Here is a 72,089-nt window from a genome sequence, read left to right as displayed (position 1 = left end):
GTAGATTCAACAAAAAAAGAAATTATTTTTAATGTAAATTTTTCGAGCATATATTTTTACGACGTGGAATTATCAATTTTCACACGCTAAGCAATGGGAAATAAAAACGGTTCACAAAATGCACGTAAAAATTAAATAGTATTGACGATGAATCTACGACCTTATTTACTTTGGAGCAGGATATTTTGTCTAAGAAACTATAGTTATTTCTTCTCTACGAATACCGAAATCTTAAAGGCTATAGCCAGCTAGCTCAGCTGGTGAGTAGAGTTACTACTCTATAGAAATTGACTATACATTTTGTAGGTAGCTGGTAGCGGTGACTGGTTGCGCCGACATGGTGGTCCCGCAACCTCTAGTGAAACAACAAAATATATCTTTATTTCATTTCTCAGACACTGAGTGTGTACAGCCCTGCCCTAACTGTGCCCTTACTTACGCCAAATTCATTTTAGCGCGAGATAAGGGAATGGCAATTCCGTTATCGTCGCACTAGATCACAAAGCTTGCCGTTTTTAACCGAATATGAACAAAACGGGACCCGGAGGCTAACTGACCCGAGATATTTATCAAGGTCCAACAAACGCTTTTAATACCTAAACCTTTTTGTACACATTTCCAAATATGAACATATTTTTTAAGCTTATTTTACTTAATATATCCATGCATACTTTAATATTAAAAATGTGAAAGTGTCTGTATATCTGTTACCTCGTCACGAACAAACTGCTGAACCGATTATGCTGCGTATGGATATGAGTATCTTGAATCACGAGAGAGGACATAGGATACTTTTTATCCCGGAAAAATATACGGTTCCCGCGCGATAAACGAATTTTAGCGTAACAAAGTTGCGTCTAATCATCTAGTTATTCTAGTATTATTAGAATAAAATGTGTTCGTTGCTAACTACGTTGCTAGGTATTTTGACGCGGCTGAAACAATTTTGATGACAATTTGTGTTATCGGGTACCTTTCCTTTTTAGGGTTCCGTAGCGAAATGGCAAAAAACGGAACCCTTATAGATTCGTCATGTCTGTCTGTCCGTCCGTATGTCACAGCCACTTTTCTCCGAAACTATAAGAGCTATAATATTGAAACTTGGTAAGTAGATGTAATCTGTAAACCGCATTAAGATTTTGATATAAAAATGGAAAAATTATTAAAAATTTTAGGGGTCCCCATAGGTACAACTGAAACAACAAAAATTTTTTCCATATAACCTATGCGTGTAAGGTATTTATGGATAGGTCTTCAAAAATCATATTGAGGTTTCTCATCTTATTTTTTTCTAACCTGAATAGTTTGCGAGAGAGACTCTTCCAAAGTGGTAAAATGTAAAAAAATATGATGTACTTACATTAGTCATTACCATAAAAACTACCTACCAACGAAAATTGGTTTGAACGAGATCTAGCCAGTACTTTTTTTATACGTCATAAACGGTAAATCTTAATTTAACTTTCATTAAATCAACTGAAATATGAAAATAAATCAAAAACCTTTTAATTTCATAGAAATAAACCTTATTGCTGTTGCCTTGCCTCCATGGGCGAGTCCAACTCGCACCTGGCCGGTTTTTTTACTTTTACCCTTATACTATATTAAAGATATATTTTAAAATTATAATATTTTTGGATTTTAATTGATTTTTTTCCTTTTTATACGTAGAGATTAAAAAATAAAAACATCTTAATACAATACACAAGATTAGAAGAGTAAAAAATTTAATATTATGTTTCGTTGTTTCAAATAAAGCGAATTCAAAATTAGATATCTCTTCTTTATATTTTAAGCTTATACAAATCCTTATCTTATCAAGTGAGATAAATTATTGTTCTTGTTCATCTATACATCTATACATATAAATAAAATTGGAGTGTCTGTTTGTAATATTAAAATAACCGTTTTTTACAACATGCATATGAATATTTAGACGGTACTTACACCAAACTATACATATAAATAAAATTGGAGTGTCTGTTTGTAATATTAAAATAACCGTTTTTTACTACATGCATATGAATATTTAGACGGTACTTACACCAAAATACCAATTTTTAGAATTTTTGTCTGTCTGAATGCCTGTCTGTTTGTTCCGGCTAATCTCCGAAATAGCTGGACCGATTTTGACGGTACTTTTATTGGCAGATAGCTGATATAATAAGGAGTAACTTAGGCTACTTTTTAACCGACTTCCAAAAAGGAGGAGGACATATTTTTACTTTTTTATTCTTTACCTATGTATTTTACATTTTGTTGACGCGGACGATCTCGCGGGTAACAGCTAGTTAATAATAAATTTGAACACTAAAACGAAATACGGCCAATGAAAACAATCAAAATGAACATTAAGAAGAGTCTTCCCACGTAAAGTGTTGTTAACGGTGAATCATAATGTTGTAATCATTTTGATTAATAACAGAACATCTGCCTACTCAAACGTTGTTTCTTGTGTTTTGTCAAGTTTTCATATCGGTTTTTATAAGTTTTCCACTACGAATAATAAATAGTTTTTATTATTCGTAGGTTTTCCATTAGTTATATTATCTTTCTATTTTCAGTAGACGCTTAGGTTTAAACGTTTCCTTTTTTATCGCTATCAAATATCCCGTGTCGGAGGCTATCCAAGTATCTACTTTGGGTCGCTGAGCCATCAAAGCAAGGTAATAAATTTCAAAAGTAGAAAAAAAATCAGTTTTACGAATCAACTAGCTACGAATATAGGCCCGAAGTATATAAACACAGTTGTGTCTTAAAGCCTTCTTAGTTCGAGGCTTAATCTTCTTATATATAAAATTCTCGTGTCACAATGTTAGTCACCGTACTCCTCCGAAACGGCTTTACTGATTTTTACCAAATTTTATATGCATATTCAGTAGGTCTGAGAATCGGCTACTGGGTACCTACTTTTTATATTGATAAGTGCATTTGTTGAATAAATAATAGTAAATTATTACAACTCGAGACTGACGGCGACCATTGTTTGTGCGACGGTATAGCGATGGACGTTGCCATGGTGACATACTTACTTAGTCACTTCAATAAATTAATACGGGCGAAATACTTTATCAGCTAGTTTAGTATAGAAAGACAGTAACACATAATAATTATGTTATTTTTATCTATAGGTGCAACAGCTTCGTTAGCATCATAGTATTACTATATACCTATAGCATAAACTATGACATAGATTTAAGCTGGCCGCCGCTAGCAATAATGAAACGCAAACAAACTAACATGTCCACGGGCGATTGTGTTTTGTTTATTTTTGATTTTGTCACATAATCACAATTCCAGTTTACACAAGTAATCCCAGCTATCGGCAAGTGATTAATGATATTTCAGTTTCATGTACGAGAATATGATGGCAAATGTTAAAATTATTTGCTAAATATAATATTATTGTAAACTACTTTGTGAAATCTCTAGAGTAGGTACTTCATATCGTAGGATCACCTGATGGAAAGCAACTACCGTCGCCCATAGACACTCGCAGCATCAGAAGTGCTGCAGGTGCGTTGCCGGTTTTTTAAGATATTAAAAGGCTGGCAACGCACGATATTTGTATGTTACAATGTATTGCTGAGTGCTTATCCGTTCCTGTTTTCAGATGACGGTTTACTAGGAACCACATAGTGCCAGGCACTGTGGTGTACGTCACGGTGATACGCCTGAGTGGTGTCCTTTTTGGCAGTAGACATGACAATACACTACTTGTACCGTTCCTCATGATATTATTGTGCTATTATTTTTGTAATTATTTTTCCTTTTTTTTTCTTTATGTATTGTAATGTGTATTGTCTTATGGTAGTGTAATGTGATGTCTTATGTTAAATAAACGTTATTATTATTATATTAATTTTCTGGGTTTGGAGATACTTTGAGTTCCGGGAAAGGACAAAGGATAATTTTTATCCCGGAAAAATGTACAGTTACCGCATGATTAACGAATTTTATCGCAATGGACTTGCGGGCGTCATTTAGTTTTACATAATATTATTGTGTTCAAAGAGTTTTATAGCAATTACGATTTATTCGCATTCAAAACGATAACGCCATAACGGTGTCTAACAGAATACCAAATGAAGTCATTCGTTACAGAACAAAAGCTTTTGATACAAAGCGAAAATTAGCAGGGTGAAATTGTAGTGGCTCTACTTTTACCGCGGCGGGTGCTTCCGCACAAATGGGCTCGAAGATACTAATATTATATTTGCGAAAGCGTGTCTGTCTGTCTGTCCGTCTGATACTTCTTCACGCCCAAACCGCTGAACCGATTATGCTGAAATTTGGCATGGATATGTCGCAGTCGACTGGTTAAAAACGCTATTCAATCAAACAGCTAGCCCTTTGACTCAAAAACGCCATTCCATCACACGGCTATACGTCGTTTAGCCGACTTATTGACTGGAACGTTCAACACTACAGCTAGATGACGCCTAGCCAACTGGTTAAATGGTAAATTAACTAAGGTGACCATTCGTTTAGTGCTATTATTACACAAGCGTAATGATAACAAGCAGATTAATTGTATTTAACTCATTTTGAACACAATTGCAATAAATACCTTGGTGATGCATCATGCATTTCCTAATCCCGTAATTTCTCCTCGAATATTAGTTTAAATTTTGATTCACTCGTATGTGCCCCCATAATTTCTGTCTCTTTAATAATACTTGTAACGTAATATATCTACGAAAAATATCTTATTATAACCACAAAACACCGACGCCATATTGTAAACGAAACGCACCTAGCGCCGCGGTGGTGAGCGCTGAACTAATTCAATTAAACGGCGGCTTTTGAACCAGCTGTAGTGTTGAACGTTTAGAGAGACTTAAATATTCAATTAAAAAGCTAAACGTGTGATTGAATGGGGTTGTTCAGTAAAAGGGCTAGCTGTTTGATTGAACGGCTATTTAAACCAGTTGGCTACGACAAATATACCTTGAGTCCCGGGAAAGGGCATAGGGATACTTTAATTCATACCGAAAAAATATATGGTTTCCACGCGATTAATGAATTTTGGCGCAAAGTAATTACGGTCGTCTTGTAATTAGCTTAGGTATAGTATATTATGTATTATTTTAATACATAAACGAACTTTTTATTCCGGAACGGAGTTGCAGGCATCATATTTATAAAAAAAAACAATATTTTCTAGAAATCTTTATTTGCTTTGAATAGGATCCAAATCTGCTGGATTGATTTCTGACGAAAGGTACAGGTATAGGTATGAGAAATTTATTTTAATAAAGGGAACATATTTAACATTATAATAAATAATATAACGAATACAGCATGAGCATTATGTACATAATGGCTTTTTTATTAAATGCAATACATAATAGACGAGCTTTTGCCCGCAGCTTCGCTCGCGTTAAGAAGTATTATTATATACAAACTTTCATCCCCTATTTGAATCCCTTGGGGTTGGAATTTATCAAAATCCTTTGTTAGCGGATGCCTACGCCATAACATCTACCTGCATGCCAAATTTTAGCCCGATCCACCTAGTGGTTTGGGCTGTGCGTTGATAGATCACCATGTCAATCAGTCAACCCGTTTTTGCGACGTCGAAATCGCGTATTTTTAATATTGAGTAAGTTTTAAGGCCCTGACCGCACTGCGAATTTTAACCGCACGGATTTTTTACGCAATACTGTAACAAATTGAATCTTTTAAGAGGTTCCGCACTGCCAATGAAAAAAAAATATAAGAATAAATTCGTGGAAATAAATATCGCGCAGTGAACATTTCCAGTGTGGACGAGGCCTAAGATCCCTACTTTCACAGAATTACTTGATAAAAAATATAACGCTTAAAATAATTCATTTGCTACATCAGGCTGTTTTGCTAAGGCTAAAACTTTGTAGGTCAGTGAAATTAGAAATAACACTACCTAGTTTATACCTCTTCCTCCTAAAACACCAAAGGCTCTTAAAGGGTAGAGTACCACACAAATCTAAATAGGTAGTAATTATCCATCTAGATTTTATAGTTATGAAACACTTAGACTTTTCAGAACTTGCAATAAAATTGTTTTAATTGAGACAAGCAAAAAATATATTCATGAGACAAATCAGTGCCTCGTCATGCAATAAAAAATATATAAATAAAACGGAAATATAAATAATTCTATAACATGCATTAAACACTTACGAAATCTTTTGGTTTTTATGAATTGATAATACTCCATATTGTGTCTATTACTTTTTTCCTACCTTTTTTCATAAAGAATAATGATCTCATTCATAATAAATATTACTGATACAAGAAAGTTCTATCCATACATATATTATAAATGCAAAATTGTGTCTGTCTATTACCTCTTCACGGCCGAACCGCTAGACTAATTTCTCTGAAATTTAGTATGGAGATACGTTGAGTCCCAGAAAAGCAATAGAGTACTTTCCGTCCCGAAAAATGTACGATTCCCACGCGATAAACAAATTTTGGCGCAACGAGTTATCTAGTTAGTTATATATCTTATATCTTTAAACGAGCATTCCATTTATATATAATTGGAATCTCGGAATCGGCTCCAACGATTTTCATGAAATTTAATATATTATAGGGGTTTCGGGGGCGATAAATCGATCTAACTAGGAATCATTTTTAGAAAATGTAATTTTATTCGTGTTTTATCGAATACCAAGCTAAGCTCGGTCAAATAGCCAGTCTATTATTTTATTACATAAACGAACTAATTCAACAGTATTAAAGTACTCAAAGATTAATTTTAGATGAAGAAACCTAATCATGGGTGAAATGTGAGCCAACAGTCTGCTCTAGCTAACTGGTCCGCTATTCAAATTGCTGAAGGCTAATTTAGAAAACGACTCCGCGAATATTCACAATCCTGGCTAAAAGCTGCGCTATGAATTTTAAACTGAAACTACATTGGGTACGAGCGCTGTGTAAACTCCCTGTTTCTGCTATAAACATAGAAAAATGAACCCCCCGGGAAGCACCGTCGTAATTTTCATGCTCATTTACATGTATAATTGTCCGTCAATTTTTACTAAATATGTGTAAACAATCCCACTTTAGGAATGCTCAGCTCTCACAATACAGAAAAACAATTATGTTGTTTACCAAATAGTCTCAAGGAACGTTTGAGTAAAAATGGCTGTGATCAGACCTTAATTTTTTTGAAAATGATTAATGTTTATAAATTAGTTTAGATGTTTTAATATTTGTTATAATTTAAGTTCGATTGTATTCTATTGTTAATTATTGTGGTCGTTAATGACCTTTGGTGTTAAAAAACGACCTTAAATAAATAAATAAAAAAAACACTTTACTAATAGAATAATCGAACTCATAGAACGAAATAAGCAGGCGTTACAGTTATACAATAGTTTGATTGCAAAGATTGTAACGTACTAGACAATGAATGTAACTAAGCTGTCTGTATACAAATTATGAACATACTATTTACGGATGTACCACCAGAGAGGTTGATTCCTAGGCAGATGGGGGACCTACGTAGTTTTGTCGCGTTACGTCAAACCCAACCGACAGATCACAATCAACATTGAATTGACAAGATCCGATCAAATGACATTGGTCTGTCAACTGCCAAGGAATCAATTTCCTCGATAATACATTTTGAAATACATCTACTTCTATTCTCTTCTCTAATGATTATGAATTTGTTAAGTAGTCTCTAGAAGTTTCTGAAGTTTCAAACACTTATCAATGTTGTAGTAACAGATAAATCGGTGACCCTGTTATCAGAACAGAACGCACTATTTCTGTGTTTTTGCAATTTTGGTTTAAAAAATAAGTTGTTTCTTTTGAATCAATCATTTAAAGGTCACTAAAAAGGTAAGTTTCCCTGAATTACTCAAGTAATTCTAATCAAGCCTCATTTTCATTAATTATATATCCAGCTCCACATTTACGTCGTGTTTTAAGAAACAACACACGAAATAAATGAATGAAAACAGATAAGAAAACCACCGCTCAAGGACATGAACACAAAGGTTAGTTTGTTTCAGAACACAAAAGATGACCCTCAGTCAACACAAATATGTACAAATTAAATGAAGCCCGTATTTTTCGGGCGTTCGACGTATTTTGGCGGACTTTTGAATGTCGCTTGATATTAGGTGAGTAAGAATTATAAATAAAGATTTTTAATCAAAGGTTAAATTACGAAATGTTAAACAATAAGCATTAAAAACATTAACTGAGTGTAAATCGTAATGATTTTCGGGTGTATAAATATAAATATATAATTATGTATAAAATATGTATTCTGACGACCTCTGTGGCTCAGTTGGTGGGCTGTTAGTAGCTAAAGCCGGGGGTCGCGGGTTCGAATCCCGCCGACAGAACAAAAAGTTTTAATAGTTCCTGGGTCATGGATGTGTATTAAATATACATATGTATTATATAATAAAAATCTTAAATATATGTATGGTATAAAAGTATTAAATATATTTCCGTTGTCTGGTACCCGTAACACAAGTCCTTGTACTTAGCACGGGGCCAGACTGACGTGGTGTGAAGCGTCCATATATATTATTATTATTATTAACAATATGTAGGTATGCTTAATGTTTATTCCATCGCCCGTAACACCTAAACTATTGAACATATTATTTTCATAGACTATTAGTAGATTTTATAATAGCCCTACTCGTTTATGCTGTAGTGGTAATTAATTTCAGACAAACAAATAATATTAAATGGAATGTACAATACTGCAATGTTACTACTCTTAGGTAAGCATGCCAAATCACATCTGTATCAATCTTGATTCTACTGTTCTGGGGTGCAGGTGTGCTGTAGGGGATTCCCACTAAATACAACATGTCGCATATAAATACAGCCATTAATAAATATAACGGGGAAATAACGTAAGGGGAAATATTAGCCTGATAAATTAATTCCATTAGTACACCAAATATTAAGAAATATTGATGTGTTTACGCTACTTTTTTGTGTTCGTTGACATATTTCTGTGCATATAATATTTTAATTGGAAGTAAATATATTAAAGCAGTCAGTATTATGTTATGTATTTTTTTTATTTTAGGGGCAATAATATATCCAAAGATATCGCAAGCAACATCTAGGAATGTATATTTATTAAATTGGTGCTAACTCTTATTCAACATTTTAAATTTATTTTCGAATTAAAAAACAAATCACAGAAGTGAATCAATGAAGTAGTCCGAAGACCGAGATACAGAGGTGACATTTTGCTAATGAGAAATCGAGCCCAAATTTGAATTACACATTTTTTTTATATATAATGTCCATATTTAATGTTTTTGCAAAATAACGCATGCTTAATATTGACAAGAATGTGAGACAATTGTCTCTCTTGTGATAAAATAAAGAGTCTGGTAGGGCTGTTTATTTTGGTGTTTGTGGGTTAATTTGTCAAACAATTTCCTAATTCTAGCCACGAATCACAACATTATATAATCAAGTGTATTGAATGACGAGTCTCTACGTCGCGTCGGTACTTATCCAGACACACTCAGCCACGTTTATCTATTAAGTGTATCGAATGACGATTCTCTACGTCGTTAATATATTCTTTGTCCGCGGGGAATGGATTCACTAAATCGCCTGGTATTTGCCCAGCAATAGGATAATCACTTGTCTAAGCGCCCCGGCTTAGCCCGGATTTAAATACTATTAGCTTAGATTCAAATGATTCTACGTCGATGTTATTCTTTCTCCTTTTATGGGATACTTTAGCGACATAAACTCGGCGCTCTTGTGTACTTTATATTGAAAAGGAGTGTGTAGTTTTGTTATAAGTGGCGCAAAGTATTTTGAAGTCTTTTAAAAACAACTTTGTAAACCGCATCAATATAACTTACCTAATAATTAATATTGTCAGCAAAGCAGAAAATAACATAATACTACGATAAATATTCTGACTGTTTATAATAAAATATTATAAACATTAAGAAAGTTGCCAGCTTTGTAAAACGACACGACGATATTTCTATCACTTCCAACAGTTTTATAATGTCAATCTTTTTTTTATATCTATGGACGCTTCACACCACCTCAGTCTGGCCTCGTGCTAAGTACCTGAAGGACTTGGGTTACGGGTACCAGACAACGGAAATATATTTAATACATTTATACTATACATATTATATTTAAGATTTTTATTATATTATACACATATTTAATACACATCTATGACCCAGGAACTTTGAAAAACTTTTTGTTCCGTCGGCGGGATACCAATCTACCAATAGCCCAGCAACTGAGCCACAGAGATCGTCATATTTTAATTAAGGACTTTGTTTTTAGAAGTACAGTAATATAATACTAACTCCAGTTTAACAAGTAGGTCAAAAGTCACAAACAGTATGAGATATCAAATGCTTGAGATTTAATTATAACAGTTGTATCCAGTGGAACAGAAAAGTCGGAGTCGGGACCGGAACCAGTCTCAAACAAAACTTCCAAACTACAAAGACACGAATTGGACTGAACATTATAGCTTATGTTCCTCCCAACTTTGCATGTTGGGAATAAATAGATTTATATTTAATAAAAAATGTTTTATTTCTGAGTAAATTTGAATCAAATTTTTTCAGAATGTCTACCTGATGCCTACCACCGGTTCGGGAACTACCCCGGCGAGAAGAACCGGCGTAAGAAACTCGCACGGGTTCCACTTTTTACCAAAAAAGTGAGAGAATAATTATTCTTTTAAAATAAAGTATACAATTTTGTAACTTAATATTATATACAATGTCAACATACATAATTGTAAGTCATAATATAATAATGTAGAAGTAGCCTTGCAAGAAGCCATCCTACTCCCAAGATGTGCCATCTTCTATGAAATCATTGACCTTATAATAAGCTTTGGCACACAAACGCTCTTTGACTACTTTTTAAATTTATTAATGGAAAGATTTTTAACGTTTTCTGGGATTTTATTGTAAAGGCGTATACATTGACCTTTAAAAGATTTGCTGACTTTACTAAGTCTGATCACTGGCATGTCCAGCTTGTGCTTATTTCTAGTATTTCTACAGTGAATGTCACTTTTAACTTTAAATTTATTTATATTTTTTCTAACATATATTACATTATCCAAAATGTATTGAGAAGCAACAGTTAGAATACCAATTTCTTTAAAATAGAACGTATGGCTCGCTTCTGCAGCATAAATATTGTATTAATGTCGGCAGCGTTTCCCCATAAAAGGATTCCATATGACATCTTACTATGAAAATAACTAAAATATACTAATCGTGCCGTGTCTTCGTCAGAAATTTCTCTAATTTTTCTGACTGCATATGCTGCAGAACTGAGCCTATCTGCTAGATTAGCAATGTGAGGACCCCACTGTAATTTACTATCAAGTGTAACACCTAGGAATACAGTGTTATCTACCAAATTCATCTTCTCATCATTTAATAGCACATTGGTTTGGACTTGCCTAACATTGGGCAAAGTAAACTTTATACATTTAGTTTTACTAGAATTTAAAAGTAAGTTATTAACATTAAACCAATGTACTATTTTTGAGAGAGCACTGTTTACCTCGTCGTAGTTCGACTGTTGTCGCTTCACTTTAAAAATAAGTGAAGTGTCATCAGCAAAAAGCACTATCTCATTATTATTATCCTTTACTAGATAAGGTAAGTCATTTATATAGATGAGAAAAAGAAATGGGCCTAAGATAGATCCCTGTGGGACACCTAATTCTATTTTGGTTCCATTGGACCTTTTACTATTTACCTCAACCCTTTGAGTCCTATTTTTAAGGTAAGAAGTCAAAAGGCTGAGAGCAGAGTCCTTTATGCCGTAGTGGCGCAGTTTCCTGATCAATGTAGCATGCTCAACACAATCGGAGGCTTTGGAGAGATCGCAAAACACACCTAAGGCATCCTGCGACTCCTCCCAAGCTTCAAAAATACTACAAAGAAGTCCTATACCAGCATCCGTTGTGGATCGACCCTTAGTAAATCCGTATTAGTTATCGTGCAGCAAATTATTTGAATTAAAATGCACTAGTAATTGTTTTAAAATATTTTTTTCAAATATTTTACTAAAGGTCGGTAGAATCAATATAGGCCTGAAATTAGTGGGATCCGATTTAGTCCCGGCTTTAAATGAAGGAACAATCTTGCTATGCTTCATCAAGTCAGGAAAAACACCATTTTTTATGCAGTCATTAAAAATCATTGCTAGATGAGGAGCTACGATATCAATTATTGATTTAATAATAGCAACTTGGCTATACGTCGTTTATAAAAATTAGATAAGAAGAACTTATCTCTTTTCATTGTGGATACCTTAAAATCTAAATTATTGATATCTATAACCTGACATTCCTTATGTGAGTCATTCAAAATTATACAATTATTATTTACAGCAGTATACATAAGGCTGTTCAGCTGATATCTAGCAAAATTTTCTTTATTATCACTCTTTGGCAACATTTGTATATAAGGAAAAGTAAACTTTTTTAAGATTTTCAATACTAAATAACTGGTCCAAAAATTCAGTCATCTGTTTCCTATTTACCTTTCCTTTCCTCCCAACTAAAATTATTAATGTAGTATTCGGACAATAATTCATAGTTAAGGCCCTTTTTAAAATTTCACTGTATGTAGCTCCGGGCATACAAAAATTAGAGATAGATTGTCCAATACACATTCTATTCAAATATACAGCCAAATCTTTACCTAACTCGTCACTGAACAAAGTAATGTGTGTTGGGCATTCAGCAAGCACCTTCTGACTGGAACATATATCTGCTACTTTATTTAAGACAGAGAGATCTGTTTTATTTGAGAAGCCGTTGACCCTCAATAGAGAGTAAACCCGCTCCTCATTGTAATGAGTCACTTCGAGCAGATCATTCATAGCTGATATATGCCCCTGCATTTCTTGCTGTGACAATTCATATTTCTTTTTCAAATTATCCAAGGAGTCTAGGAGTATTGAAATTTCGTCCTGAAGGTTGCATACATCAGCCTCATAGCTACATTTAATTTGCTCTAAGTCAATTTTACAATTTAGCAAATTATTCAATTTTTGGTTTTCTTTAGCAAGTTTTGATAAGTTATTTATACATTTTTTATTTTTCAGTGACAGTTTACAGTATTGTTTGATGCACTTTCTGATTTTAATGTATTTCTTTAATTTTTTCTTACTATTCATTTTACACAGTGGTAATGTATCGTCACCGGTCAAATCAATAGTAGAAATGTCAACGTTACATGATTTTCTGTTAGAATCAAACTTACTTTTGTTACAAATGAGTTCATCAAATAAAGTTTGTGTTTGGGTGGCACTTTGAACATGTATTTGTTCTTCAAGCTTTAAAATATAGTCCTCAGCATTATTCAGTTTGATTTTTAAGTTAGCCGAGTTCTTGAGAGTGTTTTCAAACTCCTCCCTGCATTGGTCGAAGCCGTCGACGATGCTCTGTAGTTCCATGTTTTGTTTCTGAATGTCATCAAAGTCTAAGCTTAACTTGTTAAGTTCTAATTTTAACTCTTTATTCTTTTGTAATACAGATAGCATTTCTTTTTCATTATCATCTCTCTCCCTTAACAGCATTTGGCACTGGTCTGGTACTGGCACTGGTATTATAATATATTACTAGCGACCCGCACCGGCGTCGCACGGGTATAAAATATATAGCCACTGAAAAAATTATTAAAATCGATAATGTTATAGTGACGAACTTAACGATTGATCGGATGATGTTATTAAAAATAATTAAAAAAAATAAAATAAAAATTGTTCTTCTTATAAGCTATTATAATTAATTATGTGGAAGTGTAGTATTTAAAACAATATAAAATTGTAAAGAAAATGTTATTACGTTTATTTTAGAATAAATAACATAAAAAATTCCTAACTGTACTAATACCCCAAAAGTAAAAAAATGATTAACATGGGTTAAAAATATTGTTACTATTAGCAGTTAAAGCAATCAAAGTATAGAATAACTTGATTATGGATTAAAATAATATTAGTATTTAGCGGTCAAAACAAAGTTCACAGTATAACGTAATATTATCGTATAAAAATAGTATTACCTAATAACCAAAGCAGACATAGTCCAAAGAATTATATAATAGTGGCTATAAAAATGGTATTGCTAAACGTTCAGTTTTTTTTTTAATGAAATGAAACAAGCAAACAAGCAAACGGGTCACCTGATGGAAAGCAACTTCCGTCGCCCATGGACACTCGCGGCATCAGAAGAGCTGCAGGTGCGTTGCCGGCCTTTTAAGAGGGAATATGGTAATAGGCTCCCCTAGGAGGGTAGGGATGGGAAGGGAAGGGAATAGTAGTTAATGGAATCAGGCGTTACTTTGCGGAAATCCATAGTTTAAATTTAGTTTGTTATTATTTTTAGCAATATTCCGCGAAAACGAACGAACGAAGGGAATAGGGTAGGGGATTGGGCCTCCGGTAAACTCACTCACTCGGCGAAACACAGCGCAAGCGCTGTTTCACGCCGGTTTTCTGTGAGAACGTGGTATTTCTCCGGTCGAGCCAGCCCATTCGTGCCGAAGCACGGCTCTCCCACGTATAAATAATGTGTATAAAAAACGTGTAAATAGTAATAAGCTTTACATATTAATAATATTACAGTAAAAAAATAATACTATTACTAAGTCAAAGTTGAAAGTATAACATAGCTTGCGCATGTGCACCATACCGGCGCATTTCGCCAACACAAGTCCGACGGGAAGGAATCTCGTAGTCGGTCTACGCGGTCGTAGGCAGACGTACGTAGTACCGCTACGCCGGCCGCTACGAACTTGCGTGCGCTACGAATAAATGCTTCCAAATAATATGAAATAGAGTGAACTTTTATTTATCGTTCACGCAATGAAGTGAACTTTTAATTTATTTTCGTTGATTTGTGCGATGTGACTATAATGATGTTGTTGGGAAAACTTTTGTTCTATATACACTTTGGACTTGTCTTCCATGTTGCTATTTGTTTCAAGGATACCGGAGGTAAGGAGATTTTGAAGAGTTTACTTTTTATGAAATATTTTAAACTTTTCTCTTTTTATATATACTTTTTAGGGTTCCGTACCTCAAAAGGAAAAAACGGAACCCTTATAGGATCACTTTGTTGTCCGTCTGTCCGTCCGTCCGTCTGTCAAGACCCTTTTTCTCAGGAACGCGTGGAGGTATGAAGCTGAAATTTATATCAATTACTCAGGTCTACTGTCCCTTGAAGCTGTGAAAAAATCAAACTTCTAAGCCAACGCAATCAAAAGATACAGCCGTTTATGCCGCATATTTTCGACACTTGCAAGGGAATCAAAACCTACAGGGTGCTTCCCGTGAACTCAGAATCTTGAAATTTGGTACGAAGCAACGTCTTATAGCATAGATAAAGGAAAAATTACGAAAACCATAAATTTTTAGTTACATCACATAATATATTTTTTTTTAATAATTTTAAACTTACTACCCATTTCCTCATAAACGCGTAGAGGTATTAAATTGAAATTCATACCAAATACTCAGGTCTATAATACCTTTAAGCTGTCGGAACCCTCGGTGCGCGAGTCCGACTCGCACTTGGCCGGTTTTTTTTTTCATTATGTTTACTGCAGTAAATTCGTCAAAAATATATTTTATGCAGTAAATAATTTTTTAAAATAAACTTCAGCGTCTCTTTTTAATTTAAATGCTATCTTATCAGTTTAAGAATTAAACAAGTCTTTGTTTATTTTGTTAAAGCTTTTTTTGCATGTGTTTTAAACTTTCTTCACTATAACTATAATTACATTAAAAACGATTGCCTAAAGTCCTTTTAATAAAATAAACAAATAACAATATTTCAACTCATTTTGTAAACAAAAACAAGTTCATTTTAGCGCTTGCGAAATTATTCCGTGTTTCATACGATACTTTGTATTTTCATTTCACCATTAATTGGCATCATCGTAATCGAAAAATATTCAACAAATATTAGTAGCTTCGGGATTCGTAAAATCTACGAAATGATGAAAAATTATTTAAAAAAATCGACCAAGTGCGAGTCGACTCGCGCACGGAGGGTTCCGTACTGGTATAGAGTGAAAGTAGACAAAAAATTGTGTTTTTGTATGGGAGAGTCCCTTTAAATATTTAGTTTATTTTAATATTATTATTAATTATTAAAGTACAAATATAATTGCAAATTTTGTTAAAAATTTCTAGTCAATAGTTATGTAACAGTAACAGTTATGTTACCATTATTGATTACGAGCAAAAAAGGCCAAAAAATCACGTTTTTTGCATGTACCCTTAAATATTAAGTTTATTTTATTTTTAATATTTTTTGTTATAGCGGCAACAGCTGATATACACAATTTGTGAAAATTTCGGAAGTCTAGCTATAGCGATTCTTGAGATACAGCCTGATGACATATAGATGGACAGACGGACATACATCGAAGTATTATTAATAGGGTACCGTTTTGTCCTTTGGGTACGGAACCCTAAAAAAAGTAATGAAGTTAAATATTTCCAACAAAAACCTTCTCCGTAGATTGTAAGACTTTACGACTCCCACAAAGTGAAGTACATTATAAAAGCTGTAATCGAGAGCCGGAGTGGAGGTATCATGTGTCCGAGGCCAGAATACAAACTTTGAGGATGCACTCACAATGAAATATAGACGGTGGAGGTGAACTTTTGTGGAAATAAATATTTCAAATACTTTGAGCGCTACTATCAAACAACTAGAAGTAATTCAAAATTATATTATATATTATTTGTAGTCTAGTGGTATAGAGCGCGGCTCTTGACTCGGAGGTCGTGGGTTCGATTCCCGCGTTGGAAACATGTTATTTCCAAGTTTGGTTAGGACAATGCAGGCTGATCACCTGATTGTCTGACAAGTAAGATGATCCATGCGTCGGATGGGCATGTAAAAAGTCGGTCCTGCGCCTGATCTCTCGCCAGTCGTGTCGGTCGTCCGTCCCACTGGGTTATGAGAGTAAAGGAATAGAGAGTGCTCTTGTGTACTGCGCACACACTTGGGCACTATAAAAATTACTCCTGCGTAGCTGGCCTGGTTTCAATGAAACCGGCCACCGTCACCGAAACCGGTGTGGGAGCTATTATTATTATTATATATTATTTATTTAGGACTTATAAGTATGTATCTATTACATAATTATATTGTTTAGTTATATTAAAATAATTTTAAAAGCTGGGTAGACTTGAATTTAGTTTGACACAGATAAAGATTAGATTAGTATATTATGTAAAGATATAACTTTCTATTGAATATTTAGTTCCAGTTGATTTTTTCTTACTTATTGAAATTAAATTACTTTTTTCTTATATATTTACAAAAGCTTTGATGACGTTTACGTTTTAACGAGGAACAAATCCATATAATTTTATAGTGTAGGAATAGGTCACAATGGCTTGAAAATTATAAAATTCTATAATTTTTCATTAAAAGAAATTATCACATTATTTGTATATCGTAAATATTTTTAGTATTTTCACTAGTGTAGGGCACTTTTCTTTAAAAACTGGCGCCTATAATGTTGTTGTTTACTCGTCGTGACAATACGTGTTTAAGTTTACACCCTTCGGATTAGTAAAGTGAGAGGAATAGTGTGTCAACTAGTTTAAAGTGTCCTCGAGAACACTTGAATTTGAGAAGACAAATAAATGGCCCCCTATACTCTGAAGAGGCTCTTTGTTTGTCGTCTTGATAAGGAAGGAATCAATGTTTCTAATATTGTGGAACGATATAAAGAAAAAACTATCGCGTCTTCATAAGATCATCTAAAGTACAAACCGGATTGTATGCTGTTAAGGCAAAATAAATCAAGCGTTTACTGAAGTAAGTCCCCTTACTAATAAAAATATTTACCCATATAATAAAGGTGCTTAGGCGATAAAATCTTTTGTCCTTGTCTATTATATTGTAAAAGGCGTTTGATAGACTAAGACAAAACGTTGTGTAGGGTATCAATTTTGTAATTATTTTTATTAATAAGGGGGTTGGAGTAGTAAGTGTGTTTCCATATCTTCTGAATACTAACATATAAAATTCTCATGTCACCGTGTTTGTGCGCGAACTGCTCCAAAACAACTCAACCGATCTTAATAAAATTTTGTTTGTACATTTGTTAGGCCTGACAATAGGTTTTCATCTACTTTTTATATTGATACTACAAATAATTTATATGGCTGACCCAACATGCGTTGTTGCCGGGTCAGCTAATTATATTAAAATATAAATATAAATATACTTTAAATATATTATGATAACGCACTTTCTGCATTATAAATACGGCATTCGACTCGATTAGAGTAATAGCGTGATTTGGTAGCTCTTTAAATGATGAGATTATAACGAATTAACGAAAGATATATTAGATATATAAAAACATAAAAACATTAGTGTTAAATATCACAAAATAAACAACTAGTAATTAATTTATTTTACTAGAATCCTACCGTAGCCGTAACGTAACTATCATAATATTGAAAATCCTTTTTCGCCGTTGGGACAAAATCTAGATTAACTCCCTCTAAAGGGCAAAGTTTCACACCAAATTCACCACCCGCCAATTAACTTTGCATAAATAATAATAAAAACCAGGTCGCCAACAATTTACTTTAAATAATAATGAGTAAAGTGCTTAAATATGGCGGTTATAGCGACCCTGAATCCTTAAAATATAAACTTTTATTAATATATAACTAAAAGTGCGTCAGAAATTTTTCGTTTTAAAGGATTTACTATAGTAATAATAATATCTATGGACGCTTCACACCACGTCAGTCTGGCCCCGTGCTAAGTACCTGAAGGACTTGTGTTACGGGTACCAGACAACGGAAATATATTTAAGACTTTTATACTATACATATTATATTTAACATTTTTATTATATTATACACAATATATATTTTAATACACCATCCATGACCCAGGGACTTTGAAAACTTTTTGTTCCCTCGGCGGGATTCGAACCCGCGACCCCCGGCCTGAGCTACCAAAAGCCCACCAACTGAGCCACAGAGGTCGTCAAAATAAAACTTTTACTAGGTGTAAAAGTTTTATATCTCCTTAATTAAATTTATTTTAGACCTTATTTTTTATGATTCTATTATGTTATAAGTTTTTGCTATAAATCGCTTACGGCTGTACAAGACAAAAACAGAACGAAATGTTTTATTGGCAATAATATTTTTACTACATAGTACATAGTCCAAAGAAATAGAGAATAATAAACGTATTTTTGTTACTTTACGTACTCATAATATCTAAGACTTTTATTATTCACTTATTACCATACCGTACCTATATCAATAGGTTATTAAGAAAACTTTAATATTATTTGAAATAAAGGTCAACTTCATATCCTAATACAAATATAAAGGGTATTTTTAACCCGGAGAAAAGTAGGGGTAGTCCTGTGGGGTATTAAATTTCACTTTGTGTTGAAAGTAGGGTGAACTCAGCATTTCTATTAAAACCTTTCGGAGAAAGAAACCGCTAGTTGAGGGCGAATCCAAACCTCTCCTATACTTACCATATACGACTGGAAAAATGGAGCAAAGGAGTTAAATTTATTTCTATATATTATTGTGTATAATACATAAATAAATATAACTTCTTCGCTTTTATAAATATTAAAATATTTTTTAAACAAATATTTTTAGAATTGACCCTTGTTCAAAAGAATATTTTCTTCTCATAAAATAATACAGCATAGGCCATAGCATACGCCATACAGAGTATTAAAAATATCTTTGGGTGTGCAAGTAATAATGAGAAGATAAATAATATGTGTGATGTTCACCTATCCGTCCGTATTCGGTCTACCGTCCAAACGGTTTAAGTTATTAAGTATTTTTTTAAATTGGCATGGTATAGCGTTGCGAATAAAAAATGCTAAGTGGAAATAAATATTTTTAACTCCTTTTCATACATATTGTAGAGTAGGAGTGGATTTTTTCTCATGTCTGCTAGAATAGTTGCATATTAGATAGATCTTTAGAAAATATAAGGTTTTTTTTTTTTAATTAAGGGATGACTAGATAAGAGCGCACACTTTGTTTATTTTTTTCTGGAAGTTTCTGTTACGAATACAATCTTCGTCATTAAACACTTAAAATACTTAAAATATCATTCGTTATTGGTAGTAAAATGGAATGTTGTTCTTCATAAGCCCCGGATTTACCCGGCTTAGGGGCGTCAAGCCTGTCTCACTTACACTGCCAATTTAGAAAATCTCGTAACTGAAAACATAGTCTCGATTAATCAAGTGGTGCCGATCGTATCTGAGCCGGGAATTAACACGCAACTCAATAAAATGAGTACGTGTGTGCGACTTTGTTTCTGGCGTTTTAACGTAATTACAAAAGTTTAACAACTTTTTATCTCCCGTTTGTTTATTGTAATACGGTTCATTATTAACTCCTTATTGTATTATCCTTACTTCTTATCTTCTTAATGTTTTTCACCGTGCTGTTGTATTATGCTAGCCTTAGTACAAGTTGGAAGTCGGCTACATGAAGCGGCGGCTGACGACGTGTCGTCGCAATACTACTGGTTTCTATGTATTATTACCCGACTGCCAGGAGGGTTATGTGTTTAGCGCGTATCTTGTATGCGTGTGCGTATTGTAGTGTATGTACATTACAAACACTACAATACGCACAGTCAAGAAGATGACAAATTTTTGAGTGACAAACCTATACATACGAATTAAACTCTTTTATTTATGGTTGAAGTCTGTGGAAAACAAGTCGACAAATTGAAAATGGATTATAGTTTTTTTTTATTGAATCTTAGATACTATTAGACAATGCTTACGCGGCCAGTCTGAGATCAGCTGCGTTCCAGAGATGAGAGTTAAAAAAAATATGATGAAGTCAATATTTTTTTTACAAATTAAACGTAGTAGTCCTAATGTCTTTGTTTCAAAGACATTAGGACTACTACGTCGTACTTGATTGTTGATCGAGTTTGATTGCAAAGAAACGACTAAGCTACTCTACTGTAAAATATTGGTAATTTGATGTTAGAAGTTAATCCCCATAATATATACACCGGCACGCGGCGTGGCGGTTTAGTAAACATTTCAATTGTAGCCATCAAAATACCATAGCATGCAAGAGTAACTAAGTAAAAAACCGATTTATTATAAAAATGGGGTACATAAAATGGGGTTATAAAAATAGCGATCATACAATTGTTATTTTCGTTGCCCTAGCAACTTTTTTATGACAGAACCTGGAGCGATTTTTGAGCCATCCATTGGATCAGAGCCTAGAGGTATAATAATAATATCTATGAACGCTTCACACCACGTCAGTCTGGCCCCGTGCCCATACCGTACCGGCCAGTACCCGAAAGACTTGTGTTACAGGTAAGTACCAAACAACGGAAATAAATTGAATACTTTTATACTTTACATAATATTATAATTATTTAAGTTTTTTATTATATTATGATACACATATTTAATACACATTACACATCCATGACCCAGGAACATTAGAAACTTTTTGTTCCGTCGGCGAGATTCGAACCCGCGACCCCGGCATGAGCACTGATCGCGCGCTCAACCACTGCGCCACAGAGGTCATCAAAGGTATTATTCTATACTTTGTATTTCGATGCTTGTAGCACTTTATATTCAATGTAAATCCTGTAATGAATATTGTGATTTTGCGAAGGGCAATGCCAGTCCCCTTATTCGTGTTTTTAAAAGATTTCGCGGTAATCTGCGACGATCTACATTTAGTGGCTCCTCAATCTCTTTCAAATAATAACCTTAGAGACCGAGATTTGTCAGTGTTTGAGAAGTATGCGAAACAAAGAAACGGAAATTAATAAAGTATTACCGATGTTGTTGCGATGGACGGACGGACGGACAGAGCGAAATTAACTATAAGGGTTCTTTGCAGTTACTATGAAAAACTAAAAGCATTGAATTCAAATCCAAACCTTGCAATTGTTGAGTCGTGGTTACAAATGGCTTTTTGTAATTATATCCACTTAGCTTATTGTCTAATTAACTTAAGAAAAGCTTTATTATTATTCTTCTCATAATCTTCAAGCTTTTATTCTGCATAGACTTTCATATAATCATTAATAGTTTTTGTGTTTATTAGTCCAATATTCACGAAAAAAAAATCTTTTGAAAATCGCAAAAGGATTCATGGTTTCAACAAAGTAAACAAAACTTCTGTACAACCCTCGGGCCACATTTATTTTTTTCACAAAAATTTAAATAACATAATTTCGAAAGTTCTCCTTTATGCTGAAACTTTAAGTATGACCTAACTACTCGTTACCACTATTCCCATTAAAAATGTGAATAAAGCGACTTAAAAATACATTTACAGAAGGAGCTTGCGAGCGTTTTTCGCTCTCGCCGACTCCTGTGGGGTGCATTATATAAATGAACAACGTAAACATTGTTTTATAGAGAAAGAGCATGTAAATGGCGTGCTAATTAGTAGTTGCTTCATCAAAAACTATAGGGCTGTCTGCTTTACTAAAAAGGAAAAACTAAAACAGAAAAAAAATTCAAATACACAAAATATGTATTTGCTGTTACCACAGCATTATCTAATTAACATTATGTAACAATGTAAAAATATAAAACATAACAACATATTTTGAGCGACTTATTTATTTCATGATACCCACATAATATCATTTTAGGTATCCTCACGGCTGGTTAAGAGCCCAGCATTTTACCGAAAAGATAAAAAGCGAGCAGAGAGGAAACATTCCTTCTCGCCATAAACTCGGGAACGGCTAATGATAGACATCTGGCAACCCTAAAATCGTAATGCAACGTACATTTACGTAAACGCGTTATTACGGAGGCTAAATATTAGCCACAACTGATCTAAAATTCCGTTAATCGGTTTAAACACATTCGCCCGACGGCTACACGATATTGGCGAAACTGGTGTCCGATGAATTTAAGCGATGTACACAACTACCATTATTATCGCTTCCCATATCATGAGCATCATCATCAACCAGCAGCCATACTAATATTAAAAATACCTGAGATTGAGAAGGAGACCAGACTACGATATGTGTCCTGTTTCATTCGTCAAGCGTATTCTAAGAGAGGATACGAATGGGACAGGAGATATGAAGTGAGAGGGACGGCTGCAGTCACAAAGCTCTTTTTCCAATACCTGGGATTGAGAAGGAGACCCGACTACGATCTGTGTCCTGTTTCATTCGTCAAGCGTATTTTAAGAGAGGATACGAATGAGACAGGAGATATGAAGTGTGAGGGACGGCCGGAGTCACAAACCTCTTTTTCCCAAGCAAAATACAAACAAAATACAAAATAGTCAAAAAGATAGACATTACACCTTACACCACGCAGATACTGACCGACCACGGCGGATTCACCTTCTACTTGAACAGATTCAAGCTGAAGGAGGATCCGTCGTGTCTGTGTCGTCCAGTAGTGCTAGCACGGCGACCAGCGGAAATGCGAAAGTATGGACAAACTGTGGAAATAAACCTAAGGTGCCGTTCCGATCTTTTTTCGTTCCGAAAAATTCAATTAAAATGCCACTTTATGACAGAATATAGTCACAAACTGTGGAGATAAACATAAGGTGCCATTCCGATCTTTTTTGGTTCCAAATAATTCAATTAAAAAGCCACTTTATGACAGACTATAGTTCTAAAAATTCAAATAATATCCTACATTTGACATATACTATAGTGTGTCATAAAGTGGCATTTTAATTGAATTTTTTGGAACGAAAAAAGATCGGAACGGCACCTTAAGTTTATTTCCACAGTTTGTCCATACTTTCGCATTTCCGCTGGTCGCCGTGCTAGCACTACTGGAGTCGAGGAGATTGTTCCTCACCTGCTACTAGAGTGTCCAATTGTTGCTAGCAATAGATACGATAGAACAAAAATTGGGCGCATCGATAACGGGTGAGAATCTGCCATCCATCCTGAGGGGGAAAAAGCGGGACATCTTCCTAGCTTTTTGCAGGACGATCGTGGGTGTAGTTTATGAGAGAAAAATAGCAATATTATAATCTGTGATACTAATTAGGTTCTATTGATAGCAGATAGGTTAACAGCTGTGATTTTAGGATAGTTTTTGTACGCGCTGTTTTATTGAGTTTTTTACTATTGACATTGTGTAGTTAATTTTAGAAATTGTATTTGTAATTATTAATTTGAATATTGTAATATTATTTGCTATTTTAAATTATTCATAGTAGGCATATTATGAACAGGAAATGTATTTGGAAAAAAATATATTACACTTATGTGGAAAACCAAAAAATAAAATTGTGAATTAACGGGCCCTGATAATGTTGGGGGGAGGAACTAAATAATTTTTTTTATTAAAAATGCAAATATGTGTGTTATTTATCTAATTTGTATATTTATATACTTTTGAGACCCGGGAAAGGACTAATAATAGATTTTTTTTGAGATACAAAATATTATTGTATAAGATTTATATTTGCATTTGAATTTACTACGCCCGTTACTATTGGACCTATTTTTATGAGACATAGATATCACAGAAAATGACATAGAAAACTTTTTATCACCAAAAAATCCAGTTTCCATAGCGCACAAATAAGGTATCAAAAGCCAGTAAAAATAAATTATTCCTAACAATTAATATTTATTTCAAAGATATTTATTACATTTTTGATCAAAGGAATATTAATTTTAACATTTAAATATATTAGTAAGTAGTATTATATACTAATACCTACGTCTCCACAGTGGAGACGTTTATACTCTATCAAGTTGCAATTTCATAATAATATTCAATACTTATTTAATAACACATTAAATATAATATAATAACAATATTTTTGGTATTATGATGATTACGAACTTCGATATATCATACATTGAAATAATATTATATTGTATTGTTGATTGTCATAGAAATCATGAAATTGAGCAGGTAAAGGATCCAATTCCCTGACAGACAGTACTTACAGTACGTTGATATTATAATATGCCAATACCTCATTTATAATTTAATCTGGATGCTCAAATTGCGCCAATTCGCACAGATATAAGCCAACAATGGGACAATCCAACTCTCGATAGCTTCCCATTATGATCGTTTGACCGTTATTGCGGTATAGGTTACTGTAATAAAATCTTACGCATGCAGGTTATAAGGTGAAGAAATGGTCCTTTAAAGATAATAACAATATCAATAATATATATGGACGCTTCACACCACGTCAGTCTGGCCCCGTGCTAAGTACCCGAAGGACTTGTGTTATGGGTACCAACAACGGAAATATATTTAATACTTTTATACTATAAATTATATTTAAGATTTTTATTATATAATACACACAATAAATATACATCCATGACCCAGGAACATCGAAAACTTTTTGTTTCGTCGGCGGGATTCGAACGCGCGACCCCCGGCTTGAGCGCTGACAACACGCTCAACCTCTGAGCCACAGAGGTCGCCACTGAGCCAAAGATGGCTCAAAGATAGTGAAAATTTATTATTGTAATATCTACTTGTAGATGTATAAAGTTTGAGAGTGGTATGTTAACGTTTGTTACTTTCGTCCCCAAAATTATGTACGCTAATTATTCTATTGTAATGCACAATATTATAACAACATTAATGAAAATTAGTTTATTCATCGATCTAACCTAGTTTCTATCATCATCTACATTTAAATAATTATCATAAAATTAGCATATAGTTTTTGATCTTTAAAGCGTATTTATAAATATATTTACAGCAAAAGCATTTATCATTACCAGGCAAATTTTTAAGTACATCAGTAAAAAATTATCCAACCGCTGCAACTGCCTGCTCTTATAAAAACCTCCATTCATCTAATCACAATATTATTGTAATTATTATGCAAATTGTCTTCACGAGTTCTCAACGTTAACTGTTATTAATTATTGTTCAAACAAATCAGATCACGTTCCAATAACTTTTTACCGGCCATTAAATTAAGCAGTTGGCAACTTCATTTATCTCGGCTTGTTCCTCCGCCCGATAACGTTTCGCGACACGGTTTCGAACTTCCCCAAACTTCCAGAAACTTCCAGAAAAGTTGTCAAATCACACCAATCGTTCACAAATTTGTAAGATACTTACGATATACTTTTAAAACAAATTTATGTTTCTTATCTTCGATTAATAGCGCGTTTTAATTCAATGAAGGTCTAAAAATGTATGTGAAATTGATAGTTTTCAAACAATTTTTTATGAGTATAAAACAGATTTAATTTATAACTTATTGTTATATTATCCGAAAAGAAAACTTTTTTTAAAGAATTTATACGTGGGAGAGCCATGCTTCGGCACGAATGGGCCGGCTCGACCGGAGAAATACCACGTTCTCACAGAAAACCGGCGTGAAACAGCGCTTGCGCTGTGTTTCGCCGAGTGAGTGAGTTTACCGGAGGCCCAATCCCCTACCCTATTCCCTTCCCTACCCTCCCCTATTCCCTTCCCTACCCTCCCCTATTCCCTTCCCTTCTCTACCCTCCCCTATTCCCTTCCCTTTCCTTCCTTACCCTCCCCTATTACCCTGTTCCCTCTTAAAAGGCCGGCAACGCACTTGCAGCTCTTCTGATGCTGCGAGTGTCCATGGGCGACGGAAGTTGCTTTCCATCAGGTGACCCGTTTGCTCGTTTGCCCCCTTTATTTCATTAAAAAAAAAAAAAGAATAGGAACAGATTTAATTTATATTGCCACTTACTATATCGTATTCTTATATTGTGAGTAAATTTTAATATTTCAAATTTAAAAGGTCTATTTTCCAATCAAATGTCAATAGCTATGTCCACACTGTGCACTTTCATCTTCAATTTTCGTCATCAACTTTCATATTGGCGCATTCAATAGTTGAATGCGTCAAGGAACGCAATGCCAATATTGTCATTTTTAAAGTTTTGATACGGTCGGAGGGCATGCGTCGCGGGCATGCCTCACGTTCGCTGTTGACTGCGCTATAATGCATACCCTTGACGAACAGAAAAAGGCACAGTGTGGACAAAACATTTGAGAGAGAAATTAGACTTAACACTTTCAACTCCAAGGATCACGCCCGCTTGCCTGTGCCATATCAGCACGTTACCTGTATTATTTATTGGTCAAGCTAATGTCGTGGAATTTCCAAGTATCAAGACAATAAAATCAAAGTTTTACACCAAGTATTTCGGCGTTAGGTGGAGTTAATTTGCGAGTAAGCATCGATCGAGCACACGAGGCTATTTGAGTAGAATAAACTTCTTACACTCGCCCTGTAACCTATTACAAAACACAAAATACGATTTCGTTTTGTTTTTTACTTGTTGAACACATTTCTGTAAGTGCCTTGTACTAAATACAGGTACATTTATTATCCGTGGTACTACTTATTTTATCTCACGCGATAGCAGAAACTGATTTTTTTAACATAAGTACTTGTTATTTGTTATTAAATATTATAGTATTTTATTACATTTAATAATTTAAAGAAGCATTTTACACATTCAACTATATTTTAATCTATAAAATGCTTAAATATAGAAACTATAATGTAATAAAATCTACGTGTAGGAGCAATCACTTTTTGTCAATGTTAAGAATAGATAATTTTATTCATAAATATTACTGACTATTACTTAACCCTTTCGTAGTGATGGTTTCGTAAATGTTTTCATTAATGATTTAAAAATGTTTCATTAATATTTCCGTTACACACCCAAGTCTTACAGGTACTCACTACGGGGCCAGACAGACGTGGTGTAGAGCGTCCATAGATATTATGATTTTTTCGTCAATTAAATTACGTAGGATTCTTAGCTAAGAGAGGCTAAGGGTCATTGTGAATCAGATAGTAACAACAGTCTATCGCTATGACATGACGTAATAGGGGTTCGCGTGACGGGTCCCGTTTGTGTGACGGCGACGGTCGCGCTGCTATACGCAAATATAAACATCACCCTAAATTCTTCCCGTAATCTGAAACATCATCGGAACGGTTACGGTTATCGCCTTATATAAATGATAAACCTGAATCTTGACCGATACGTTAATCTCTACATCATAATATGAACCTCACTTGATATTTTATTTCGGGCTCTCCATCCATGCTAATATTATAAATACGAAAGTGTGTTTGTCTGTCTTTCTGTCTATCTGTCTGTCTATTTGTCTGTTACCTCTTCACACCCAAACCGCTAAACCGATGTTGTTGAAATTTAGTATGGAGATACTTAGGGACCCCGGAAACTACATAAAATACTTTTTATTCCGAAAAAATACCCGCGCGTTTAGGCGACGCCTTGATACATTGGCTGTAGCGATATCGATTTTTCTCAGCAATCACTAAAGCTAAGAAATTAAAGTTCATTGTCAGTATTCATCATGTCTTTGTCTTTGAATTACCCATAGCATAACACGGTTGGTAAACTTTTATAACACAGAATAATCATCCACTGTTAGTAATAAATTATAATCTAAAATATCTATATATAATCTAAAATATCTATCTAAAATATCTATAAATAAGTGCGATTAATAAATATATAATGTATAGTATTTATTAATCGCACTTTGAACAAGATCCAAATTTTAAGGTTCAATGTAAGTTAATATGGCACATTTATTTAATGCTATATTTAATAATATAATAATGTTATTAAATATAGCATTTCATGAATTATTGCATACCAGCATATAAAAATATGTAATTATTCTAGTTGAATGAAATTATTGATAAATGATAAAATTAACACCACGTTTTTTATATTAAGGTGCTCCCTCACCGGGAGCATTCGCGTGTAATGTAACATTATAGATTCGACTTTGAGCATTACATTAGAATACTACCTCCATGACTAACGAGCATTCGCGTGTAATGTAACATTATAGATTCGACGAATATAAAGTTGCAGCAGACGACGTGTCGTTGCGACACGTCATTTCTATCTATTTCTATGAATGTTTCGCTAGCATAGTGTCGCTAGCTGCGCAGGGTATTTCGTAGAAATACATACAAACCAGTAGTGTCTTTACGACACGCCCTCTGCGGTTGCTTCATGTCGTCCGCAGCCAACCAGCACCTTTACATAGCCAGTTTACTGTCACGTAGCATTGATGTTACAAGTTGTATCAAGATAATATTACACATTGTATCATTACATGGTGCGCATTGTAATTTGTAATGCTCAGTTCTCCTCCTTCACTGATGTAATGCTCGACTCTGTAACGTTACATTACAAGCGAATGCTCCAGGTGAGGGAGCACCTTTAGATATACACTGAAGCCCTATTTTTTTACGTAATTTTCCAACGTCGGATACAACTTTCAAACTTTTAAATTCAACCCGCGGCGGCAAAGATTAAACTGTAAGCCAGAAGACTAGTGGTGGGATTACCAACACAAACAACTTGGGTCAGGCATCCCTTTTGTCCATATCAGTAAGGTTACGATAAACTAAAATATTATAATAAAAATTGTTTGTTAACACACAAAATATTATGCAATAGTATATAGCAAGCAGAATTCATCACGTCGTCTAATACGATGCTAAGTATGTCATCATTATTTTACCGAATGAATGTGTAGATTTTGAGTCAAAACAGAGGAATCGCTTTATTTTTAGACATAATTAATATCTATGGACGCTTCACACCACATCAGTCTGGCCCCGTGCTAAGTACCTGAAGGACTTGTGTTACAGGTACCAGACAACGAAAATAAATTTAATATTTTTATACTATACATATATTTAAGATTTTTATTACATCATACACTGTATATTTAATACATATCCAGATCCGGGAACATTGAAAACTTTTTGTTCCGTCGGCGGGATTCGAACCCGCGACCCCCGGCTTGAGCTGCCACACTCTCAAGTCTCAACCAATTGAGCCACAGAGGTCGTCATTTTTTTATTTAAGATACTCTTCAGTAATAAAAAATTTAGAAGGTACTCTTCAGCAGACACACGCCATAATATTATTATTTAACATTCAGTACCGTCTCCTTTGAAATATTGACGACCATTATCTTTTTTGGAAATCTTAACAGCCATAATATTATAACAAAATGCTCTCAATCTAATGGTAGATAGTAGTAAAAAACTAATAGTACAAATCTGTTACTGACATAGCGTAAAAGAGTTGTTGAATAATGACTAGTATGTCGGTGGGTGCGGTTAGGCGGTTAAAAGCCTTGTCTTGTCCCAAGTCGGTGCGAGATAAAATATCACCCATCAATATAATTTAGCGTCGTCGTAAATAACTGTCATAAAGTGTATATGAATAATAATCGTTTTTTTACGAGCATCACATACATTATAAGCAAATTGGTGTAAAGAATGGATGCTTTACATAAACCACATAACATACGAACCGAATATAAACCAAATAACAACGAATTCTAATGATGAAGTTTGCTTTATTCAAAAAAATAAATAAAAAATCGGCCAAGTGCTAGTCGGACTCGCGCACGAAGGGTTCTGTACTGTTATAGAGCAAAAATAAATCAAAAATTGTGTTTTTTGTATGGGATCCCACCTTAAATTTTTATTTTAATTTAATATTATTATTAATTATTAAAGTACACATATAATTTAGGCCTTTGTGAAAATTTCAAGTGCCTACCTGTTGCCATTATTGATAACTAGCAAAAAAGGGCAAAAAAATCACGTTTGTTGTATGGGATAAAATATTAATTTTATTTTATTTTTAGTACTTATTTGTTATTATAGCGGCAACAGATAACCCTTCAGCTGTGGCGGCCATTTTGAAAAAAAAGCGCATCTGTGGGGCTACTTCTGGATGTTCACGCGTGACGCGTTAAAATGACGATAACTCTAAAATTCCTTATGGGGGATGCATATTATAACTATGTCATTGGAATCTGTATGAATTAAGCTCAGATAATAAAAATAAATTAATCCTATTTTGCTATGTTAAGTCTTATTAATTTAAATTTGAAATCGGAATTACAAAAAAATTCAGGCTTTTGTCCTTTTAATAAAAAATGAAAAATTATTTAAAATATTTTATTAAATTTACTTAAATAAACATTATTTAACATTCATCAATAAGAAAAACACACTTCTCCGTACATTTTTTTCACCCACAAGCTTTACAAAAAACAAAACTTGTCAGTACTTGCGCGATTTTATGACAAGGGTCAAGTTTGAAACTTCTAGCAATCGTCGTAAGCAATGAGTTTCTAAAATACTAGAGTAGCAATGTCTTACAAAAGATTCTCAGAAATGCGTAACCACTTTTTTGTTCAAAAGACAATGTCAAGTCATATATTCGTTATGTCATTATGTATGTGAGATATGCCTGCAGGCATCTTCGAAGTGGCAACGCGTTGCTACCGTAAACTTCCAATCTAGTTACGTTAGTAACATAGAATATCATTGGTCGTAAGTGTGTTTTAGAGCCATTAGAAGTGACTATAGCCCGTCTTTGTTATATTAAGTACATTTTGTGCAAGTTAGAGCGGTAAAGATATAGTTTACGATATACTGTGGTTAAAATAAAACACGAAGGTGATACTCGAGCTCGAGGAGCGCGGTCCACAGATGCGCGCATTTTTGACATCGAGCTCCTAGAGCGTGGTCCACAGTTGAGGGGGTATACGAGTACAATATAATCTGTGAAAATTTCATAAGTCTAGCTACAGCGGTTCTTGAGATAAAGCCTGGTGACAGACAGACAGACAGACGGACAGACAACGAAATCTTAGTAATAGGGTCCCGTTTTACCCTTTGGGTACGGAACCCTAAAAATCTAAGAAATTATAGTACTAAGTAATTATTATTCCAAAATGTAAAAAAGCGCGCCAGGAATTTGTATACTAGGAATTTAGGTAATGCGAATTAAAAAAATGGAAATTCCGATAATCTTGAAATAAGAAGATCAGGATTATAAAAATGGATTATCCTAATACTGATTAATTATTTATTAAGTCTCGACTCATAAGAAAAAGAAAAATCCAATTTGACTTCAAAAGCCACGATACCAACACTGTGTCGTCATGGCAACGGAGGCTTATGCTAAGCGAAATTGTCTTGTTTGGGGAATTCATTAGGGAACTCCATAATCCCATTGATAGTGGAAAACCTAATCAAAATACATTTAACTCGTTATTTACTTGCGTATGTAAGTGGCTCTCTTCGTGTTAAATATTAATACATAATCGTGGTCTATATTTATATTTCAGGTTCTGCCTATAACCTAAATTTAGACCGTGGTAATAATAATTTATGTTATATGTGTACTCTAAAGAATATAATTAAAACATCATTATCATACATTATTGAGTAATTTAAACGTATAATTATATTGTTCCACGTAATGCAGAGAAATATGATTTAAAAATTATATATAATTTATTTCGTCACGTTTTTTGAGAATAAGAGTACCTTCACACTAAGTCATCAGTAGTGCGGCAGCGCGACTTCTGTACTAATTTAAAAAGTTAAAACACATGCTTTTAGCACGCACTTAGACAAATCGCCATCTTGGATGTTCGCCATGTTGGATTTAAGTCACGTGACTATTTTTTTCGTATTTCTGACAGCAAATCCATTTGATACCCATTTCATGAGGCTACATTTCAAACAGCCTGTCCGCCATCTTGGGTGGCCGCCATATTGGATTTATAGTGACTTTCTTATCTAGTCATGTATTGTCATGTATTAAGTTAAGTACCTACCTATGCAAAGATTTCTAAAACTCATTGAACTCAGAGCGTGTGCAAAATTTCATCCTAATCAAAGACCGAAGTGGGTCAAATAAAGATTCCAAGATTTTTTTACATACATATTTAGTTACAATAAAGCGTGTAAAAATAAAAAGAGACGCGCGGCTGTCGCGCTGCTACCGCACTACTGGCGACCATTAGGTCTAAATTAGGTCTAAATTAATACTGCCTTAATCACATTAGTGAAGGCAGTATTAATTTAGACTGAAACTAACACTGATGTAAAACCTAAAACCGATTTCTGTACAGTCTGAAAATAGCTATAACGAATAACTATTTATGTTTATTCTAAATGGGCGAATGTTAAAAATAGTTCCAAAGAAATCTAAGGAATCGATTGATTCCAAAACACTGAGATTTGTTGGTCGATTCAGTATAGATAATTGTATTTTTATTCTTAAGCTAACCATAACATGTTTTGGGACCTATGCCATCATTTGCCCAATTCGATTTTGCGGTTAGCGTTTTTGTTTTCGTATTCTGGCACACTCTTGTTGTGACGGAAAAAAACATCACTTATCCCATATCTGCACATAACCTATTAATATTTCGATTATGTATCATCGAGTTTCAAGTATTTTATTTACCAATAAAATCAATGAAATAGAATTGTGACATTCGCAACTCGTTGGTTCGTTCCCGGGACTTTATCTGCATACCCATCAAATTCGATTTAGCGATTTAAGCGTGAAGAAGTAACAGACAGACACACTTTCGTATTTATGATATTAGTAAGTATAAATTAAGTACTTTCTTATAATATAATAATATCTATGGACGCTTCACACCACGTCAGTGGGCTTACCCCGTGGTAAGTACCTGAAGGACTTGTGTTACGGGTACCAGACAACGGAAATATATTTAATACTTTTATACTATACATAATATTATATTTAAGATTTTTATTACCTATATGATACACATATTTAATACACATCCATGACCCAGGAACCTTGAAAACTTTTTGTTTCCTCGGCGGGATTTGAACCCGCTCCCCGGCTTGAGCTACCAAGTACCAACAGCCCACCAACTGAGACACAGAGGTGGTCGTCATATTATATCTTATGCCTAATCTTAACTGTATAAAGTAGCCCTCTATATTATTGAAGAGTAACAAAATTCTTGACTAAGTTTAAAGAAGCTTTAAAGCGGTTATGAAACAGCTGAATTTAAGCATAAAACTGTAAAATACTAACTACTGTTACAAGATAAGCGACTCTTTATGGACTGTGCAGCTGTACTGGCAGCGGTGTTGTGCATTCACAAAAAGCTGCAAAACCTTGGAAAATTGTACTCATTTACTTCTGGAAATTGGGTTAGTAATAGGATTGTGTGTTTAGTGATAATTGAGTATTCTTGGCTAGTGACCATTTTTTGTGCACTGTAAATTCCAAATAGTACATCCTTCTTACGAATTACATCTTACGATCTCACCGAACTTGTTATCAAACCGGGGGTAGAAACTAGAAATCAAGAAGATACAAAATATCTTAAATAGCAATAATAATTACGAGTTGACATTTTTTAAGTTTGCAATTATTGCAGTATTTTTATGATTCCATGACGTCCTATCGATGGATATAGGCCTTAACAGTATTCTTTCAAAAAGGAATAATACATTGTTTTTAATATCGTTTACAATATATTTTTAGACAGATCCACATCTGAAAGCCACGTGGGTGAAATCGCAAAATAGGATCAAAATGTTTATTTATGAAAGACAGTACAACAACACAGAATTGGTTTTATCTCACGGACAAAAACAACGCTTTTAGATGAAGGTTAAATAAAATGTCTATTTACAGAAATTTGCAATGTTAGAACTCTATGTAGGAGCTGCATTCCAAATTTTTCGTTGTAATTAAAAGTAATAAAAAGTAATTAAAAGTATAAATAGATAGTGCTTAGATTGTTATATCCTCAGATAACTTTTTTAATTAATATTATTGTTTTAAAAAGGATTTCTTGTAAAAGCTACTCTTAAAATAGTCCTTAAATAATTTCCATGAAAACAAGTATGCTGGCAAGTGGAAAAAGCAGATTATTTTTTCATTAATGTCTATTAAATTACTTTTCTTTCTTTAAACTCCGAGAAATTAGTACGAGAAAGTAGTTGTTAAGCACACCTACATATTATGGTAAAGTCTCTGAGTTATTACAGCCTCACTGAAACTTAAACAAAATAACTCAGACAGTAATAAAAAAATCCCAGAAATTTTATCACAGCTAAATTCGCTACCGTTCAACAATACTCGTGAGAATTCACCCTTCTTATCATAAAAAATAAAGATATATTTTCAGGCTTATATAGTGCTTATATTATCCTTTTGTAGGACCATAAATTATAGATCTTTTTACTGTATGTAAAACTGTATTTCACGTTTATAGCTTACAATAAAAACTCCTCGTACGATAAATTAAATTTCTGTGTAATATCGGGCAGGCAAACGTGAAATATTGTCTCACAAAGTCAATAGTTATTGTCTATTTTATCTCAATTCAACTACCACTTAGATTAGTCCTAATTCCATTCCACTTAAGGATCATTTCGCTTCAGCAGGTCACATATGCACCATCGGTATAACGAGAATCGAGATAGTAAAATTTGAGTGCCGAGAAAACAGACGTAAGCGATAAGACCGATACGGCTTTATTACGCCTTTAGTGTATTGACTCCTGAAAATACGTATGAGCAAAAACGTTCATTATCTGCTCAAGCGAGCAAATAAAACAGTATGGCTCCCCGGGGCCAGTTTACTTGGATATTGGGTCCCGCAAGCAAATTTGCTTCAGGCTCTTCGAACGCTTAGGTCTAAGCGTGTGACACAAACAATGATATTTATTTGAACTGTACTGAAGTTCGGGGCTTTGTATTGCAATAATATACTTTTATATCCTAGCTCGTGTAGTTTATGTGCTTGTATTTTATTGATATATTTTATAAACAGGATGATTTATTATATTTATGAATGCCTTTTGATCTTCCCTTAAGCCTGGAATTTACAAAGTTTAAAAAAATATGCGTTTTTATCAATTGCTTAACATAACAAAAAGTATACAATTCAGCAGTTCTGAATCAAATACAAAACGAAAACCTTCGTACAGATAACACTATTTAACATTAGCTCCACCCCAACATTTACTTTTGTTGAACAAACACGAGCCAGTGTTGGCGTAATTAGGAACTTTAATAACACTGACTCTGATAGTTTCACCCTATTTGCTAATAGAATACAGTTCAGTAATAACGTTTCTTATACTTTTTATGAATGCTGACCTAATTGTTCTAGGCCGTATGAGTTGCGGACGTTAACTTTTACTGTTGTTGGAATAAAGACAATTACTATGAAAATCTTTGTTTACTGACGTAACGGTACGCTTATACGGGCAACTAAAATTGCTCAACTCTAGTCAATTCTCGTCAACTTTGACGTCACGACTACATCAAGCAATTTGCGGCAACAAGCAGCAATATTGCGCAATACAATATTGAGTGATGTGGCCATCGAATATTTGAGCGATATGACGTTGTGCGAAATGAAATAAATTGCTCCATATTGCTCCACTAATTGCTCCAGATCGCTCCATTCGTGTCGCCGAGCAATTGTTGCCGTAATTATTGCCCGTGTAAGCGCATCTTTAGATAAAAACATACCGAGCGCTTTCTGACAAACGGCACTTGTAGACAGCAGTCGCCGGCACGCGTCGACGGCAGTAGTTAACTGCTGTTGACATGTGTCAAAAGACTCAAAGAAAAAAAACCGGCGACTGCCATAGACGCGTGCCGTTGACAAGTGCCGTTCGTCTGTAAGAAGCCTTAGATATACAGGGTGTAACAAAAATAAGTGATAATACTTTAGGGTGTGTACGTGTTCCTTGAAGAGAGTTCACTGTGAAAGTAGCAGCGCTGAAAGACCAAAAATTTTTTTCACTTTTGTATGGGGAAACTCGTGACGCTCGGGCCCTTGCCCATACAAAAGTGAAAAAAAATTCGTCTTTCAGAGCTGCTACTTTCACACTGAACTCTCTACAAGGAACACGTGCACGCCCTAAAGTATTATCACTTATTTTTGTTACACACTGTAAAATATACGTTATACTTTTAAGTTTATATTCAATAATCATTCATGTAACTATAATAATAGCTCCCACACCGGTTTCAGTGACGGTGGCCGGTTTCATTGAAACCAGGCCAGCTACGCCAGGAGTAATTTTATAGTGCCCAAGTGTGTGCGCAGTACACAAGAGCACTCTCAATTCCTTTACTCTCATAACCCAGTGGGACGAACGACCGACACGACTGGCGAGAGATCAGGCGCAGGACCGACTTTTTACATGCCCATCCGACGCATGGATCATCTTACTTGTCAGGCAATCAGGTGATCAGCCTGCATTGTCCTAACCACTTGGAAATAACATGTTTCCAACGCGGGAATCGAACCCACGACCTCCGAGTCAAGAGCCGCGCTCTATACCACTAGACCACGGAGGCGTCATGTAACTAATACTATACTCAAGTAAGTAATATCTTCACTCTTAAGCCGCTGCACCGATTTTGTCGAAGTTTGATATGGGTATACCTTGAGTTTCAGGAAAAGACAAAGGAAAATTTTTATCCTGGAAAAGTCTACGGCTTAAAGTAGTTTTAGCGATACAAAATTGCAGGAAACATTTTGTAATATATTAGCTAAAAGCCGAGCTTTGTGAGGACTCGCGTCGTCACACTGACTTAACTGACTAATGATAACACATCTACATATAAATAAAAATTACTATTTTAAAGCACAAATCAATAGGCGTGATAGTTTTTCGTAAAGTGTACCACAAAATGTACAGGTTGTGGGATGTTATACTAGTGATATTGTTACGTGCTAGGGTTCGAAGAATTCGGAGAGAAAGACCTGGTGACTCTCTTGAAGACTTTATTCACTATGTCTAGGTCACACAAGCACACACTAGGTCACAACACTTAGAACTAAGTCCAAACACCAATCACTAGGTCCAATCACTAAGCACTATCACTGTCCTAGGTCGTAGCCAAGTCGCGGGTTTCACTGGTTCACTCACTATTGATCACTTGTTGCCACTCCGAAGTCGCCTTGATGATAGCTCGAAACGAACTGAATCGCCGGGCTGTCTACCTGCGGCTTTTTATATGGCGAGACGAATTCCAGAAAGTTCCCGATTCACGTAAACAAGTAAACAAGTATGGGAACTTTCTAGGAGGCTCGAGCATGTACCACCTAGCGCCATCTAGTTTCGAGTAGGGGATTTATGTGTAGTGTGTCGCCTGATCAGTTTCGCTGGTTTGCCGCTAGATGGCACTACGTGTCCGAATACCATGTACCGTAACAATATTATACTGATTATACTCATTTTCAACCAGAGTTCAGAGACAAACCGAAATTGTGTTGGCATTTTAATATAAAACTCCTAATTTAAAAGTTAGCCTTAAGGCTTAATTAAAAGTTGGGTACAGTAACATTTTGATCAAGACCTTATGATGAATCGACGGAACTTCTTAAATTAAATAAGCACGCGTTAAGATTGGGTACTTTAAAAATTAGATTGAAGTTGGTAGAAAAATATTATATCTTTTAAGCAACAAAATATAAAGCATGGATAGTTCAAAAAACCATTTTCTTTTAGACGTAAGTTTATTAACTTTTGCAAATTTGAAGTGTAGTAATCAACATAATTACAGTCTCATTCATCCACAATATAAACTTATACTTTTATTATTATGGAAAAAATATTTTCTTATGAAAAGGGACCATTACGAGATATCATAATGTCTATTGTTTTGTTCCTCGACATTTTTAAACAAAAATGAACAGTGTTACTTCTATCACGGCTTTGCAAATAAGATACCAGCGTGGTAAAAATGTAAAAACTTACGCGGTACACCTGGATGGACAAAGTTTAAAAATATAATATGTAAATTACTTTGCTAAGATGGTGCTTCCGTATGACAAATTATAATATTACTTCTTTAGATTTTTATACATGAGTTCACTATGTAATAAATTATATTTTAAACTAATTCTTACACATCAAATAGGTTTTCCTAGCTTAAAATTTTAAATATTTAAGTTACAATTTGAAGAGGAAAGCGTAATTTTTGAGCAAGCCGTATTGTAAATATTGTATCAGTTTACTTAGTAGCAAATGCTACGAGTATAAATTCTTTTTGCGCTGCATAATATATATTTTTTTTTAATTTATTTATTTAAAGGTCGCTTGTAACAACTATGGTCATTAGCGACCACAAGCATTTACAGTAAATACAATATTAAATCAAAGAATAATAACTAATCAATTTTAAGAATTTTACAGTATTTTCGTAATCACTAAAACAATCTTTAAGCGTTTTATGTAAATTAACAATACATCTTTCGGAAGTAAAAAATGGACAATCAATTAGTAAATGTTTTATACTTAAATTACTATTACATCTTGTGCATTTATTTACAGGGGCTTTAGTGATAAGATATAGTTATGTTTGAATATTGTTTGTTTTGTTTCAGAAGTGCCACGTTTTGAGGACAGTTTAAACAATTTAACTGTATCCTTGGGACGAGAAGCTGTGTTCACCTGCGTCGTCAATGATCTCGGCTCCTATAGAGTGAGTGAATACATAATCTTATATCTTTAAACGAGCAATTCTTGTATATATATATATATATTTGTATGGGAAAACTCGTGACGCTCGGGCGCTGCTACTTTCACAGTGAAGTCTCTACAAGGAACACGTACACACCCTAAAGTATTATCACTTATTTTTGTTACACCCTGTATATATATATATATATATATATATATATATATATATATATATATATATATATATATATATATATATATATATATATAATTGGAATATAATTGGAAAAAATATGACTCTTCCTGACATCTATTGGCGAATAATAATACTACTTTGTGAGCAACTTATTGTTTTAACGACCAGCAGATGGCGTTATTAAGTAACACGAAGTCAATGAGTGTTTTTGCTATACCGAGCAAAGCTCGGTCATCCAGGTACTATAACTATTATCCGGCACTTATCAATAAGTGGTGAAAGAGCCCTTTACCTATTTAATAATACTCATTAATGATAGTAATGGTTAACCCACGGTTAACCATTATAATACTATTATTATATTAAAGCTACTAACATAAAAAAAAAAATATAAATTAAAACTCTCCCCTCGTGACCACGGCCGTTGCAACACGGCCGAAACGTCGAGAAAAAGTATATGTACTCGTACTAGCATTACTACTTGAATAAGTCGCGTTAAGTCCCGATTAAAAAGTTTTAATTATAATGCAACGCGAAAGTTTAAAATGTTATAATTTTTTTTTTTAATGAAATAAAGGGGCAAACGAGCTAACGGGTCACCTGATGGAAAGCAACTTCTGTCGCCCATGGACACTCGCAGCATCAGAAGAGCTGCAAGTGCGTTGCCGGCCTTTTAAGAGGGAACAGGGTAATAGGGGAAGGTAAGGATGGGAAGGGAAGGGAATAGGGGAGGGTAGGGAAGGGAATAGGGTAGGGGATTGGGCCTCCGGTAAACTCACTCACTCGGCGAAACACAGCGCAAGCACTGTTTCACGCCGGTTTTCTGTGAGAACGTGGTATTTCTCCGGTCGAGCCGGCCCATTCGTGCCGAAGCATGGCTCTCCCACAAAAATATACCTACTTCTATGCGCAGATGGACATGGAAATATTTAGCCGCTAGCCAAGCTTGTTTGCTTAGATCTATAAGATGACGTAATATAATAGATTTCAATTTCCTATATCTCACTATTTGTAAGAATTAGTAAAAATACATTTTTATCCAAAGTCCGTAAAGTGTTCCATTCTTAGATGGCATTGATTAAACTTTATTACCGGTACAAGCTGAAAAACATAGGTTGAATGTTTCGCAAGTGTTTTTAATGTTTCCCCGCATAGGGAAATTACACCTACAGCGCCTGTAATAGTAGTATTTTCACGTGGCTCATACACATTAAATGTTCGACAGCCCGTAATAAACAATTAAAATTTTCAAGAACAGGAAAGAAGTGTTTAGAGCGCACGCGAACAAACCGCTGTTCGACTTGTTAACACAAACTTAAATTAATTGATTGTGATCGTGCATATATTACATGTATTACGGGTTTTTTGTAATGATACAAGGTTACGAGTTCTTTTTGTGACATAATACAGCAAATAAACTTTTTCTGAAAGTTTTTCGTAGTAGTGTATCGTTTCGCTAATATAAACGCACATACTTACTCAACTCTTAAAAGTCTGGAACACTATCCATATTTTTTTAACGGTTGAAAATTCAATACGCTACTTATAACACCCCTCTTTTCGGTTGTCGGGGGAAATACACGACCGTCATTAGCTTTAGCCTGATCTGTAAAACATGTTCGCTTTTGTTCCCAACTAAAACTGAGCAATGTTCCGTGGATTTCAATCGAGAAAATGCAATGTTTAACGTTTATCCTATGGAAATTGCACATATTTTTATGTGCAGTCTCTTTATGACCATTTTAAAATTCGTTCAACCATTTTCGCGTGACAGACAATTCAACAAAAACATAAACATTTATATATCATAATTTTGCAGGTGGCGTGGCTACGCGTGGACACGCAGACGATCCTGACGATCGCGACCCATGTCATCACCAAGAACCACCGCATCGCCGTCAACCACAGCGACCGGCGAGTGTGGTTCCTCCACATACACGACGTGCGCCAGTCCGACCGCGGCTGGTATATGTGCCAGCTCAATACAGACCCCATGAAGAGCCAGACTGCCTATCTGGACGTAGTTGGTAAGTACCTAGTACCTCAACACAGACCGTATGAAGAGCCTGACCGCTTATCTGGACCTAGTTGGTAAGTACTAAGTATAATTTAGTATATTCCACTATTTCCACTCTCAGCGCTGGGAACCACAGTAGTCACTGGTTCCTTCACATAGACGACTTGCGATAGTCCGACCGCGGCATGACAACGCAGACCTCATGAAGAGCCATACCACGTCCTATCTGGACATAGTTGGTATGTATCACAGAGTTTTATACCTTTATCATCAGTGATGAGAATCTCAGTGACGGGCGAGTGTGATTCCTGACACACACAACGTGCGCCAATCCGACCGCGTCTGGTACATGTGCCAGCTCAACAGTCAACACCCTATGAAGAGCCAGACCGACTATCTGGACGTAGTTGGTATGTGCCACAGATTTTGTACCCTCATCATCAGCGCTGGGAACTACAGTGCTCGAAGTATGTGGTTCCTGCACATTCACGTGCCTCAGTACGACGGCGGCTGTATGTATATCATAGAGTATTAGTGATTAGCTCATACCATCCCTTGAATGTCACAGGTAGACGTAATATTAGGTTTTTAGGCTACTGATGTTTTTAAAACTAACAAGGCAACGATCGACGTAAGTATGAAATAAGTCAAGTTATCTGGTTCAAAATGTGTAATAATCCTGAATATTTTTGTCAAAATTTTAAATCCTTTCTCTAATATTATAATATAGACTAGATTTTTATAATTGAAAGAATAGGATGTATTATGCGCGTCTATTAACTTTTATTTAAATAAAAAGGAATAGGCTATTCAATAACTATTAATTCGTTTAAAAATGTTAGAAAATTTCTTTTATGCAGGCATTCTGATTTTTCTCGTTGAAATAAAAACTCATTATCGTATAAAGTGTTCACGTTTATGCTTATTTTAATTAAAACTTGGACTATACGTGTATTTAATAAGCTAAAACGACTTTTCTATAATGAGCGTTCAATTTTGATATCCATATTATAGCTATTTTTATCTCCTGTTTGTACCTTAATGGTGATTGCAAAATGGATAACTTTTGATGACAGTGTATTTTTCACGAAAATTAGAGTCTTGGGGATTCAACGTGCTTGACCTGTCTGGGGCGTCGTAACTCCCAAACGAATGAACCCGTGCCTTTAACGTTTTAAAGTTGAGATGACAGGTGCCAGCGTTACCTTTTTAGTGTTCCGTACCCAAAGGGTAAAAACGGGACACTATTACTAAGACTTCGATATCTGTCCGTCAGTCCGTCTTCCCGTCAGTCTATCTTCAGGCTGTATCTCAAGAACCGCTATAGCTAGACTTCTGAAATTTTTACAGATAGTGTATTTCTGCCGCCGCTATAACAATAAATACTAAAAACTAAATAAAATTAATTATATTTAAGGCTCCGATACAATAAACGTGATTTTTTCGGCCTTTTTTGCTCTATATCAATATGGAAATGGAAACAGGTAAGCACTTGAATTTTTCAGAAAATCCTTTGTTATAATATATTTACTATGTGAACTTTAATATTTAACTAGCTATTTGACCGAGCTTTGCTCGGTATTCGATAAAACACGAATAAAATGACATTTTCTAAAAATGATTCCTAGCTAGATTGTTTTATCGCCCCCGAAACCCCCTATATACTAAATTTTATAAAAATCGTTGGAGCCGATTCCGAGACAAACTAATACAAAAACCAATTTTTTTTGGCCTATTTTTGCTCTATAACAGTACCCTTCGTGCGCGAGTCCGACTCGCACTTGGCCGATTATTTGTTTTTCTTTACCTACGTTCTGGGTAGTCTATAGGTAGGGAATCTATATTCGTACTACTCAGAATGTAAACCTAACAAATTCGAAAGACTGTCCTGTATATTTAATAAATTATAAAACAGTTTAACATATTATTTGACTATGACTGTACCAAATAAGTGGTAGCTATTGCTATCATGGAAGCCTCAAAAGTGCTTGATTTAAATTCAATAAAATATACACATAGGAAATTCAGTTTATATTAATGAATCATAACTTCGCCTTTGTGGATTGCGTACTCAAACAATTTATTAAAACTTTGAATGAAATTCATCCGCTAATAGAATTAAAGGCCTCTTTTAATGACGCAGCGACCGTGTAGTTTATTTTTTTGTTTATTTTATATTTTTATTTTGTTTTTATGTGGCACTTTAGTGGTACAAGTTTTTGTGGTTTATTTTATGATTTCTCATTATCCTAACAAAAGGAACTCAAATAATATCTTATATATAAAATTCTCGTTCACAATGTTCGTTCCCGTACTCCTCCGAAACGGCTTGACCGATTCTCATGAAATTTTGTGAGCATATTGAGTAGGTCTGAGAATCGGCCAACATCTATTTTTCAAACCCCTAAGTAATAACTAATAAGGGTTGTTCACATTATTAAGAATTATTTATATGACAAAACAACGTTTGCCGGGTCAGCTAGTCTCCTATATAAATAAGTGCCATAATATATAAACATAAAAACTTCGAACTTAGCCTTTTAAGTATGTAAACAGTATAGAAATAAAATACCATAATATAGAGCTTACATAAAAAATTATACTTAATATTAACTTATTTACGTTACATTACTTAAGACATAAGAAGGGCTAGAAAATTTATCTTTTAATAATTAGAAGCATTAAAATTGTCTATATAAATCTATAATCTACAACTAATACAACATTAGACAAGAAAAAAAGAACAAAACTAAGTGATAATACTTAAGGGTGTGTATGTGTTCCTTGTAAGAAGTTCACTGTGAAAGTAGCACCGCTGAATGACCAACATTTTTTTTCACTTTTGTAACACCAACCGCCCCTGCGTCAGAAGTTTCCCCATACCGACAAAAGTGAAAAAAAATTTGGTCTTTCAGCGCTACTACTTTCACAGTGAACTCTCTACAAGGAACACGTACACACCCTAAAGTATTATCACTTAGTGTTGTTCCAGCCTGTATAAAAAGCATGCAACACGTCTTGTTTCCAATTATAGCTTACTAAAAAGGTTTTAAGCTAATTCCCCTCGTTATTTAGTTTATGTAACTTAAGGAATACTTAAGTTTAATGGTCTAAGGCTTGACGTCGGTTTCGTTTCGAAACTTTCAATTGAAATTATACTACGCCACAGGCAGTATAAAAGCTGTTTAAAAGGAAAATAAGCTGCAGTTTTATAAAAAAGCTTTAAGTTTGTAATTAAACTTGTTTCTGTGTGGATTTCACATAGTGGTTCATACTTTTAAGTACTTTCATTATCCACATGAATAAAAGAGCATTTTATAAAGGTTTGAAAACCTTAATCTTATGTGAGTACGTTAGCTTTCAGTCTCTATAGTGTTATTACTTTGACTCGAGCAAAAACGGTAATAAACAAGTGACTCATACGTGAAAAATCCACAAAACAAAATTTAATAATGTCACCATTCTTCTATATTAATGTTAGATATTATGTTTGTAAGTTTGTATTGGGTCGGAAACTTTTAGATCGATTTAGTAATTTCCCCTTATACACACACACACACAGATATAGAGTAGCTCACGCAGTAAATGACCAGACTACTGATTATTGTAAAAAAATCTACGGTTACCGCGGGATTTCCATTTGTGCGTTCTAATTTAGTCAGGGAAAAACCTATAGTCAAATGAAAAGGTACTGGCGTAGGTGTTTTTATACGTGGGAGAGCCATGCTTCGGCACGAATGGGCCGGCTCGACCGGAGAAATACCACGTTCTCACAGAAAACCGGCGTGAAACAGCGCTAGCGCTGTGTTTCGCCGAGTGAGTGAGTTTACCGGAGGCCCAATCACCTACCCTATTCCCTTCCCTACCCTCCCAAATTCCCTTCCCATCCCTACCCTCCCCTATTACCCTATTCCCTCTTAAAAGGCCGGCAACGCACCTGCAGCTCTTCTGATGCTGCGAGTGTCCATGGGCGACGGAAGTTGCTTTCCATTAGGTGACCCGTTTGCTCGTTTGCCCCCTTATTTCATAAAAAAAGGTGTATTATTTCCATCAAACAAATATTGCGTGTCGAATTGTATGTCTTGCCCGAGGTAATTGTTGCTATTAGGCGTAGGGGCGATAAGCAAATAAATTACGCAAATCCATCAATACGTGCACGGACATACTAATACTACGTTTTTTACGTGGTGAAGTTATAGAGTTAATAATATCAGGATTTTATTTACCTGTGAATTTTTAGTTTCTTATGAATTAATTGGTACCCATATCTTTTTTAAGCCTAATGAAATTATTAGTTGTAAGTCAGTGGCTATATTAACATTTAAATATGCATTTAAGATAGACAGTATACTGACGCAATTTATTTTAAGAACTTCTATGTATGTATTATAAAAACAGTAGATGAAAATATCGTATGGTTTAAATCATAAACCTATCTCGAAAATATTTTATTAATGTTGAAGAAAAACTTAAAAAGATAAAAGTTTTATACATATTTACGTTTTCGTTTTTTTACTTTTTCAATAAAGCTTTCATTTAAACAAAATATACATATATTTATAGCTTTAACGTCACACTGCATTTAACTTTGTCGTTTATTATACCAGAGTTTTGAAATACTAACTTCCGTTAGCTCTGAATTCCAGAGCCAGTTGAAATTTTAACTACTTTTTAACATCGCAAAAACGAACAATCAGAATCTTGACACAAGAGTGGCTTGTGGTAAAAATAACGCTTATCCCTGGTTTACTTTTTGGCGCTGGCAATGTGCAAATCATATTGCCTTTGGTTTAAGCTGCTTGTTAGTTTTGGACTTTTTTCACGGAAATAAAGAGCTGGCTTTAATTGACTGACTTGATGGAAAGGCTGGTGATAGTTTTTTCGTTATAAGGAGGATTAACAATATGGTTTTTTTTTTTTAACTACTTACTTAAAATATTATTCAAGAATATTATTCGGAGGAGCGAGAAAATGAAACAATTCAGGGCTTATTTTCAAGTATAAAAATTAATTATAAAATCTACAATTTTGGGTTAGGTTTATAGCAATTTAAAGCCACTACAGCAATGGCGCTTTTTAGTCTGCAAACTAACTCTTCCTTGTTGTATCCAGTGCCACCAGATATCCTGGACTACCCAACCAGTAGTGACCAGGTGGCACGGGAAGGTGCCAACGTGTCGCTAAGGTGCGCGGCCCACGGCGTGCCCACCCCCACCGTGGTGTGGAGAAAAGAGGCTGGGGATCTGCTGCCCACGGCAAACTTCACCGATACGCACAGTGAGTATAGAATATTTTGGAATCTAGAATTTGTCAGACTAATGGTGCCCACACTGCCGTTAGAAAATTTTAAGTAACATTAGTAAACATTTGTTAGCAAACATTAATTAATCACAAATGTCAAAAAATGTTAAAAATGTTTTCATGTTAGAAATGTTTGCAAACCTAAGTTAACAAATTATAACAAAACAAATTACTTAAAACAAAATAAAACATGGGTTACCTTTTGTTTGTAAACATTTTATAGGTGATGGCGGAGTATGCGGTGAGCCAATACCAGATTTAAATGTTATAAAATATTAGAAAACATTTTCTTTTAGTGTAGGAGCACCATAAGTACACAATAGAAACTAATTCCACTTATAAGGGCTTTGAAAACTAATAAATGATTATATTTTTTAAAAAGAAATGAAATAGTATAACGGGAAGGAAATGAAATTTAAAAGTAAAGCTATTGCATAGCATTTTTTATCAACTTGTGCAATTATAATTTGCATACGTCTAGTCCCACGCACACAAACACCCTGCTGAAGTCTGGCAACGATCGGAGTGGGGTGTGTTAAGTTTTTTCGTTACGGAATTTCTACATTCGGTCGCTGCGGCCAAAGCCCAAAGATAAAAGCTATGCAATATTTTAACATGTGATTCCGGTTAAAATAAAAATTTGTCTCGATTTAAACTAGGAAACGTGATCGTTCAATATTTGTATTAAACTTGTCAATTGCAATTGCAAGTATTAATCCTAATTCCTAGCTTTCCGCAAGGAAATACTATTTTAGGATGTCTAAAATAGTATTTCCTTGCGGAGTGCTTAGGTTAAATGTATAAAATTGGACAGTGGAATATTCCAATTCTAAATTAGAAACTAGACTACCGACTACAGCCAACTATGTGTATAATAGATAGCACTCAACCTTTGATATAATTTCAAGTAAGAAAGTTTATAAAGTAATAATAATAGCTCCCACACCGGATTCGGTGATGGTGGCCGGTTTCATTAAATCCAGACCGGCTACGCAAGAGTAATTTAAAGCGCCCACTGGGCACTCTCACCGACACGACCAGCGAGAGATCAGGCGCAGGAACGACTTTTACATGTCCATCCGACGCATGGATCATCTTACTTGTCAGACGATCAGGTGATCAGCCTGCATTGTCCTAACCAAATTTGGAAATAACACGTTTCCAACGCGGGAATCGGACCCACGACCTCCGAGTAAAGAGCCGCGCTCTATACCACTAGACCACGGAGGCGTTATTATAAAGTAATAGCTTATTAGCTTACTAGCTAGTAGATTAGGTGCAAATTGATCCATACTGAATTTAGGAATGTGGGAGTCGAACAGGTTGCTGCTCCAAGGTGCGCCACCTGTAGCTAAATTACTTATTCAACCCCTTTACATTAATTAAAAATGTAACCCTCAAGGTAACCACGACAAAGTTCTCAAGCCACGCTCATTTAATAGAAAAATTCAATGGAATATAAAGTTCGGAAGTAACATCGAATTAAGAAATATAATATTTTTTAATAAAATATTACAGTGATGACATTTTGTACTAAAAATATTTTAACTACTGTATCTTTTTCAATTTTATAATAAAGGTGCTCCCTCACCGAGAGCATTCGCGTGTAATGTAACGTTACAAAGTCGAGCATTACATCAGTGAGGAAGGAGAACCGAGCATATTTTGACATAACTTGCAATCTATAATTTGACATTACACCGAATGCTCTCGGTCAGGGAGGTAGTATTGTAATGTAATGCTCAAAGTCGAATCTATAATATTACATTACACGCGAATGCTCCCGGTGAGGGAGCACCTTACGTTATTTTGTCTCTAACTATACTTTTTGTTATGAAACATAAATTAGAGTTGAATATGTACCTATAAGTATTATGATGTTGTATGCGTAGGCATGGAAAAAATATTTATTACTTATGTTAATTTCTGGTGTACATTTTCTCTTCAAGAGCTGAAGATGACGATTGGTTTAACGATTTTTCATACTCCACCCCATATAACTATTTTTGCTCCTTTTAATACCTATTTGCAAATTATTCCTTTAATCCTCATTTTAAATTTCACCTTTTAAGACATTTAAAATCGTACTTTATTTCATTTATTAGATGTGGTAATTAACCCAGATCTTTAAACTAGCTAAAGCAACAATATCATAACATTATTATATTTCTTGTCCTGCCTTAAGAGTTTCTGAGCCAAGATTCCATTCTCAGATCATTTTACTTTAACTACTTTGTAACTAGTTTAAAAGTTGGCTAGCATATTAGCTTAGAAGCACTTTTAAAAAGTGCCCAAAGCTAGGGAACTCAAAAAGTTTGCATGTTATTCTATGAAATAAGTTTATTTTATGAGGTTTAAGCTTGCTTATGTGATGAAATTGAACTAAAACGTTTACGTACCAGTTAGATGTTTCAGGATTCCGTAACAAAAAGGCGTAACCCTATATCAAAATTTTTTGCTCTCCGTGTTTTTCGTAGTCTGTCAGGAAATATGTAGCGTAGGCGCAGGTAAGGTGTAAATAAATCGAATTATATATATTTCGAATATATTCGAATTATATTTAAATCGAATACAAATAAATAGATATATTTCCACTTCGAAACCTAAAAATAAGATTAGATACAATTAAGTGGAGTATTTTATAGAATTATATAAGTTGACGCAACTGAATTAAATGAAATACAAAGATATTTAGTAATTCGCCATAATTTATGTAATCATAACAACCATAAGTGTCAGAATGTATTACGTCATTTACCGTTATTAGCTTCAGCAATTCCAAACACGAAAGTAAGGGTGGTAATCCACATACTGTGTCAACTTAAAGCCAGCACTTAAAGTGTACTTCGGTGATATCACGCAGTGATGTATGGGCCAGGGACGTAAGTCATAAACTTCTTTATCAAATACTCTAAGATAAATCTTGAACCAACTTTGTTTGTGTAGTAAATTACGATAATTTAAATAGTCTAAAATTATGGTTATATTTACGTATCGAATAATAATAATGTTTCCGAACATGTTTTAAGTTATTTTGACATAATATGTCGCAGGATTAAGTTTAACGGGGTGGTAGCAGTGCCGGATTTCTATTTTTTATCAGTGTAGGGCACTTTTTTTACGCCGCCCCATACACGAAATCTGCCGCCCCCTATGACGCTGCCGCCCGTAGGCCGCGATCTATATTCTATATGGCCTTTCAGTATTCTTTCATACTTTATACTTTTTAGTGCAACTTGAAAACATCGTCCTTCTCTCCTCACCTATTTGGTAAAGGTGTTGAAATCTTTTTAATTGTTTAGTTTTATTTGTATTGTTTACCAAATAAAGTTTCTTTCTTTCTTTCTTTCAAAAAGTTGCACTAAAAAGTAAGTACTAATTGAAAATCGTTAACCAATTTTTTTATTTAGGACTATCGTGCAACTTATGAATATTACGTCAAATCACAAGAAGGATAGGAAGGGAAAATGAATTTGATATACTAAAAAGCATGACGTTTAGGATACCCGAACAATATGCACATGCATCCTACGCCTCACGGGTAGTCTCTCTCTCAATCTTACGAGTTTTCGATTGGGTCACGTGACAATTTTGTACAATTCAATGACTCCAGCAAACTTCCAGATTCGTCGGTGAACGGCGCAGTGCTGCACCTGACAAAGGTGTCGCGGCTGCACATGGGCGCGTACCTGTGCATCGCCAGCAACGGCGTGCCACCCTCAGTCAGCAAACGGGTCATGCTCGTTGTCCATTGTGAGTATTTTTTTTTGTTGGTTAACACTATTCTCTTCTGTTGGTTGATTTCTTACCATAAGAGATAAGAATAGGCAGGCAAGTAGCTACGGGATGTGGTTTGTTGTTATCTATCAAGCCCTTTTTAATGTATCAGACAAATTCAAAACAATGTGTAGCTAAAATGTACTTACTCAGTACGGTTTTTATCACTTTAAGATTATTATCATTGTTACTTTTCATCCAGTGTCAAACTTTTCTACATAATGAAAAGTCATTCCTCTAACACATTTTACCAATATTTATTTTGCATGCTTATTATCTTTCTATCAATATATAAAAATAATCCATCATAAGACGTGACCCAAGGTTCCTGGATAGACATCCATACCTGAAAGCTTGACTTAAGTCTTGAGCTATGAAAAATGGCTTTCACGGGTGAAGGCCATACTGTGATCTATTAATCTAGATTTTTGACGTCAGATGGCTACTTTGCTAGAGTTTTTAAGCTGGCCAGTATATTTTTAGTGGTAGGATAACAAATAAATCCAGATACTTGAATTAAATATGCATTTTTTAACCGACTGCACTACGATTGATTTTTTTTATATTTCTACTCAATTCTAAGTTATTATTATTACATAAGAATGAACAAATAAAAGTAGTTAGTTTATTTAAGATAAATCTTAGTATTATATAAAAATAATTAGAAGAAGACACCTTGTGTATTTAATCTGTATTAGTTTATCTGTACTAGATAATAGATTCTCAAATTAAGTGTCTATGGGCAGTTCGTCCCTAGTCTCATATCAAGCACATTGTTTTATTAATAGTATTAATAAATATTATAAAACCGTAAATTTAACCTTATTTGCGTAACTTTAAAACATAATTTAGTTGTTTTAGCTTGAATTTGTGAGTGTTGTGTTCAGTAAGTTTATGTCGTAGATAATAATCATAACATAACAAATTAATACTCAGTGATAAGCTGGACAGCCCCCTCCTGAAGCACTGGGTCCATGCACACGTGCATGTATCCGGTGCACCAGAGGGTGGCAAATATTTAAATTAATAACATTCATTTCCTGCTAGTTTAAGAATTTTCCTATGGGTTATATTTTACCTGAAATAAACGTATTTTTTTTTTTTTTTTAAAGTCAAGGGCAGCAACAAAGTTAAGACTAAGGTGTCGCTCGCGTGCGCCTTTACAAGTTCAATGCCACTGATTACCAGCAAATTTTACTTACCACCCAATACTTAAAGAATTCTCAACTTAAGACGTTCGTAAATTGCTCATAATTTATAGTATAAGTCAACTATGATGAAATACTCAAAGGATTTTCAAAAATGTTATTATTATAAATATATTATTAATATGCTAACCTTGGACAAACAAAGATTTATTGATTTAACTTTAAGAATTAGTATTCAAGAATTTGGCCATAATATATTTAAGTACCCACTGTATTGAAATTAAGCTAATATTCTTATTTAATTAATTGATTGATTGATTGGATAAGCATAGATATATTTTGAAACATAAAAAAAATATTAAAAAAAATATTTCATACTATTTATGCCAAATGCCATTTTGCAAATTTAAGTTACAAGTTACAACGCATCCTCTACTGAAAACATGTTCAATGCTTTTCTTAGCCCGCTAATCTGCTTCAAATCCTTACAAAAGGCGCATCTCTATTTTATTGGTCGTATGTAAATGCAATGGAAATTTTGAGACCTAACTGAATATGTACACAGTGCCCGTATGGAAATTGAACTGAAAGACTCGTTGTCAGAACTATCTAACATGCAACATCCTAAAAGTTGTACGAGTTTAGAAAACGTAACACAATTGAACTTTGTGTCTCGCATTTTGCACAATAACTTTATAATAAAACTTGTCATTCAATGTTTCGTTTCGATTTTTCTTTTAGAAACTTTTATACTTGACTAGAAAATTTTAGTACTAAAAATAAAAAAAATATGCTGCTTTTATGTATAGAATAGTGTAACAAGATGAACAACGAACATATTCTTAAAATAATAAAAATAAAATATTGAAGGGAGGCTCCTATACAACAAGCGTGATTTAATTTACCTTTTTTGCTCGATATCAATAACGGCAACAGGCACTTGAAATTTACCTATTCAATGGTACGGAACCCTTCATAAGCGAATCCGACACTCACTTGGCCAGTTTTATATCATAATTCATACCACACAACCACCCGTTTTATATCGTACCACACAAACATACCTACATAAAGAACAAGCCAAGCTATTTATAGTAGAACAAGCCAAGCTATTTATAGTAGGGGAAGCAAAGAGGGGATTTCGCGAAATGCTCAAGCGTGCCAGGATAAGCTTATATAGGCTTCCCATATGTCTCGTCATCGTCAGTTATCGTGGTATGATCATGGTATATAATATGTTAATAATCATCGACTAAATGTTTTTGTCCTTGTTGTCTAAATTTCTTGTAATAAATTACCTATGTAAGAAAAATTTGTATGTATTTTCTTTTTCATTACTTTAAAATGTCTGTTGTTCCTCAACGCACAGCTAAAATAGAAAACGCATCATAATTTTTTTCCGTTTAACGTAATCTAAAATCCTACTTGGTCTATAGACCAAGTAGGATTAGATTAGTAGGATAGGACGGCGCTCGAGTGACTACAGCACACTGGCCTCCCTACTAGATTTTAGCACAAAATAGAAAAATAGAATAATGCATAATTAATGTGTCTAAAATTTGTTTCAGTTCCGCCGATTATGACAATACAAAACCAGTTGGTGGGGGCGAAGGAGGGTGACACTGTATATTTAGACTGTCACTCCGAAGCCTTTCCTAGATCAATAAACTATTGGACTATTAATGACCAAATTATATCTCAGAGTAAGTATTTATATATCTTTATCATTTATTTATTTATGTCGACTAAGTTTTCTAGTGTAAGTATTAGGCGTGTAGCTATCGTTCATATTTCAACGTTCAAATTGTACAATCGTGAAAATAAATTCCTAGGCAGTTGATGGACCTGCGTCATTTGGTCGGATTATGTCAATTCAATGTTAGCTGTGATCGGTCGGATGGGTTTGACTTAACGCGACCAAATTACTTAGGTCCGCTATCTGCCTAGGAATCAACTTCTCTGATAGTACCATCAGAGAAATTCGTAGACAGATTGCGGATCTGCGGTAAAAAGTCAAATCAATGATAGTCTGTAACCGACCTAGACATAACGCCATTAAATAACATGGATCCACCTATGGATCAGTTTATTTTACATGTCACGAAATGTTTTCGTATACTTAACACATAAATAGATGAAGTAAAAATTGCGTATATAAAAAAATATCTAATAATAATATACCAAAACGAAAATTTAATACTTTAAATCGAGTGACTATTCAGATTCATGATTGTGCTTTGCATAACTTTAGAAGCAATTCATCAAGTAATCATTTTGTAAGCGACGAAGTTAGGGTTATATGAAATTATAAATATAGGATGGAGGCCTCACTCAACCAGTTGTCACACGAACCTCTATAATTCACATTCAATCCCTTCCTGATAGAACTGCTCGAACGTAACATACGTGATACCCTATGCATGCTATGTATCAATCTCAAAAGATCTTGGGTATGGACTATGGAATATTCGTGTTGTACCTTTGTTGTATCGGATAGTTTATTTTTAATGCCTTGACCGAACTTCTACAACTTTAAAAAAAAAATTAAATATTAAGGAAGAAAAATAATACATATCATTATTGTTACAAATGCAATAGTTCGTCTGTCTTTGTCTTGTCTTTCTTTAGGTTGAACCAATTTTAATGAGTATATAAATACTTTGAGTCACTAAAAGGGACGTAGGCCCACGCAAACGAAGTTGCAGAAAACAACAAGTATTTTCATAAAAGACGATCCTTTTATTTATTCGCCATTTGTGTTCGTTAGTAAAAAAAAAGGTTGAAGATAAATTAAGATCTGAAGCTTAGCAACAACAATATTTAAAAACAAGGAGCCGTATCGATGATCAACGAAAACAATTTTAATAGAAGATTAATTGGGCCTCCCGTTCAGAACTTAACAAACAAATTACAAAAGATGTTTAGCGAATGGTAAAGTATTAAAAAATTTAATGGTTCATTTGGACGGGTCGTTAAAGTGCCTAATTTAATGATTAAATCATTCTTTGATATTGTAAACAAAATAACGTCGAAGTTTTAAGACTGTAAGGTTATTAAATTCTGTGTACTTTTTTATATAAAGTAATACATTTATTATTTAAGAACCTATTTACAAGCGTAGAGCCTACTTGATAGTTGCTTCACGAGTTACGTATCCATTCAGACATAATATACGTGGTGCTCATTTTGAGAAGTGAAAAAAATAGTGTTTAACGGCCACACTCGGAGTTTAAAGTAATCATCATCATCTAATATATAAAATTCTCGTGTCGTGTCCTCCGAAACGGCTTGACCGATTCTTATGAAATTTTGTGAGCATATTGAGTAGGTCTCAGAATCGGCCAACATCTATTTTTCATACCAAAAATTATTTATATGGCAAAACAACGTTTGCCGGGACAGCTAGTATTATATAAATAATATATTACTTAATACGCGAGCGAAAAACCTTGGATCCCTTATGACGAAAAATGCGGAAACGTAGGTGAATGAAATTTTGCACAATTATAGTTTATATGGTGAAAGAGTGCATCGAGCTAATATTATTTTGAAATTATGCTTTAATTAATTATCATACATTTTTTTAACAAATAAAACATTACACACACTACAATGTGCACACTACCATCTTTTTGAATGACAAGCCTATACATACGGATTATCATCTTTGTTAATGGTTGAAGTCTATTGTCAAATTAAAAATGGATTGTTGTTTTTTTTATTCAATCTGAAATAGTCAATACTTTAAACGGAGGGCCAAAAAAAGAAGATAATAATTAAATTTAAGGTCGAATTTCGACCATTGGGCGATCTATAGTAATCCTTAATTATTGTTAAGGAAACATTAATGAAATAAAGTTTTCGACACAAACACCGTACATTTTCTTGCAAATACTTTATTAAATTATAATTAAGTAAACATTAAAAAAATGTCTCCGAGTAGCGGCCATTGTAATTCATTCATCCGTAAATCTTTAACAAATTACCTTGTGGGTTTGAGTCATTTAAGTCATAAGTCATCTAATACTCAAACTCTGTTTTGTTGCAGCTGATAAAAGATTTGAAGTAGCGTCGGTGGAGAAAGGCTACGAGGTAGACATGAGGTTAAAGATTAGAAAAGTAGGAAGGACAACGTTCGGCACGTACAGTTGCATATCAAAAAACTCCCTCGGTGATACGGATGGGACGATCAAATTATACTGTAAGTATTTTTCGCTTAAATTGTTACTTATTATAGTATATACTGTGGAAACTCGATTATCCGGCCCTCAGTTATCCGGATTTGCGTTTATTCGGACTGCCACCGGAAAATATATTATAGAAATTACTTAGAAATATATATATTATATATATATATATAGTATAATATATTTCTTAGTAATTTCTTTAAAAACATTGTTTTCCTGTGTTATTTTTAACAAGACATGGCATTATGTACTGAACGTAATAAGCACGGAACCCGCTATTAAAACCCGCTACAAAATAACAAGTTCCTGGAAGTTGTATCACTTTCCTACAATAATTGTGTATGGCAAAGACTATCTAATGGTTAATATTTATATATAACACAGTTTTAGGAAAACAATACAAAAATACAATGTTTCTCTTTCACATGCCCGGCAAAATTCCAGCCTGCCTAGCATACGCCAACGAGATATCTCACTCTCGAGATAATTAAAAACTACTCATCTCATAATGTCAAAATCTTGACATTATCTCGACAAAACTCTACAAAAATGTGTTATTTCGATGATAGATCTACGCGAGAAAAAATGTTTGTCATGCTAGGGTCAGTAGAGATGAAGAGACAAACCATCAAACATCGAGAAAGCATATAGAGTAAGATATCTCGTTGGCGTATGGTGGGCAGGCAGGAGTTATTTACTAACGCTTTTCATTCACTAATGACAAAAAGCTAACCAATCAGCAACGTTTTTTAAAAGATTAATACCTGTGTAAAACTTCAGAAGTCGAGCATAAGATACCTAAATTACCTGTTATTCAGGTTTTTTTAGGTCAGTGAAATTATACATATATTTTATCTGCAACCTTTTAAATTAACCATTAAGCTTCTTACATTTAAGCCTCTCATACGTTTCTAAGTTAAGTGATTATAAAGTCTTCTTATGTATCTTAATAATTATTATTATAATGTCAAAACACGACGTGTTGTTTATGAGAGACTGTTTCTTAGAATAAAGTCTACTTACGCAAGCAAAGTAAAGCCATAGCCAGAATACTTCGAATAAGACCCTGAAATTGAAATTTCACGTTCAAAAGGAGCGTAAGAAATGACAATGTTTATAAAGTGTGACGTTGTGCTCTCGATCCAAATACCAGCCGAAATATGGTATATTTTCGTACCTTTTTCTTTTTAGAGGTAGTTTATTTACGTAAAACGTTGAGCCCTCCGTGGTCTAGTGGTTAGAGCGTCGCTCTCGACTCCGGAGGTCGTGGGTTCGAATCCCGCGTTGGAAACATGTTATTTCCAAGTTTGGTTAGGACAATGCAGGCTGATCACCTGATTGTCTGACAAGTAAGATGATCCATGCGTCGGATGGGCATGTAAAAAGACGGTCCTGCGCCTGATCTCTCGCCGGTCGTGTCGGTCTTCCGTCCCACTGGGTTATGAGAGTAAAGGAATAGAGAGTGCTCTTGAGTACTGCGCACACACTTGGGCACTATAAAATCACTCCTGCGTACCTGGTCTGGTTTCAATGAAACCGGCCACCGTCACCGAAACCGGTGTGGGGAGTATTATATTATTTACGTAAAGTAACTATATTATACATATCTATATATATAAAACTCAAAGGTGACTGACTGATTGACATAGTGATCTATCAACGCACAACCCAAACCACTGGACGGATCGGGCTGAAATTTGGCATGCAGGTAGATGATATGACGTAGGCATCCGCTAAGAAAGGATTTTGATAAATTCCAACCCCAAGGGGTTTAAATAGGGGATGAAAGTTTGTATATAATAATACTTCTTAACGCGAGCGAAGCTGCGGGCAAAAGCTCGTATGGTATATTTTCGTACCTTTTTCTTTTTAGAGATAGTTTATTTACGTAAAGTAACTAGATACATATTACATAATATTTATACATGGTTTGGTCAAAGGTTTTGTAAATAAATAGCAATGTTAAGGTAAATAAACAAAAATTAGACACATATTCATCTAAAAGTCACGACAGTAATTTCTTTGAAAATTACACATGACGTCTTCTCATGACTGTACACAAAACACATGTTTTAACTTTAGCCCGCATCTGCGTAAACTTTAGCTTTGTCGAAAACTTTTATTCGCATCTCGAGATACTTTAAAACTCTATACTCGGCGACGAGAGACTTGTGATATCAAGATGTGTAAGCCAGCTGAGTTGCTCTTCAATAATAAAACTGTAAGACCGCATCCCATTCCGTATTCTTGTTGTTCACGTACAGAAAGATGTTATAAATTGGAAAATATTAAAGTTTTAAATACTCAATATCAATACTAATTCCATTCCATACTTAATAATTATAAATAATTAATATTATGAATGCAAAAGTGTGTCTGTCTGTCTTTTCGTCTGTCTGTCTATCTGTAGATTCTTCACGCCCAAACCACTGAACCGATTTTCCTGAAAGTTAGTATGGAAATACTTTGAGACCTGAGAAAAGATAAAGGATACTTTTTATTCTGGAAAAATGTACGGTCCCCTCGCGATAAACGAAATTTGGCGCAACGAAGTCATTTAGTTATTTATTGTTATATCTCTGGTTATATTAATATTTTACACCGTACAATTACTGTTATGTAATGAATATAAAAAAAAACAGAAAACAATTTGCATTTTCTATCGTTTTTGTTCAATTTTAATAAGATAAAACGAGATGTGGATGTAAAAACCAAGTGTATTGTTTACCAGGCTTACATGAGAACGTGATATCAGAAACTTGGATTAACTCGGTCTGAACTTTAGCATAACCTGCTCTGTGGAGTTGGGACGTGTCTGTGAACGTTTGTTGTTTTTGATTTACTGACGATACTACCGTAAACATGGTTTAAGTGCAGGGACAATAAACGATTTAATTTAAATGTCAGACAAAACTTGAAAGATGCGAGAAGAATCACTATATAAGTTCTAACAAAACTAAGTGATAATACTTAAGGGTGTATATGTGCCCCTGCTATAGAATTTACTGTGAAAGTAGCAGCGCTGAAACAGATTTTTTTTCTGGATTTGTATGGACAAGCATCCCGCGTCGTCAGGCGAGCGTCATGAATTTTTCCTACAAAAAAAAAAAGTTACTCCTTCAGCTACTTTCACAGCTAGCTATAAATCTATACACGCCCTAAAATATTATCACTTAGCTTTGTTATACCATGTATAAAAAAAACTAGGCCTTTAAATCCGTTGTGGATGATTTATACAGTATTTTTCAGAGCGAAGTAACCACTCCTCAAATACTGTAGTGCCTGGGACAAGATTTTAAAATGTCCGTATGGTTGCCCAAGCGCATACGGCATTCTCGCATCATAGTCGGCCTAGTCCAGAGGAAAGAACTAGTCAATACGTCTGGGACCAACTATGTGCGGGTTTCCTCACGATGTTTTCCTTCACCGTACGAGCGTCCGTATTATGTACTTGAGATCAGAAAATGTCTCATAGGTATACGCCTCCACCCGGGTTCGAACCTGCATCCTTTAGGAGTGCGAACGGTCTACCCATTAGGCCCCGGACGCTCACACCATGTTTAGCATTAAACATAAACAGAGTATATAATATCTCAAACATTCACTATGATATATTTCAGGGATAAATAAAGACTTGCTAAATGGAACCTTTTCCGCGGAAACCTCCTACATACTCATGGAAATAAATACTTAAAGCCCTTTCTGAGATTCTGTTAACACACAATATACAAGAAATTCTCATTTATATTTGAGATTTTGATAATGATATAACGAGAAGTAGTCGTTTAAAGACTAAAGTAGGCACCTTTGATATAATTCAAGGAATCCAAGTATTTTAACAAACAAAAACATTTTTTTTAATCTACAGCGGGTTTTTCTAATGAAAAGTATCAATTTAAAAACACTAACAGTTAACAATAAATTTAAAAAATAAGCTACTTAGGCTTTCCATGAGCCAAAATTCAGAAACTTAAGAATTTATTAACTTAATACTAAAGTATTAAGTTCATAAATTCAGGTTTTAACAGGTTAGCCCTATCGTCTTAGATAAGAGAACGTGAAATCACATAACATATTATATGGCAAAACAACGTTTGCTAGATCAGCTAGTATAGTTTATATATTGTTTACTCTATTGTGGTTAAAATGAGCCCTGTAACTTATTGACAGTTGTCGGTTAGTGGTAATTATTTAGCAGTTACGGCCACAGTTTGAATCGCAGCCACAACACTAATCTCTTTTATATAGTCGATGCCATTTTTAGTATCTGCATAATGTCCGCGATAATTGTTTTCTGATGATAATTCCGTTATAATATTGGCTTTATTTGGCAGTGTTTTGACGTAAATTTATAAAACAACGAGCTTTTGCCTGCGGCTTCGCTCGCGTTAAAAAGTATTATTATATACAAACTTTCATCCCCTATTTTAACCCCTTGAAGGTAGAATTGATCAAAATCCTTTCTTAGCGGATGCCTACGTCATAATATCATCTACCTGCATGCCAAATTTCAGCCCGATCGGTCCAGTGGTTCGGGCTGTGCGTTGATAGATCACCATGTCAGTCAGTCACCTTTGAGTTTTATATATATAGATGAATGGAATTACTAAAGGTGATCGCACTTATCAATACGAACGCACCGCATTTTAGAATTCGTTGTATGAAAATATGATGTGAAACCTCGCACTTTCTTGCGCACCGTACCTACCGCATTTCGTGCACTATATACTGAACCGAAATACACAATTAAAGAAGCTTCTCCTAAAGTTCTAATATTTAAAAAAATGTAAGTAAATCTACGAATAATAAAAAATATTATATTTTCACTAAAATATTATAATTATTTCATAAATAAATTTTGAGATTAGGAATAACAAAATTTAGTATAACATGTAATATATATAGCTTTAAATGATGTAAAAGCGAGACCGTGTTATTGACGTAATGTACGTTTACGGAAACAAAATAATTATTTTACGTTAATATCAAATATTCACGAACATGTATGTGCGGCTAAATATGTTTCCCTTTGTTCGTAATGAATAGTTTCAACAAACGAAATCCAAAACATAATCCGCACCTAAATAATAAGCTAGCATTAAATATTAAATAATTAGCCATCTAACAATTATAAAGACTAAATTTTAGTATTATAAAATGAATGAAAATATTTTCATAATAATATAAAAATAAATAAGGCTTTCTTTAGCACAAGTATAATATCATTGCATAATAATTAAGCACATTATAAAAGCATGTTATGACAAAATTGCAAACGATCTATTGTAGGGGCTTAAAACGATTCACGCAAACTATATTCATAAATTAAATTATGCATAAGTTATAATCTGGATATAAGGTACAAGCTAAGCAGATTTGCAACAAGGCTCGACTTAAGAATATGCTGCTGTATATTTTATTCATCATCATCATCATTCTAACTGATTTCTGTACTTTAACAAAGTATGTCAATGTATTGCTATTTTGTTCTATTATTTCATTGCTCGCGCAAAAATTTTTAATCGCACGGGAACCGTAGTATTTGCTGAGTTAATATGTCTTTTCAATGGCCTCAAAGTACCTTCGAAGTTTTATCCAAATCGATTCGACAGTATGCGTAAAAAAAAATACAGATAGACATACTTTAACGTCTGGGATATTAGTTTTTTTTTTTTTTTAAATGAAATAAGGGGGCAAACGAGCAAACGGGTCACCTGATGGGAAGCAACTACCGTCGCCCATGGACACTCGCAACATCAGAAGAGCTGCAGGTGCGTTGCCGGCCTTTTAAGAGGGAATAGGTAAGGGGAGGATAGGGAAGGAAAGGGAATAGGGTAGGGTAGGGAAGGGAATAGGGTAGGGGATTGGGCCTCCGGTAAACTCACTCACTCGGCGAAACACAGCGCAAGCGCTGTTTCACGCCGGTTTTCTGTGAGAACGTGGTATTTCTCCGGTCGAGCCGGCCCATTCGTACCGAAGCATGGCTCTCCCACGTATTAAATTATATTAGTATATTAGTTTGTATTTGTCAACAATTTTATACAAAATTACGGCATAGATTTTACACAGAACACATTTTTCTATGTCCTTCAGTGGTATTGTTCAATACATTTCAAAGATTCACTCGTATGTTTATTTTAAATCAACCTCGCTATCATGAAACTTAAATATTTAATCGCAAACTTTGCTTCTATACTATGAGGTTATTTTTAAAATGCGGTAATACTAAATCGCCGTTGACTAACAGCTAAAACTGCAAATCAATGTTATTAGCTCGAACGGTCCGTCGATTAGAAATCAAAGACAAGTTAATGGACAAGTCGTGTTACGCGATGCTATCGTCCTGGGGCTAAATGCTAAAGTGGAATAAAGCGCTTTTTGTACAACACGCTCCCGACATTCGAGTGCTAAATAAAAATGTAGCCCTCATGTTTTTCCTCCATCAAAATAGCAATAATATGTATTTTGTCTCTAATCTATATATAAAAATGGATTTTCAAATGTGTTAATCGCGCTAAAACTCGAAAACGGCTGAACGGATTGGGCTGATTTTAGTCTTAAAATATTTGTAGAAATATTTGCACAGGCATTTATACCCGAAAACTCAAAATTTCACACAATAATTGTTCCAGTTATTTTTCAATTATATACAAAATATATTTTTTAACATCACACACACACCCACACACACACCCAAGCACCCACACCCACCCACCCACACACACACACACACACACACACACACACACACACACACACACACACACACACACACACACACACACACACACACACACACACACACACACACACACACACACACACACACACACACACACACACACACACACACACACACACACACACACACACACACACACACACACACACACACACACACACACACACACACACACACACACACACACACACACACACACACACACACACACACACACACACACACACACACACACACACACACACACACACACACACACACACACACACACACACACACACACACACACACACACACACACACACACACACACACACACACACACACACACACACACACACACACACACACACACACACACACACACACACACACACACACACACACACACACACACACACACACACACACACACACACACACACACACACACACACACACACACACACACACACACACACACACACACACACACACACACACACACACACACACACACACACACACACACACACACACACACACACACACACACACACACACACACACACACACACACACACACACACACACACACACGAACACGAGCACACACTCGCGAGCGCGCGAACGTACACCTTTTACTGTATCTGCGGGTGGAACCTGGAGTCCTGAAATACAGGGTCACCTAGTTTAGGCTCCAGTTCACACAAAGATTTAGCTATTGAGTATAATATTTCATGTACCTAATTATCTTGTAAGTTCCTGTTGTGTGAAGAATATTTTTTTTTTTTTTTTATAATTATGATTCTGTTCTAGAGTACAGACTTGCTCACTGCTCAGTATGATTATAATATAACTAGCTGTTGCCCGCGACTTCATCCGCGTTAACATAGTATAATAACAAAGATGGATAGTTTTCTCCTTTTTGTTTTTGTGGTTCCTTATACAAAGGGTAAAAACGGACCCTATTTAAGCAAACGTCAAACGCAAACGTCAATAAACTTTCATGTTTCTAACTCAAGAAATGACGGACTTTCATTGAAACTTTGTACCCCAATTTCACCCCCTTGGGGTAGAATTACCAGAAACACTTAAATACGTATCCATTCATTTTTAAAATGAATATGAAATAACTATTTGATGAAACACTTTTATTCAGGGACAACTACGGACAGGGATAGAACAATATTTTTTTTATTACTCTCAAGCAAATTTTTTGTGGGTAGCTTCATTTGGATAAGAAAAACAACAATTTTATATGTGAAAAAAAGTTGTAGCTAACAGAGATAGAAAGGATTTCCCGTTTATATATAAAAATCATTAATAAATTACACAAATTATAATCCTTAACGGAACGTCAAAGAAATGGGTAAAATTTTAATGGCGACCTATACCAAAACAACTGGTTTAATTATGATTCGACGGAGCCCCGCTATGCGAGGCTCCTACTTCTGGGTGGTTTACAAAAAAATAACCACGATGGCTAGCCATTTAACCTAACCCAAAGTCGTATTGGTCCGCAGCGCAACTTACCTGACTGCAACGATTCGTCGCCCCGCCCCCATTGGAATTCGCACGCATTTAGCAATATGTAGTTTTCATTAAAACACGTATCGAAATATAAAATATTAAGCCTCAAATAGAATATCAGTAACCAATTATCATTAATAAAGCAGCTCACAAAAGTTTGCTTATAATGAACTTTTTAGTAGCTCGTAATAAATAACGTAACGTAATAAAAATATTGAAGTTGCCCGCTAAGTTTTTCCAGTCGCTCACTTAGTAACACAGTCGCTCGGATAGAATTTTAATATCTGAAATAGATTATTCGCAATCCACATTTTGTAAGCTCGTTATGGATTTTATTATAAATCAATATTAGTCGTTAGTTAAGTTTATTTTTCGCTTAGTCAAATTAATACCGCTTATGTAATTAAAACAGTATGTTCATCATCAGTCGCAAAGTAATTTTTTATTCGCTCGTTTTATTATTTCCCATTTTTAATCAGTAGCACAAAAATAAAGTTTCATGTTTCTAGGTAACTCAAGAAATGACGAACTTTCATTCAAACTTTCAACTCCAATTTCACCCCCTTGGGGGTAGAATTTCTAAAAACGCTTAAAAACCTATCCATTTATTTTTAATCAGCAGTCCAAAAATAAACTTTCATGTTTCTAACTTAAGAAATGACGGACTTTCATTTAAACTTTCAACCCCTATTTCACCCCCTTGGGGGTAGAATTTTCAGAAAAGCTTAAACACGTATCCAATCATTTTTAATCAGTAACCCAAACATAAAATTTTATGTTTCTAACTCAAGAAATAACGGAGTTTCATTCAAATTTTCAACCCCAATTTCACCTCCTTGGGGGTAGAATTTCCAAAAACGCTTAAATACGTATCCATTCATTTTTAATCAGTAACCCAAAAATAAAGTTTCATGTTTCTAACTCAAGAAATGACGGACTTTCATTAAAATTTTCAACCCTTATTTCACCCCCTTCGGGGTAAAATTTTCAAAATTCCTTCCTTAGTGGGTGTCTACTAAATAAAACAACCCTACTCACCAAATTTCGTGGCTGTAACTTTTACAGTTTTTGCTCAGCGATGATGAATCAGTCAGTCAGTCAGTCAGTCAGGACATGTAATTTTATAAGTATAGATTTTATGGTTAGTATAAAAATCTAACTTCATGAACCTCAAAATATATTCCAAAGTAAACGGATGTTTGATGAAAACAAAACATAGAAAACATAATAGGTAAACATTTGAGCGGTATATTTATCTAGCATTTGAGCTATCTGTATTTTGCTAACGGGATACAGTTTGTTCAAACTTTACGCGCGCGCCGAGTATTCTTTATCTGTCCACGTCACAAACAAAACACTCGGAATTCCCAACAATTGCTAAGAAGTTAAGGAATAAAAGAATTGCTAACTTGTATTACATTCATAGTTTTCACTGCAACACAATATTAAATTTAAGTTGTCAATCAGGCTACAAAATTTTTCTCTAATCAACTGTTCGACGGGTGCTTAAATCTTTTGTAGTAAGACCGAAGGTGTTTAAGTGAGTGACATGATTAAGACGGTAATTTTCGATAAATAATAATGCATAGCCAATAAATTGATATACTTATTTCATATGGAAGCTTATCTGGTTCGTAAATATCGGTACAATTTCAACGCAACTAAGTGGCCCTAACAAAGGATAATAAATAAAAATCACTTAGAGGTTCACTTACAAGCTTGCAACCTTTCAGTGAAAAGTCAACCGCGATTTTGACTGATTTCTTCGTTTATTAAATACCTGTTTCACCACTTTTTGATAAAGTGCCTAATAGGCTATTCACAACTTTTTTGACAGATTCTCCATACTTGATCTGTCAAGTTAACTGGTGGATAGCCTTATAAGGAAGTAGTGAAACAGGCCCTTAAAAAATATTTTACAAGTACGGAATAAAAGTACTCTTAAGTCGTAACTCTGAAACAAGAAAATATAATATTGTTCGATAAAGTCTTGAAATTAACAACTGAAAGCTTCTATATTTAGATACTAGCGACCCGCCCCGGCTTCGCACGGGTTTAAAATAAATTATGGCCTAAGTCACTGAAAAAATGATTAAAATCGATTCAGTAGTTTGATTTTAAATAATTTATATTAATTACTACCCGTGGCCCGCATTGGTCGGTACTGCCGCCAAAGCTACTTACGTCCCGCAATTTTTAAATTTGTAATGTCTTCGAAAAATTTCATTTAAAATTAAAATCGTAATAATTATGCTGTAAAGGGACATAATCAATAATGTATTTAAAGTATTTAATTGAATAAGGATTATTGCCGTATTGGTTAAAATCGCTTCGAAAATTAGCCATTATTTGAAGTTAAAAGTAAATGACAAAAAAATATGTTATTGTGGGATATATCCATAAGAGATATACTCTTACGTGGGAGAGCCATGCTTCGGCATGAATTGGCCGGCTCGACCGGAGAAATACCACATTCTCACAGAAAACCGGCGTTTAACAGCGCTTACGCTGTGTTTCGCCGAGTGAGTTTACCGGAGGCCCAATCCCCTACCCTATTCCCTTCCCTACCCTCCCCTATTCCCTTCACTTCCCTTCCCATCCCTGCCCTCCCCTATTATTTATTTATTTATTTATTTATTCGGTATAGTAACAGACAGCAAAGTAAGTAATACAGTTAACAATAATAAACAAAAGAAGTAACATTTTACCATGCAGTCCAATAAATACTATACACAACATTAAAAAAAAATCAATAATAATAATAGCAAATGTCAAGTACATACTCTAATAATTACACTAAAATATTTAAATAAGTAATTTAACAATTATTAGAATTGCGACTGTCACAGACACACATGACACAAATAATAATAAAAATAAATTCATTGCGACCAAGAAGCATAACATATTGCGACATAGATAAAAATATAATAAAACAAAAAAAAAACTCATACATTCCCTAAAATAAGTCAGACTTGAGGATTATACTAATATTAAATTAAATTCATATAAAAATAAAGTTATTTGTAAGAGATGTCAATAAATTAACATATTAATAACAATAGGAAAATATACAAGTTCATAAATTAATTTAACAATAATAATTCATAGTAACAAAAATAAAATAAGAATTTAAAGTAGGTATGTCATTACCCTATTCCCTCTTAAAAGGCCGGGAACGCACCTGCAGCTCTTCTGATGCTGCGAGTGTCCATGGGCGACGGAAGTTGCTTTCCACCAGGTGACCCGTTTGCTCGTTTGCCCCCTTATTTCATAAAAAAAATATGATATACCATCGTGGAGTTTTCTGTAGACCTTTTCAATGTGTACAATGCGCACCCCTGCATTGGTACTTGTACTATTATCTATTCTGTGGCATTTGGCCCACTTCGAAACGGGCGTAAATTGCAATATTTTAATTTCGCCATAACTTCTAAACCAAACGTCCAATTTTAATCATTCAAAGAGCAAATATAATCTACATAAACTGTACTTAGTGATGAAATTATTTATTTTGATAAGGATTATTGGCATGAGTAAAATAAATGCGTTTAAATGTAGTCCAAAAAAATCAAGATTTTTAAATAAAAAAATGGTTTTTGTGCCTCACTTGACATAGATAGGTATATTGTGTCGCGGACATTTTTGTAGATATTTATAAGACCTATATTTACTTAGAACATTGTATAGTTCTATCTTTTATAGTTTAGGCAGCGTACGCAAAATAAGTAAATTTTCTGGTTGTTTCCGAAAAACTGAAATATCTTACGGAACCCTATATTCTTCGAAATAAAAAGTAGCCTATGTTACTCGTAAATAATGTAGCTTTCGAATGATGAAAGAATTTTTAAAATCGGTCCAGTAGTTTTTGAGCCTATTCATTACAATTAAACAAACAAACAAACAAACAATGTTTACCTCTTTATAATATTAGTATATACTTATGAGTATATTTTTCACCAGTTAAAAGACTTTTCAACAAAATATATTGTTTACTTGTAACCTTTATTTTTCTTTTAATTTTGCTTCATAATTTTACGTTTATTCAGGCATAGATATCTTGTATCCAAACTCAAATTTTCCTCGAAGACCTTCAAGCAAAGTTATGTTTTGCTGGAGCTGTGTTTTGATAAAAAGTTGAAAAGTAGGGGGCGCCATGAACCATTTATTTTCATAATGTGATATTGCAAATAAAAACTTCATCATACTGAAGAAAAAACATGCGGTAGCTTAATAAAAGTTTCAAGTTTCTTGAATAATTTTTTATTTGGATAACTAGTTAGTAAATAGCTACACATTATTGTGAACTCGTTTCATCGTAGAACATGTCCGTTATACAATTTGTTTTTTTTTTAAATGAAATAAAGGGGGCAAACGAGCAAACGGGTCACCTGATGGAAAGCAACTTCCGTCGCCCATGGTCACTCGCAGCATCAGAAGAGCTGGAGGTGCGTTGCCGGCCTTTTAAGAGGGAATAGGGTAATAGGGGAGGGTAGGGAAGGGAAGGTAATAGGGGAGGGTAGGGAAGGGAATAGGGTAGGGGATCGGGCCTCCGGTAATCTCACTCACTCGACGAAACACAGCGCAAGCGCTGTTTCACGCCGGTTTTCTCTGAGAACGTGGTATTTCTCCGGTCGAGCCGACCCATTCGTGCCGAAGCATGGCTCTCCCACGTATAAAAATTATATTTATGGTGTTGTGAGAGACCGAATCTTCAGGTACCAGTTATATTATTGTTAAACTGACTATCAGTATAGTCTAACGGTCAATTCAGACTGCAACGCGACACGTAGATGCTTTTCTAAATTTTTATTGATTTGACAGACTTGAATGACGTATCAGGCAATTGAAGTCTGTCAAATCCATACAAATTTAAAAATGCATCTCCGCTTCGCGTTGCGCGTTGCAGTCAGGACCGTACCTCGAAACCATTTTAAGACTCAAGCAATCGTACGAGAATGCCGCGTCCTGCTCTAACAACATCATTTCACGTTTATTAGAGAAGGACGCAACATTCTCGTACGATTATTTGAGTCTCAAAACAGTTTCGTGGTACGGGTCCTGAATTGACCCTAAGGATCGAAAACATTTTTCAAATATTATAAACACTATTGCTTTAAATCTAATCAAATTTTCAAAGCAACGTTAATATTTAATTAGCCTATAAGATGTTTTCGGAAAGTCTCTGAAAATTAGATCAGAAATTAGATGATAATTAATGTATTCATTCTCGATCCTCTTCATTTGTATAATAAACAGACTAAAATTAGAATCATTCATAATTTGTACACTCCATAATGTTTGCATATTATGTTGTGCAAGCAATTATTAATTTTAATTAACGTACAGAACAAAGGGCATACATTAGTTCGTTTTCGCTATAAATAGTGGTAGATGTTTAATTTAAATAATAGAGAACTTTTTTTTCATTCCTTAATTTTAGCATGCTCATACGTAAATTGCTTAGTTTGCATCTTGTTTAAGAATATTTAAATATAAATGATATGATATAATATAGAGATGGATAAAATATCCATAACTGCCAAATGTGTCCGAAGCACCCGGGCATTCAACCTAGATCTTCTTATTCTATAGTCGCACATAATTGCCTGATAGGCCAGGGGTTTACCTAGATTGGCAACATGAACGTAACGCACACATTACTGTTAAATCTCTCCAGTGGACAATCTAATCGTTATTCAGCTATTTATGATATTGTTTACAGTTAACTTCCTTATTGTGGGCAAACCATGAATTCGCTACAAACCACTTTACAAAATAGCGGTCTTACCCCCAATAATTGTTACCGTCACGTTTCTTATGAACATACAACGTCTCGAATTCTTCTAGATCTAACTGCCTGTAGCCAAGACGTTTTCTTTGTCGCTTTTTTATAGAACCGCTAATCAAAATGTATGGAATTGACATTAGACAAGTCGAACGTCAACGACATGTTAACGAAAGCTTATATGTCAATTTCATACATTTTGATGGGCGGTTCTATAAAGAAGCGACAAAGAAAAGTTTTGGCTAGTAGGTAGTGCCGGTGTCCGCACTACCAGCGCCCTGGGCGAAATTTATTCGGCGCCCAGGCTCCCTGTCTGCGGCGCCCCTTTTAGTTTGCCTTCGGCGCTCCTTTTTATCCAGCGCCCTGGATGGTCGCCCAGCGTCGCCCAATAGCACCGCTACTGCTAATGGGCCAGGTTCTACATTCCTAACCAGGTGTTTTGTTCCAGCTCTCTCTGGGAAGTTCGAGGAGATGCAGTATAACGAGGTTGGGGACTTTGAGGAGACGCCCGACGTCAGCGAGCTCGAGGCTCTCAAGCGCAGCGGCGCGCGCGCCCTCGCGCCGATGCTCACCCCGATACTATACTTTACGATACTATAACTTCTTTGTACATACAAAATATATTGTTACAATAAAACTTTTTGGTGTCGTTTCAATTATTTTTGTTTCAGGCAACCCTGAGGCTATTCTGTGTATTAAAATAATCACTGATACGTCCAACAGTAATTGTCAACTTAGGTGCAAGTTAACACCAAATTTTTAATAGTAGGTTTCGTATGTAGAGTATATTTTATTTTCCAGCTTTTAACATACCATCGAAGAATTTTAACATACCATTCATAGACGGTTTGAAGACCTACATAATTTGGTGGGGTTATGTCAATTCAATGTTAGATGTGATCTTCCGGCTTGGCTTAACATAACGCAACCAAATTACGTAGGTTCTCTGAAAGTAATTTACAATGCGATACGCATAGCTATTGGACGGTGACGCTGCGCACATAAGTATAAAGCTATAAATCTCATTCAGCAAACAGTATCTAAGATAATTTATCAGTGTGTTAATTAGATTGGAACTCGGAGAGGGTAAGTGAGTACGAACGGTGTCGCCGGAAAATGAAGGAGAGCGGCCAGTGTCGCCGTCGATAAGTCAAAGTCCAAAGTGACTAATTAATGTTTTCACGATGTATCAAAAAACTCGATTAGAATCTTTATCTTTATTTACTGGCTGTTTCATTGTTATTAAAAAGTATTTGATTTTAAATATCTTTAATGAAATCGCTTTGTTTTTAAAGACATGTTGCCAAAAGAGATTCATCTAATATATAAAATTCTCGTGTCAGGTGTCACAGCGCTCCTTTAAAAATAGGTCTTTATCTACTTTTTATACTAATATTAGAAATAATTTATATGGTAAAAAAACGTTTGCCGGGTCAGCTAGTAGTGTTATAATTTACAGTTGTATAACATTTCTTTAAAGTTGATTAACAGACAAGGACTATGTATGTATGTCTGTATACAGTATACTTATTAGCTTCATGGGTAAGACCATACGTTGCGTTACATGGGTAGGGAAGGGAAAAGGGTAGGAGAGGCCCAATCCCCTACCCTTTTCCCTTCCCTAGCCTCCCCAATTCCCTTCCCGTCCCATCCCTACCCTCCCCTATTACCCTATTCCCTCTTAAAAGGCCGGCAACGTACCTGCAGCTCTACTGATGCTGCGAGTATCCATGGGCGACGGAAGTTGCTTTCTATCAGGTGACCCGTTGGCTCGTTTGCCACCTTATTTCATAAAAAAATAATAATAATTTGTATATCTAGGTGGTTCCATGATATGTATTTCTTGAAAACCTGTAATAATATGTGTAACTTAAATACATCCTACTAATATTATGAAGACGAAAGTTTGTTTGGATGTATAGATGTATGCTTTGTGTGGATGTATGGATGTTTGTTACTCTTTCACGCAAAAACTACTGAACGGATTTTAATGAAACTTTACAATTATATAGCTTATACATCAGAATAACACATAGCCTACAATTTTAACCGACTTTCAAAATGGGGG

General features: G+C 34.6%; 1 protein-coding gene across 1 annotated transcript; it reads left to right on the top strand.

The window, feature by feature from the left end:
- Positions 1-14,745: 14,745 nt before the first annotated feature.
- Positions 14,746-70,677, top strand: LOC121740333 (lachesin-like). Its single transcript, XM_042133003.1, has 8 exons — positions 14,746-14,991; positions 39,278-39,375; positions 41,369-41,576; positions 46,679-46,843; positions 50,492-50,620; positions 53,361-53,495; positions 55,841-55,993; positions 70,470-70,677. The coding sequence occupies exons 1-8, from the start codon at positions 14,910-14,912 to the stop codon at positions 70,619-70,621; spliced, it is 1,122 nt and encodes a 373-aa protein (XP_041988937.1). The 5' UTR covers positions 14,746-14,909; the 3' UTR covers positions 70,622-70,677.
- The last annotated feature ends 1,412 nt before the right edge of the window (positions 70,678-72,089 follow it).

Source organism: Aricia agestis, chromosome 3 (genome assembly GCF_905147365.1).
Source record: "Aricia agestis chromosome 3, ilAriAges1.1, whole genome shotgun sequence".
Lineage (NCBI taxonomy): Eukaryota > Metazoa > Arthropoda > Insecta > Lepidoptera > Lycaenidae > Aricia > Aricia agestis.
The sequence above is the reverse complement of the archived record's forward strand: the minus strand, read 5'-3'. Positions and strand labels throughout refer to the sequence as shown.

Excerpts from the sequence above, each read along its gene's own strand:
- LOC121740333 (XM_042133003.1), top strand. The coding sequence starts at position 14,910 with ATGATGTTGTTGGGAAAACTTTTGTTCTATATACACTTTGGACTTGTC. Across the intron at positions 39,376-41,368 it reads ATGATCTCGGCTCCTATAGA|GTGGCGTGGCTACGCGTGGA; the intron begins GTGAGTGAATAC and ends ATAATTTTGCAG. Across the intron at positions 50,621-53,360 it reads GGTCATGCTCGTTGTCCATT|TTCCGCCGATTATGACAATA; the intron begins GTGAGTATTTTT and ends AATTTGTTTCAG.